The sequence below is a fragment of the Neovison vison genome, chromosome 10 (assembly GCF_020171115.1).
Source record: "Neovison vison isolate M4711 chromosome 10, ASM_NN_V1, whole genome shotgun sequence".
NCBI classification, from domain to species: domain Eukaryota; kingdom Metazoa; phylum Chordata; class Mammalia; order Carnivora; family Mustelidae; genus Neogale; species Neogale vison.
In genome coordinates this window covers 60,031,965-60,101,770 of record NC_058100.1, presented here as the reverse complement: position 1 = coordinate 60,101,770, position 69,806 = coordinate 60,031,965, and the positions used below count along the sequence as shown (strand labels likewise).

The 69,806-nt window shown below is 50.1% G+C and overlaps 3 protein-coding genes across 3 annotated transcripts; all 3 read right to left on the bottom strand.

The window, feature by feature from the left end:
* Positions 1-248: 248 nt before the first annotated feature.
* PYCR2 (pyrroline-5-carboxylate reductase 2) lies at positions 249-3,483 on the bottom strand. The gene is made up of 7 exons (XM_044267402.1): positions 3,287-3,483; positions 3,012-3,082; positions 2,377-2,556; positions 2,044-2,265; positions 1,754-1,846; positions 1,439-1,602; positions 249-947 (listed from the first exon to the last, which is right to left on the bottom strand). Exons 1-7 carry the CDS (start codon positions 3,351-3,353, stop codon positions 782-784), a joined length of 963 nt encoding a protein of 320 aa, XP_044123337.1. The 5' UTR covers positions 3,354-3,483; the 3' UTR covers positions 249-781.
* A 6,510-nt stretch (positions 3,484-9,993) lies between these two features.
* On the bottom strand, positions 9,994-13,672 carry LOC122918153 (left-right determination factor 1-like). The gene is made up of 4 exons (XM_044266301.1): positions 13,356-13,672; positions 12,000-12,246; positions 11,518-11,760; positions 9,994-11,211 (listed from the first exon to the last, which is right to left on the bottom strand). Exons 1-4 carry the CDS (start codon positions 13,603-13,605, stop codon positions 10,848-10,850), a joined length of 1,104 nt encoding a protein of 367 aa, XP_044122236.1. The 5' UTR covers positions 13,606-13,672; the 3' UTR covers positions 9,994-10,847.
* A 20,873-nt stretch (positions 13,673-34,545) lies between these two features.
* On the bottom strand, positions 34,546-46,803 carry SDE2 (SDE2 telomere maintenance homolog). The gene is made up of 7 exons (XM_044267401.1): positions 46,626-46,803; positions 40,869-40,986; positions 39,243-39,354; positions 38,756-38,925; positions 37,914-38,028; positions 35,352-35,865; positions 34,546-34,878 (listed from the first exon to the last, which is right to left on the bottom strand). Exons 1-7 carry the CDS (start codon positions 46,743-46,745, stop codon positions 34,657-34,659), a joined length of 1,371 nt encoding a protein of 456 aa, XP_044123336.1. The 5' UTR covers positions 46,746-46,803; the 3' UTR covers positions 34,546-34,656.
* Between the last annotated feature and the right edge of the window lie 23,003 nt (positions 46,804-69,806).

Here is a 69,806-nt window from a genome sequence, read left to right as displayed (position 1 = left end):
ACTCCAAACCTGGGAGCCTGTGGGCGAGGCTCATCCCTGTGGGGCCAGTGACAAGTTCAGCCCCAAGCAAAGCTATTGTAAAGCCCCCGCCACATGGCAGGTTCTGCTCGCCCTTTGAAATCTAAGGATTGAAGAACTGGGCAGAGTAAGGCGAAGCTCAAGGGACTCTTGATCTCGGGGTTGTGGGTTGAAGCCCCACACTGCGAACAGAGCTTACTTTAAAAAGAAAAAAAAAAAAAAAAGCAGGGTAATAAAAAATAAAACTTTTATTGAAGGAGCTAAACTTAACAGCGCTGAGTAACTTTTCCAACAGGACACCTAGGGAAGTAAGAGTTAAACAGAAGCATGATCTAATTTCGTGCTTTTCTGATTAAGTGTGACAATTCTAAGTTGCCCGCTTCTTTTGCATTTATAATCCAGAGAGAAAAGCCCTTGTCACGTTTCGTACCTCTCTCCGCCCTCACCCGGCGTCAAGCGGACCCTGGCTCGAGCTCCGGGTGGAGGACCCCAGCTGAAGGTCTCCAGACCTCGCAGCCAGCCAGGCTCTGACTGGAGTCGCAGCCTCTCTCTCCGGCAACAGGTGCGCAGGCCTGCCTCCGGCCGCCACCGTCACCCACCCCGGGAGCATCTTCTGACGTGGACAAGACGGGAAACTAGCGCAGCCGGGTCTGAACAGATTTAAGGAGGTTTTACCATAAGGACCTGAAAACTGCCGGACCTGCCCTCCCACTGCAGGGTCCTCCTCTGGGCTCTGGTTCCAGGAAGGAGGGCAGAGACCACCTCACTCCTTCTTGCCCCCGGGGGCCGGGCTTCTTGTCAGCAGCTTCCCCGGGCTGGAATGGGTCAGCGTGGATACTGTGGGGGATTCCAGCTTCACTCTGTCCAGGAGGGTCTTCTTGAGGGCAGCAGGGGAGACCTTCTCTTGGTCAGCCATGGACTGCAGCTCTCTGCCAACAAAGCCCCCCAGGGGTTGAAGGACAAGCCAGAGCTCTACATGGCTTCCCCATATATGCAACCCCCAAGTCTCGAGGACTGGACACCACCCAAAATCAGAACCCCAAATCAAACGCGCCCCCCGAGCTATGTGTGAGTGACCACACGTGTAGCTCCACATGCTATCGGTGATCACAAGGACACACAGTATGGACGGAACAGTTGGCGGGTCTGGAGTCACACGCTTGTGCAGCCGCACCTCCACTATGCACTAGCGGCCTGGAAATCCTCTCTAGGCCATAACCTCCTCTTCTGTAAATGCAAGCTCCCCGTCCCCACAGGAACTGTGGTAAGTGTTAAACGTAGAAAGGCCTGCAAAACCCTCAGTGAGACAGAATCCAATAATCCCTGCTTATGGACAGAGTCCAACACTGCTGAGGGACCAGAGACGGCAGGCTCCACGGGACGGGGCCCAGCCCGGAGGCACAGAGGGGGAGCGACTCACCGCGTGCGGATGCAGGAGGCTTCCACGGCGTTGATAAGCAGGGAGCGGAAGCCGCCACTCTCTAGGAAGTGCAGGGCATGGATGGTGGCCCCCCCAGGGGAGCAAACGTTGTCCTTGAGCTGACCTGGGTGCTGCTCTGAGTCCAGCAGCATCTTGGCGGCCCCCTGCGGGAAACAGGAAGGATGAGATAAAACAGCTTGGGCACCTTAGGACAGGCTTCTCCACAAGCCCCTGCCCTTCCCCAGCCACTATCCAGCTCAGGGACCTTCCCCATCCCACACCCCAGTCTGGAACACACAGGGTGATCATACTGACCAGCAAGGCCTGCGCCCCTAGGCGCACCGCCAGGCGCCGAGGCAGGCCCATCTTCACCCCACCATCAGCCAACGCATCCAGAGCCATGAATGCCTGTGGAGACACTCACTGAGTCCTGGGGCAGCAGACACTCAGGGCCGCTCCCTGCAGTCTGCTGTCCCCGACAACCAGAACTAGCTCCAGAGGCTGGCCTCCTCCATCAGCTAGCTTTGCCCCAGTGTGGACAACACCCACAGCCCCAATCTGCCTGCCAGCCCATCCCACTGCCCTAGGTCCCCGCAGGGTCTCACATAGGCAGGCCCACTGCCACTGAGCCCCGTGACGGCGTCAATGAGGTCCTCTTCCACCTCCGTGCAGAAGCCCACGCTGCTCATGAGCTGCTCCAGGAGCTGCCCATCCTCCACCAGGGCGTGGGTGCCTGTGGCGTACACTGTGGCGCCCTCCCGCACCACCACCGGTGTGTTGGTCATGCAGCGAATCACCTTGGGGGCCGGCTGGAAGGCCATCAGCTTCTGGGATGAGGAGAAGACCCAAGTGAGTCACCAGGGCTTGCCATCCACCCGCACCCCCCAGACCCCAAACAAACACCACCTCACAGGGGCAACCAGGGCTGAGATGGGCACCTTTTCCACAGAGCTGATGGTGACTCCAGCAGCACAGGACACCACGATGTGCCTGGCCTGGACGTCCGCCCCGATCTCGTCCAGGATGAAGGGGATAATGTGTGGCTTCACAGCAAGGAACAGGACGTCACTGTGCCTCACCGTCTCCTTGTTGCTTCGGGTAAGGTTCACGCCCATCTTCTGTGGGAGAAGACTGCCCAGCTCACAGAGCCCGGCAGCCTCACTTGGCCCAGGCCACCCTCCACCCCAGGAGCAGATGCGCTCTGCCGGGGCAGCCTGGAATTCCCTGCCCTGTCCCTACAGAGTCTGCACCTACGCCCTCTATGCGCCACCGTGGCACGAAGTCTTCCCCAGTTGCTACTGGACAAGTGTGCTAGGTGCTGGGCAGGCACAAGCTTCCCCAAGGCAAGCGGGACGTGGCTGTCTCCCACCCCCACCCCCAGTCCTGGGCCCCCGAGCACCCCTCTGCCGGGTAACTTTCCCTGGCTGTAAACAGATGAGATGGGAGCGCCCAGGAGGGTCGGCCCAGAGGGCAGGGACGCTCCTAGACGGAGGTCGGCCCGGGCCGGCGACCGGCACGGTTCGGCTCACCTCGGGGCCCCCACCTTGCTCCCCACGCCCCTGCGCCGCCCTACCCTGAGCGCGGACACCGTGGGCAGGTCCATTTCCGGAGAGCTGGCTATGATCTTGTGAGCCGACAGGATGCCTGCGGAAGACAAGGCTCGTCAGCCCGCGCTGTCCCCGGGAGGGAGGGCGGACCCACACCGAGGCCCCACGCGGGCTCGCGGCCCCCGCTGCTCCATGAGCCCAGTCCCGCCCACCAGACGCCCAGCAGTTCAGGCTCGCGGGGCGGAGGGCGTCCCCGGACCCTGCTGCGGCCCGCCCGCCCCGCACGCCCCCGAATGCCCACCTGCGGCCGTGAAGCCCCGCGCCAGGGCACAGGCCAGCTGGCCGGCGCCGATGAAGCCCACGCTCATGGCGGCAGGAACCTGCCCGGCAGCCGACGCAGGACACACAACGCCGGGCTGAGACAGGTCCCAGGGAGCCGCACGCCCCGGAAGCCAGACCCAGGGAGCTGCCGGCAGCTTCCGGCCCGGCTCCCGGGACCCCTCCCCACTGCCTGCCTGGCAAGGTGGTGCCGCGGGGCCTCAGGGGGGCCCCGCCCCGCCCCGCCCCACCCCGCCGGGAAGACCAATCCGCGGCAGGGAGCCCGGGCGGACCAATCTGTGGTCGCGAGCTCTGGAGAGGAGGCACCAATCCTAGGGGGGAAGAAGCCTCTGCCGGGAACTCGGGAGGACCAATCCGCGGCCGAGAACTCGGGAGCGGGGCACCAATCTTCCGGCAGACCGAGCCTCCGCCGGGCGGACCAATCATTGGCCGGGATCTCGAGCGGACCAATCCACGGCCGGGGAGTCCGGCTGTTGCGGGGTGCGAGGCAGCCCGGGTCTTCGCCCTGCGGGCCTGCCAGGGACCAGGTTCGGCCTCCAAAAGCCGGTGGGGCCCAGGGCGGGGATCCAGGCCGAAGACCGCTGCTGTTGTGTCTGGCCTGCCGGATGGGAGGTCTCCGCAGGTCGCGGACTACGGGGTTGGATAGGGCCGGAGACTCGGACAGTCCCGGAGCGGCGGGAGCCCCCGCTGCCCGCCCCCTCCCGGTCTGTGGGGTTGGGGGCTCGGAAGCAGCTCCGGCTGTCCACCCGAACCTGCACTGCCCCTAAGAATCGGTCCTAACTAGGTTGGGGATCGGCCCCTTTCCTGCGCTCGGGAGCATCCGCCCCCGCTCGCACCTGTCTGTGCCTTCCAATCACGTTCTCGCAGACGGCCCGGGGCCAAGAACCCGGCGAGGACACCCGAGACCCCCGCCGGCAGTACGGACCACCCTGAGCTTGCCCTGGGAAGGCCGCCCGTGACTGACCCCAGGACCATGGTGGACCTGCCCTTTGCTGCCCACGCTCACTCCCAGTGACCTCAGTCCCTTTGCACTGGCTTCATGCAAACCTGTATGTTTTCAGCACTTGGGAGACCGTGTTTGAGACACCAGTCGGCAGTCTTCCCTCTCTTGGCCTCACTGAAATAAACCCCTTTCCCGTTTCATCTCCACTCCTTTCTCTGCCTTTGATTTGGTGAGTGGTGAGTGGCTGACCCTGGTCCGGCTGGGACCGGCGGAATCCGGTGCTCGTGCCCCTCCGCGCCCTAGGTGCAAGTAGGACCCAGCCAAGACGGGGAGGCCTATGACTCCATCCCCCGACCCTTAATGTTCGCTATTAAGCAAAAAATATATATTGATAACTTTTTCTGATTAGAAAAGGAGTTCATGCATATTGAGGAAAATGTGGGAAATACCAAAAAAGTCAAAGTCAAAACAGTCTCATAATCAAACTTGCTAGGGATAGTTTCTTGGAAACATTTTCAGTGGATATCCTTACATTATTATTGTCTGTGCATATGTACTTTTCCAACCTTGGAAATAAATGATATACATTCAGTTTTGAAACTAATACATAAGATATATAATAAGCATTTCCCAATGTCACTGAAAAGTTGTTTAAAACAAGATTTCTGTGACTACTTAGTAATCCATTCTAAGGCTACCCCACATTAACCATTCTCCTGAAGACCAAAATTAGGTTTATTGAGGGGCGCCTGGGTGGCTCAGTGGGTTAAAGCCTCTGCTTTCAGCTCGGGTCATGATCCCAGGACCCTGGGATCGAGCCCTGCATCTGGCTCTGCTCTGTGGGGAGTCTGCTTCCTCCTCTCTCTGCCTGCCTCTCTGCCTACTTAAGATTTCTATCTGTCAAATAAATAAAATCTTTAAAAAAATTAGGTTTATTGATTCATTCCATAGATGTTTACTGACCCAGGTTCTGGGGGTCCAGCCATGAACAAAACAAAAATTCCTGTCCTCACAAACACATCAGTTTTTCAAGTTATTCAGGGACGCCTGGGTGGCTCAGTTGATTAAGTATCTGCCTTCCGCTCAGGTCTTGACCCTAGGATCCTGAAATCGAGCCTTGTGCCTGGCTCCCTGCTCAGTCGGAAGCCTGCTTCTCCCTCTGCCGATGCCTCTCTCTCTCTGTCTAATGAATAAATAAATAAAATCTTCAAAAAAGTAAACTAATAAAAAAGTCATTCTTCTACTGTGAGAAAATCTTTGTCTAACACTCTGATTATGTTCTTGATGTCACATGTTTAAAGGCTCCCTGTGGTGGCCGTGATGGCACCAGCATCTCAACAGTTCAAGCTAGCTGAAGGAAAGGGGACTTTCCATACAGCCTTTGGGAAGGTACTGGGGAGCATGTCATCTGGAAGGGGCGCCCGCATCAGGTAGAGACTGGGACTGGGGCCCCAGCATTGCCCGCATCCTTCCTCTCTTCCCTGGTCTTTACTCGCTTCCATTTGGCCCTCCTTTCTGGTAGAAGAATCTTCGGCAGGCAGCGGGGAGTGTGGGAACTTCTGAATGCTGTCAGCCCCTCTGAGGGATGCTGGGCTCCCCATAGTCCGTTTGGAAGGCTGCAGGTCCCCCTTGTTTCCTGCCCCTCCCTAGGAGGACCCCAACCTGGCATGACACGTGCTGTCCATGTCCAGCACCAGTATCCTTGGGCGCCCACTCTATCCATTTTACTCCATATGAACAGACAAAGAGAAGACCAGAAGGAAAGAGGGGAAGCTCACCAAGCTTCCTGGACTGCCCACCTTCCCCTCTCTCCTTCTCCCTCCTCCTCCTCCTCCAGCTCTGTCAGCTGCTGTTGCCCTACCCCCAACTCCCTCCCTACTGTCCTGTTCCTCCCCCTCCTTCCTTCCTAAAGTGGATAATGCTGTCCTTGCTGCCTCCCCTTTTCAGCGTAACCTCCACCCCTCCCTCACCACCCAAGGCCAGGCCTCCTTCCTGGTCTAATTAGCGGCTCAAGGGTTGTAACAATGCTGGTGATCCAGGGAATGAGGGAGGATCCTGAACCGCTTCCAGCTTCCAGGGAATCCTACACCAAGTCCTCTGCACTCCAGTCCACCCTGACTTAGGGACCTCTCCAGGGAGGCACATTTTGCATACATTTTTCTTTTTCTTTTTTTTTTTTAATTACACCAGTAACCCATGTTAATTGTAGAAACATTTTTTAATTTGATTAAATGAAAAAATGAATATTGCTTTTAATACCAGCACCTAAAGAGATCCAATGTGACTCTCTGGAATGTAACTACATTCCCTTGTCCTATAAGCCAGGCACATCTTACACCTGATTTTTTTTTTTTAAAGATTTTATTTATTTATTTGAGAGAGAAACAGTGAGAGAGAGCATGAGCGAGGAGAAGGTCAGAGAACGAAGCAGACTCCCCATGGAGCTGGGAGCCCGATGTGGGACTCGATCGCGGGACTCGATCGCGGGACTCGATCGCGGGACTCCAGGATCACGCCCTGAGCCGAAGGCAGTCGTCCAACCAACTGAGCCACCCAGGCGTCCTAGAGAGAGAGATCACAAGTAGGCAGAGAGGCAGTCAGAGAGAAAGGGGGAAGCAGGCTCCCCACTGAGCAGAGAGCAGAGAGCCTCATGCGGGGGGCTTGATGCCAGGACTCTGAGCTGAAGGCAGAGGCTTAATCCACTGAGCCACCCAGGTGCCCTGATTTCTTTTTTTTTTCTTTTTAAGATGTTATTTATTGGAGAGACAGAAAGAGAGCGTGAGCAGAGGTGAGGGGCAGAGGGAGAAGGAGAAGCAGACTCCCCACTGAACAGGGAGCTCGATGTAGGACTTGATCCCTGAGATCATGAACTGAGCCGAAAGCCAAAGGCAGACACTTACTTAACCGACTGAGCTCCCCAAGATGCCCTTAAAACTGATTTAAAAAAAAAATTTTTAATAATTTTTATTTTTTATTTGTTTAATTTTTTAAATTTATTTGACAGAGAGAGAGACAGTGCGAGAGGGAACACAAGCAAGGAGAGTGGGAAAGGGAGAAGCAGGCTTCCTGCCCAGCAGGGAGCTGGATGTGGGCCTTGATCCCAGGAATCTGGGGTCATGACCTGAGCTCAAGGCAGACAACAATTGAGACACCCAAGCACCCCTAAACCTGATTTTTTTTAAAGATTTTATTTATTTATTTGACAGACAGATCACAAGTAGGCAAAGAGGCAGACAGAGAGAGAGAAGGGAGGAAGCAGGCTCCCTGCTGAGCAGAGAGCCCGATGTAGCTTTCGATTCCAAGACCCTGGAATCATGACCTGAGCCGAAGGCAGAGGCTTTAACTCACTGAGCCACCCAGGCGCCCCCCTAAACCTGATTTTTAAAAGAAGTACAGTGTTCATGTTGTATGTGAAAACATTGTAATTACACCTCGCTTCTAGCCGACTTGGACAGACCAGCTTCATTTCTGTGGTTGCCATAGAAATGCACTGCGAATTTTGCATCACGGAAGGAACCTATTGCCTCACAAGCCGCAGGTCAGAAGTCTGGGTGGTCTGGCTGGTTTCTCTGCTCTGGGTCCCACAGGGCACATCAAGAGGGCAGCTGATCCGGGTCCCTCCCTAGAGGCTCTGGGGGAGAATAGGCACCATGACACAGGCACCGTGTGGCTGTAGCCTGAGGTCCCCTTTCCTGGCGTTCTCAGCTTCTGGAAGGCCCTCACATTCCTGTGCTCACGGTCCCCTCCATCTGCAGAGCAGCAACGGCAGGTCCCTCCCTTTTCGTGGTTCAACTCTTTCTGGCCTCCTTTGCTGCCTCTTGTTGGTTCCCTCCTCCTGGGAGCTCCCAAGAGTGATCCGAAGCCGGTGCCAAGACACGGTGGACAGGGAGGGACAGAGGAAAGAGGTAGCTCCAGATGGGTTGAACAAGCACAGGGAACTATATAAGAGGCTTGTCTTGGGGGCCCGCTGGATGGTGGATCTCTGCCCACCTGCTCCTCACGGTTCTCAGATCGGCCTTAGCAGGGTTCTGTCCCTGATGGTCCCAGCCCCACATCCCTGTCTCAAGGCTGTCCTGGGGGCAGCTTCTGGGCAAGGGCAACCAGAAACCACATTCCAAGGACAGGGGAGGGACTGAAGAGCTTCCCTCACCTGGGTCCAGCTCACGGGTCAACCAGGACTCACATCTTCACATTGACCTTCCCTAAAACCTCATCTCTGTGCCTCCAGCAGAGAACGTTTTCTGCTTTGAAAGAATCCTGTGATGAGACTAGATGTACCTGGTCACTCCAGGATCATCTCCTTGTCTTGAGGTCGGTAACCTTAATCACAACTGCAAAACCCCCTTTGAAATATAAAATGAGGGACGCCTGGGTGGCTCAGTTGGTTGGACGACTGCCTTCGGCTCAGGGCGTGATCCTGGAGTCCCGGGATCGAGTCCCGCATCGGGCTCCCAGCTCCATGGGGAGTCTGCTTCGCTCTCTGACCTTCTCCTCGCTCATGCTCTCTCTCACTGTCTCTCTCTCTCAAATAAATAAATAAAATCTTTAAAAAATATATATATATAAAATGACTGTCACAGGCTCCAAGGATAGGGAGGCATGGGTGTGTTGGGGGAGAAAACCCTGCCTACCACACCGTCTCCCTGTGCGGAGGAACTCATCCTTCCATTCTGAAATGAGACCGATCTCCTGGATTTTTTAGATCACAGGAGATGCTGGGAGCAGGCCCACTCTTGCCCCTGATTGAATGGACTGGCTGGGAGCCCCCAGACCTTTTAGAGCTGAGCCACAGATAGGTCACTGAGTAGCTGGTGGAACCCTTTAGAAGGTATGGATACCCTTCTTATAAAAAAAAAAAAAACAGTGGTCTGCCCTGGTATTCACAGCATCCGACCTGGAAGGGCTTCATTCAGACGTCTTATGGGGGTGATCTAGGTCTTTCTGTCCGCACCAAGTCCTCTCCACTGCCCCCAACCGTACACTTGCCACATTCTCAGATCCCACCTGTCCAGAGATGGGCTCCATTTTCCCCTCCACTAGTCCATTGTTATTAATTAGCTTTTTAGGTAAAAACAGAGCCCAAGAACTTCAACAGCCAAACATAGGGAAACCCAGGTGCCTGGAAAGGTTACGTAAGGATGCTGCCAGCTGTGGCAGCTTCCAGGTGACCTGGTCACTAACGCCCATGTCCTCAGCAGAGCACGCTTATGGGGAGGGGGGCAGCCGTGCAGTGGGAAGGAATGTTATAACCCATGCCTTGGCGTAGGAATTCAACAGCTTTGCATTGTCCCTGCCTCAATTTCTTCATCTGGAAAATGGGAATCATAATACCTAGCTCAAGGAATTCGTTGCAAGAATTAAGTGACATAAGCTCTTTAAAATTGCCTGGCACAGCACCCTGGCTTACAGTGAGGGCTCAATAAGGCTTAGCTTGCTTGCCACACCATTGTCACCCCGGGTCCTGTCCCCATAACCACTGCCTGGGTGGGGGGGAATTTCTTCCAAAGAGATGCCATGTGTGAGTAATTGTTTACAATACTGGTTTTGGAGTGACAGTGGGGGGGTGGAGAATCTAAGTGCTATAAATGAAAGCTTAATCTAAACCTAGTTATTGCCGTGTTTGGGGGTCTCGGTCACCCCCTCTCTTCACGTCATTATGAGATCTTGTCCCCATAATTGCCTCCCTTCTCTCTAGAGTAAAGGGTACCAGAAACTTAATACAGAAACACAGAGCAAAACCATCACTTTATTTTGGAGGATTATCTACACTCAACTCTTTTGGCTACATTTTTAAAAAGTAAATACACATGGGTTCTGGTGGGGAAAATTCTAAAACCATGGGGGAAATAATGCAACTATGCACAGGAAATGCTGGGGGATGGGGTCAGGGGAGAGGTTAGGGCTCTCTGACCCCCAGAGCAATGACTCAGAGCTGATTCCCACCTTCTCCCTTTTAAGAGGAAAGAGCGACCCCATTGGCTTAAGGTCACAATTGTGACCCTGTTCCATCCAGAAACCAGGTGTCCTGACTCCCTGCCCACCGCCCCAGGTGGAAGCCCTTGGTCCTCCCTCCTAGCAATATCTCAGGGGAGTTTGTTCACAAGAATCCTGAATGGGTCAGCGTTTTGGGGAAAGGGTGTTCCTTTTTAGACCTCCTCCCTACCTAGGGAAACTGGGGGATTTTTTAAAGTTTTGTTGTAATTCCCATCATGTAGTAGAGTAAATCAGTTTGTTTCCCCAGCTCACATCATAGGGCACATTGTACCATAGTCAGCTGAGAATTTGCCAGAGAACAGAAACTCCCAGCAAGCAGTCTGTCTGAGCCAGCTGCATCCTATAACAAGGAGGCTGGGATTTCCTTCTAGAACTCAGCAGTCAGAGCTGCCTTAATGACTCATGTAAGTGCTTAGGGTGGGTGATGGTGCAGAAGAGGACAAAAAATGGAAGAACGTGCAGGAAAGGTAAAACAGGGTGCTGAGTGGGCCCAGGGGTCACCTGCTAAGGAGGAAATTAACACCTATGTCAAGACCTGTTTCTGTGCACCTGTCCAGCCGGACACCTGGGTGGCTTTGCCCGCCACCTAAGGCTCCAGCTTGCGGGGCACGGGTGCCCCGTCCCAGGAGCAGCTGCACTTCTGCACCCTCATGTTGGGCAGGCTGACCACCTGTAGCCTGGTCCTGCCTCCTTCCTTGACGCTCACGATCATGGGCAGCGAGGTCGTCTCCGAGGCGATGCACTGCCGCGGGCCCAAAAATGGCCACTCCAAGGGCAGGGGCCGCGGGGGCTGCTGGCAGGCGCCCACGCACTCGTAGGCCAGGAAGCCCGGGGGCTCCAGGACCCAGTTCTCAGCCCACTTCATCCCCTGCAGGTCAATGTACATCTCCTGGCGGCAGCAGCGGGTGGCCTCCGTCACGGGCGCCTCGGGGTCACAGTCACCCTGAGCTCTGCGAAGGGGGCGGAGTAAGGAGAGGCAGAGGTCAGCGGGGGGGGGGGGGGGGGCGGGGCGGGGCATCTGGGAGGGAGCTTTACCATCGAGCACTTCTTATGTTCAAAAGGCTGATTATTTGTGGCAAGGACGGGTCACTACCAACAGCCAAACAGTACATCACAAGTGACACTTGTCCTGAGACTGAAGGACAACTCCTGCGGGCACTCACTCCCATGGGCACCCTGAAATGCCCCACTTGGACTGAGCTGGCTTTCCCCCTGTGCCTTGTGATCGGGGTCCCCCGTGGGTCCCGGGCTCCTACCCGTAGGCCCCCAGGTCCAGCGTGTGCAGCTCCAGCTGGGGCTCGCCCTGCCGCGCTCCCTCGGGCCCCTGGGAAGCGAAGCGCACCAGCTTGTGGGCGCCCGAGGCCAGCGGGCCCAGGTGCTCCCTGTGCACCGTCACCTTCAGGAGCAGAGGCTGGCGAGGCCGGCTCAGCTGCTGCCAGAAGGTCACCGCCTCTGTCACGTCGAAGGCCTTCCAGCCGCTCTCGTGGAGGGACACCAGCCTGCGACAGGGCAGCACGGAGACGGGAGCCTGAGCTGGGCGCCGGGGTTTGCCCCAGGGAGCCTCCCCTCGCATCCACTGCGCTGGAGCCCCTCCACCCCCTCTCCCCCGAGCTAGGACTTCCCTTCCCTTCCCTCCCTCCCCTCCTCTCTCCTCCCCTCCCATACACGCCCCGCCCACGCTGCGACCTCCACACCCCCTCCCCTCCCATTCCCTCCTCTCCCTGTTTGCAACACCCACCTGGAGTCCACCAGCGAGGTGCGGTTGGAGCTGTCTTCGCGGACCTGCAGCCATTCGACGGTGACGCGGGCGCGGGCGCTGTGCGGGGACAGTCGCTCGTGCCTGCGCAGCGCGGCCCTGGGCACCGGCTCCTGGAAAAGGCGCAGCACCGCCCGCACCAGCTCGCTGTTGGGGGGCAGCCGCCGCTCCATGCTGAACACCAGCAGGTGCGTGGAGGCCTCGGACGCCAACCACCTGCCCGCCACCTCTGGAGACAGGAACAGGGTCAGGAGGCCTCTCCAGCACCAGGGCAGCTGCGAGGGGATCAGGATCTGGGGCCAGCCAATAGCAGTTCCCTGGGAGTCCCCAGGGAGATCGGCAGGGAAGTCCCCAGGAATCTGCAGGATGGATTTGGGGGCTGGGGTTTGGCCTCAGGTGCACAGGCACGCAGTTTTCTGTTTTGTTTGTTTTGAAAAATAATTTATTTTATTGACAGAGAGAGTGCACGTGGGCCCCTCAAGGGGAGGGGCAGGGGGAGGGGCACGGGGAGAAAGAGGATCTGAAGTAGGCTCCCCCGTCAGTGTTGAGCCCAGGAGGGCTCTATCTCAGGACCTAGAGATGATGACAACAGCCAAATTTAGGAGTCCATATTCAACCGACTGAGCCACCTGAGTGCCCCTAAGATTTTATTTTTAAGAAATCTCTATGCCCAGTGTGTGGCTCAAACTCACAACCCTTACTTCAAGAGTCACATGCAACCTTCGCTGGGCAAAGGGTGCACAGCAAAACTGGGCGGGCAGTCACCTCTGCCGAGTCTCCAGGCCTCCAGGCACCCACCCTCCCAGCTGGAAAGCAGCAGGTGTGGGTCCGTCCCTGGGCACTGAGGAGGGGAGCCCCAGCCCCACGTTGCTGAGAGGGTGCAGTGCCATTCACCTCTCCACAGGCTGACCTTGAAAAAGATGGAATCAGCCCTTCCCTCTCAAGTCACAAGCTGCCCCCCACTCTGGGAGGGAATCAGAGCCGGTACATACATACATACATACATACATACATACACACATACATACATACACACACACACCCCGTTTCCAGAGAAGCCAACAAGCTTAGAGACGTCGGGAGACTCGTCTAGGGCAGGACGACAAATAGCAGAGGGGAGCCCCGAACCTTCCTTTCTTGCCTCGACCTTGGCAGTGGGGCAGCTCCCCCTGGGCCTGAGCGGCAGGGCGCTCGGGGCAGACAGAGACCCCCTTCCCCAGAGACGCAGCCGTCCTCACACCCAGGGGCCCCTGCCCTGGCGTCCCCAGAACAGGCTCCTCCCATCTTCCCCCCGCCCGCCCCCAGCCGGACCCGGGCCCGGCGGCAGGGGTTCCTCACCTCGGAACCTCTGGCTGAACCTCTTCCCTCGAGAGCGGACCCCGTGGCTGCGCTGCAATAGGGCCACGTACTGGGCCACCACGTGCGCGGGGGTGACCAGCTCCTCCACGTCGCCTGCGTCCAGGACGGGCGCCTCTCGGAGCTGCAGCTGCCGCAGCAGGGTGCTGAGGATGTGCTCCCCGCTCAGGGCGGCCCCGGGGCCCGGCAGGGGCAGGGCCCACAGCGCCCAGCACAGCCACAGCGACCTCATGGGGTGGCGCTCGGAGAGAGGAGCAGCGGCGGCGGAGCAGACAGACCTGTCCCGGGAGGAGGCTTGAGGAGGGACGGGGCTGGCTGGGCTCAGGGTCGGACTGGCTTTATAGGCAGCCTGGGGCTGAGCCCGGAGGGAGGGAGGCCACACCTCTCAGACCCCCTGGTTGCTGAGCAGCCAGACAGGTCCAGGAGCCTGGAGGAGGGGGCCGTGGAGAACGCGCAGGGAGGCCTGTCTGGATGCCACACCAGCCTGGGGCCTCTGGCCATGGCTGTCTGGGCAGCTCAGGAGTGACTTTAGTGCCTCTTAAATTTCTCTGGCGCTACCCTGGTCCCAGCCTATGAAAAAGTGGGCCTATTCTGTATCAATCAGAATCCTATCAGGCGTCTGTTGAAATCCCTTTCCTGGAGGCCAGTCTGGGTCTCGGTGTGTTGGTCAGGAAGGAAGGAGAGCATTCTCCATTCCTGCCTGCTCTGGGCCAGGCCCCATCCAGCAGTACCCACAGAAGCCCCCAACCCATCTTCCCCTACTCTCCATCCCTTTGGAACCCCTCCTGCTCCTCTCCACAGACACTCCGAAGACCAAGTCCTGTCTGTGAGTGAGGAAGCCACTGCCGTCAGGCCTGGCTCTCTGGAGGTCCCAGGAAGGGCAACTATGCAAGTGTCTTCGCAGTCCCACAGCCGAGGCCCGTCAGCTATGCCAGTTGCTCTGGGAGCACTCCATGGCCTAAGTCTGGCCGTAGGCTCACACTGGCACTCAGGGGGACTGGGTCAAGGGACCAGGACCTGGAAAGTGAGACCATAATTGCCCAGAGTCCTGTCTTGTCCAAAGCCTTAGGTACTGAGAACCTGGGCTTGGGAGCCTTCCAGGGCCTCTGAAACACAGGGTTTAGACTGGCTGGGGGCACATATGGGGCCTGTGCACCTTGCTGGCTGTTGGACCTTCTAGCAAGTTCCTCAAGGCCTTCGTGATTCAGTTTCCCCAGCTGAAGGAGGTGCGGTCATAGTTGGGTCTCCTTCACAGGGCTAGTCTGGAGAGCAAACACACTAGCACACAGAGAACATGCATCCCAGAGCCCAGTATAAGGGTTGCCCCCCCTTATTACCAGTGGCTGTTCTAAAAATGGCCACGACTAGAACAATCATTCCTTGAGTGCTCCCCATGTCCCAGGCCCTGAGCAGGTGTTCGCAACTGGAGAGGAGTCAGGTGTCCTCAAGCACCTTTCAGAGGCAAAGTCAGAACACCGCTCAGGGAAGGCGCAGCGCAGAGAATCCATCGGAGAGCTCACTGCAGCTCTCCTGCAGCCTGAACCCCCTGGCACCCCGAGGCCCCATTGGCCACCTGCTCTCTCTGGGCGGCGCAGCCTCTGCCGCCTGCTCTGTCTGGGCTGCACAGCCTCTGCTGGGAGCCAAGGTGTGGCTTTTCTCTGCAAGTGATTAGCAGGGACTTCCTTGCTGCAAACATTTGGGCCTTAAGTCAAGCCAAAAGGTGCAGAAGCGTCGCATTCGCAGGCAACCCAGGACCTGTGGCCCTTAGTCCCTGGCAGCCATCCTGAGCTGCTATTCCATAAATATGCAGCGGTCCGCCACCCTCGCCACTTGCAGAGAGGAAGCCCGGTGGCTTATCATGGGCCAACGATGCCAAGGAAGTAACACCCGGGCTGCCCCTCGCAGGCCAGGGACCCCTCCCTGGGTCCCCAACATCTAGGCCCCAGGAGCCCCTGGGCCTAGAAGTTCACAATGAGACCGTGTGGCCCCCTGTGTTGGTTTCAACAGGGACCGGCTGTCCCAGGGCTGGGGAGGTCAGGCCCCAGTGCCGCTGCTCCCAGGCCAAGTGGGCATGGGTACACAAGGCTCTTCCCCTGCCTAGGAGACACCTCTGGGCTGAGAACCCCTGGGAATCCTCAGTGGCCTGAGCCCCTTTTGCACCTGGGATTGCCAACCAGTTATACTGAAACTTCATTTTTCCAAGAAGAAAGTAAATGGGAAAGACAGTCCTCTGTTGGGTTCTCTTCCTCCCCCAGGCCTGTCCCTGGGCCCCGGGGTGTGTCTCCAAGCACAGAGATGCGTCTATAGCTTTCGTCTCAGTGGGGACTAGAACTACCAGTCAACACCCAGCATTTCTGACTGAGGAATGGGATTCTGGAACCCGGTGCTCAGGGGGCCCCCCAGAATGCTTCTAGATCCTGGGGGCCTCCCCCAGGAGAGCTTGGCAACATTTGGCACCCCAGAGGTTTTGCCCAGCCAAGAGGCCCCCTGCTCCTGCTCCCAGCTACCCTGTTGACTCAGAAAGCTGAGGGCCGCAGCGCCTGCCCAGGCCGATCTGCCCCACTCCCACCCCACCCATTTCTAAAGCCAAGAAAACTGAGGCTCAGAGAGGCGACTCCTTGCCCCAGCTCCCATTTTCCAATGGCTGCCAGCAGAAAGCCAGGCCTTCGATTCCTAGGCCAGGATTCCTTCCAAACCCCGAAGCTCTTTCCAGGACGCGGTCCTGGCTGACCTCTGAAGTGGGCAGGGTGAACCCCCACCCCCCCAACCCCAGACGAGCTGGGGACCATGGAGGAAAAGCAGACAGACAGAGGACAAATCCCCTGACTCCCTGGACACAGGCTTTTAGTCCTGAATGTGGATTCCAGGCCGACTGAAGTTTTGCTGGGGAAATAAAATAATTGGGCAATTAGCTAGTGGCCAGAAGAAAAACACGAATGTGGATTGAGATGCTTTGTACCAGGGGCTCATTAGCTAGTGGAAGGAAGGGCAGGCCCGCAGGGACTGTGGTTGGGGGGGCGGGGTCTGTGGGCTCAGGGTGGGCTACAAAAGCGGGATAACAGCAAAATCGCCTCTTCTGATCTGTAGGAGGGAAGCCTACTTCTAAAGCTGCCTAAATCTGCCCTCTTCCCCCAGGCTTTGTAAGGCAGAAGATACCCATACCCTTTACCAACCTGTATTGCTGGGAATTTTAGAGTTTCGCAAAGAATTTTTTTTCTTTAAACTAGGGCATGGTAAAATGAGGTTTGGTTTGGTTCGAATTCCAGGGTAATTAACACACAGTGTTCTAGTAGCTTCAGGTAAAGACTTTTCTTTCTCAGAGATATGTTGGGATGCTGGAAGCATATCTCCCACGGTCTGAATGCCGTACAAGAAGGCAGGTACCTTTGAACCCCCTGATCTGAACTGCACGGGTCCAATTACACACAGATTTTTTTTTTTTCCAATACATATAGTCCTGGGCTGTAATTTCCCTTCCTTACAATCTTTTTTTTTTTTTAAGATTTATTTATTTATTAATATTCTGGCTGTGTATTTTCTCTTCCTTATGATCTTTTTTTTTTTTAAGATTTATTTGTTTAGAGAGAGAGAGCACAAGTTGGGGGGGCAGGCAGAGAGGGAGAAGCTGACTCACCACTGAACTCAGAGCCCTACACAGGGCTCAATCCCATGAACTAGAGACTATGACCTGTGCAAAAATCAAGAGTCAGATGCTCCACGGACAGAGCCACTCAGATGCCCCTTCCTTATGATGTTCTTAATGCCATTTTCTTTTTTCTAGCTTACTTCGTTGTAGGAATACAACATATAATACGTAGAACATGCAAACTACGTGTTAATCAACTGGTTAGGTGATCGGTGGGGCTTCTTCTGGTCAAGTAGAGAGGTTTTGGGGGAGTTGAAAGTCCTACGCAGATTTTCAATGGCATCCCAACCCCCGCATTGTTCAAGGGTCGGCTATACACTGAGCTCACGTGCGTATGCGTTAAGACCCAGGACAGTTGAACCAAAGTTTCCTCCGACCTAGGGGGCCCGGAGAAAGCCCAGCCTTCCAGCTCACTGGGTCCTCTCGGTGCAGGATTCCTGGATTCCTTGGATAGTGCAATGGCCCGGTTCCGTCGCTCTGCACAACATGGATGTGTTGGACATGCAAACTGGCTGGGCTTTGAGAGTCGGCTCCCCCTCTGCATGGGCGTGGGGCTCCATGCAGCTCTCCCACGATTCCGGCTTTCTCCCAGGCCAGGTTTGTTCTGTGGGACTATCCCTGGATGCAATGGCTTCTGCCTGAAACCACTCAGGAACCCATCTAATGCCGGGCCTCCCACATGGGCCTCGCTGGGCACACAGTCCAGAATCTGACCCAAGCAGGGGAAGGCTGGCTGGGGCGGCAAGAGCAGGCCTGTGAGGAATAAACGCCTGTCCTGCTCTGGCATGTTCCAGATGATTCCTCAGCTTCCTGATTGCCTCAGGGAGGAAAGAAAGGGCCCAGAAAAAAAAAAGAAAGAAAGAAAGAAAAAAAGAAAGAAAGAAAGAGAAAAAAGAAAGGAAAATTCAGAAAAAAAAAAGAAAGAAAGAAAAAGAAAAGGAATTTTTTCCTGAGGTCTTTTCTGGGCTCTTCCCGAGCATCTGAGAGTAAGAACAGATGAATGGCAAGGTTTTTTTCTCTCTCTAAAAGCTCCAAGCATAATCATGATATGCAGGTGAGGTTTCATATTTAACGTCTGAAGTTAGCATCATGTAGGTCAATATTTCCCTCTAAACTCCTGTTACTTACGCGCCTGCGTGGCTTGGTCTTTTGAGCAGCTGGCTCTCCGTTTCAGCTCAGGTCATGATCTCAGGCTTAAGGCATGAGCCCCATGTCAGGGTCCACACTCAGTGTGAGGCCTGCTGGACATCCTCTCTCTTTCTCTCTCTGCACCTCCCCTCCTCAAAGAATAAATCTAAAAAGTAAATAAAAATAAACTTCTGGTTCTCCCCCACCCCCAGCCTTTCCTGCAGAACACTGTTTGGTGTCTTTTTTGGTGAATATTTTTCACTTTCAGGAACCCCAAAAGAGGAGCAGAGTCTGGTGTGAACAAATCCTGACCCTCTGTCTGGGTGACCCCTAACATGTCACTTCTGTGTCACAGACACAGAAGTGGGCTCCCCCTCCTCAGCCCCCAACCCCGGAGGCTCTCCCTGCCTAGCTTCCCAGCCCACGTTCCTCCCCCCACCAGCTGCCCTGCGAGCCACACACTGGCCTCACACACAACATGGGCTCGCTCTTTCCTCTTTACCTTTGCGACATTCTCATCTGGCAAGTCTGGCATAAATTTCCTTCCTCCGTGAAAATCCTCCCCTGATGAACTCATCACCCCCAACTCTCCCCGTCCAGTGCATCCCTCTGTTCTCTGGATGCCCTTGATCCCTCGTGGGAATGGCAGGATGTCCCTCCAGTCTTGGCGTGGAGGAGACAGGTGCCCATCAGAGTAGCAAGCCCAGCAAGGGACAGACACTCTCTTGTTGGGACTCACAAACAGCCAGTGCTCCAACAGTATACGCTGGGTGTTGGGGAGGGGAGGAAGGGAAGCAAGAATGCATGGTTGGATGAGTTCTTTTTTGCTAAGAAAAAAAAAAAAAAAAAAAACCCAAAGGAGGGAAATTAAGAACTCAAGATCTTAGTCCAGAATAGGTTACTTGTAACTAGGAACATACACACCTTCAAGGTTGAAAAACATACCCTTGGTGGACGGACAGACAGGGACAGGTGTGTCCTATGCTGCCCCTGCCCCCAGCTGTCTTGTGGGTACATTTCCAGGACCTCAACCTGCACAAGCCCTGGTGTGCAATCACACCGGGATGGGGGGCATGTTCTCCTGTTCTCACCCGCCCGCCCATGCCTGACCCCCCTCTCTACCCTAGTTCTCCTGCCCCCAGGTCATCGCCTTGGCCTTTCTGTGGGGTCACTTTGTTTTAAATGGGAAGTCTTCTCCACACGGACCCATCACCATTTCCAGTTTCCAGGCCTTAGGTCCTGAGTCCCTCAGCGTGGATCCAGCCCCACAACCCCCCAGTCCAGGGAGGAGCCCTGGGAGATGGTGGTGTTGGGGCTCTAATCTCCAGAGCGGGGCTGATAAGGGGGCAGGAAGGATTTGCACCTTCTGAAGGGCGACTAGAAAGGTGGGCTGAGTAAACACAATACATAATAATGAGCAGGCGGTCACTGGGGGATCCGAGGATTAGCCCTGTCCCGCTGGGGCAGCCCCTTTCCCCAGCGGTTTATCACGTTTATCAAGAGCGCAGCAGCTATCTGGGAAAGGAAACAAGCTTTTGCTGTCCCCTGGGGTGCGAAGCTCCCGGCCAGCCCGCTGGGGCTTCCTGCACGTTCATTAGGGGGTGTGACCCTCTGGCCACCACGCAGCCGCCACACCTCCTGCAGACACTTCTGGCTTCCTCTGCCATGCGGCGCTGGCGCTCGGCTGTCCTCGGAGCATCTGGCCGCCGCCTCTTGGTCTGGGTCCTCTGAGAGGCTCCTGGTGGGAGCTGGCGTGTTTCCTAAAGGGGTGTGTGTGTGTGCGCATGTGGGCACACGTGACATCTGCTCCGTGTGTTTTCAAGGATGTGTCTGGGGTACAGAACCCCACAGGGAAGAGGAGTCTGTAGCCGCAAGCGCCCATCTCCCTGCTGGGTCCTTTCCCAGACAAACCCCACTGTGGACGCACACTGCGCAGGGGGGTCTCCTTCCTTTGACTTAGACAAGATCATTGATGCCCTGCCACAACCCAAGAGGACTTGACTCCATTCCCTCACTCTGCCTTCCATCCTCCTCTCCAGTTTTTAGTAAGCACAGGGTAATTTAGTTCTGCCATTTTTGCAAATGAACAAGGAACACTCAGACCTCTGGGTCTTGCCCCGGGAGCTGCCCACGGGGTCTTGCTATGTCACCAGGTATGACCAGGGGCAGGGACACTGGAGATGTCTGGGCTAGGGAGTCAGGGCCCGAAGCCACCCCAGGGGAGACAGCATGGGGCGGGTGGGGTCTGCCAAAATTTCTCCAGGGACAGGGTTGGCTCTGAGACTTCTCCAGGCAGACCCCCAGCGGCCTTTGCACGCCGGCTTCTGGCCTTGAGGTGGCAGCCGAAGCAGTGTCAAAGGGCAGAGCCCCTTCGTGGGGAGGGGAGATCAGTCAATCCAGGAACCCCAAATGGTGTCCCCTGTCTTCAGAAGGAGCAAGATGGGGTGCAGACAGGGGCCCTGTGGCTCCCTGCCCACACCCCCAGGCTTAGCACCTGTGGTGTCTCTCTATTCAGGCCTCCTTGCTGACACATCTCTCTTTCCGCCCTCAACACAGTGTAGGCATTCAGAAGGGAAACAGAGGCCACAGTGCAGAGACTAAATCCAGTCCGAGGTCTTGCAGCCTGACCGTGAGGGACCCCAGTGGGATTTGAACCCAGGGCCCCTGCCTGACCAGGCTGCACCCTCATCTCATGGGTAAGCAAGCTCCTAATCCCAGCAGCGGGCCCCTCCTGGGTGGCCAGTGAACCCCATCCAGAGTCCCTGAGCACCCATCAATCAGCAGATGCAAAGGGGATGGGGCTGGGGACACAAAGACAGGCACCGCCCTGAGGGAGCTCACCCCGGACCCAGGCGATGCCTCGGGTAATGCGGATTCTTATGAACTTCCTGAGAGCAGCCCGTGTCAGATTTTCCTTCTCTTGGGGTGGGGGACCCTCTGTGCTGACTGCCATCCTCTTGAGCCTCTGGGCTGGGGGTAGGCCCTGCCACACTAACTCCAGGCTCTAAGCCCCTTGAGACACAGGGGCCGTTGGTGCCACACCCTTGACTACAAAGCCAGGGGCCTCCCTGCCATCCCAAAGGACACCCGCCAGGCTGCCTGTGGGCCCCAGTTCATGTGACCAGGCTCGGCAGCAGCTCAAAGCTCAGGACACCCAAAGAAATAAGAAAGAAGGTGCCTGGGTGGCTCAGTGGGTTGGGCCTCTGCCTTCGGCTCGGGTCATGATCTCAGGGTCCTGGGATAGAGTCCCGCATCGGGCTCTCTGCTCAGCGGGGAGCCTGCTTCCTCCTCTCTCTCTCTGCCTGCATATCTACCTACTTGTGATCTCTCTCTGTCAAGTAAATAAGTAAATAAAATCTGTTAAAAAAAAAAAAAAAATAGGGACGCCTGGGTGGCGCAGTTGGTTGGACGACTGCCTTCGGCTCAGGGCGTGATCCTGGAGTCCCGGGATCGAGTCCCACATCGGGCTCCCAGCTCCATGGGGAGTCTGCTTCGCTCTCTGACCTTCTCCTCGCTCATGCTCTCTCTCACTGTCTCTCTCTCTCAAATAAATAAATAAAATCTTTAAAAAAAAAAAAAAAAGAAACAAGAAAGAAAGTGATGAGTCAGGAACTGTACGCCTGAGACCCAGGCCAGAGGGTCTGGCTTCTTCCCAGAGCAGAGATACCCCCCGCCCCACCCTGAGGTCCTGCCAGGCAGTGACACACGCTAGTCACGCCTACGCATCCTGTGGCCTTGGGCTTGTCCCTGAGCCTTCTTCCTCATCTATGGAGCAAGGAGAAGGACCGGGCCTTCTTTGTAGGGTTGTTACATCAGTTAGTACTTCTAAAGCGCATAGGAGGGGCGCCTGCGGGGCTCAGTCTGTTAAGCATCAGCCTGTGGCTCAGGTCACGATCTCATGATCTCTGGGTCCTGGGATCGAGCCCCGTATCGGACTCCCTGCTCAGTGGGGAGTCTGCTTCTCCTTCTTTTCCTCCCTCTGCTTGTTCTCACTGGTCTCTCTCTTAAATTAATTAATTAATTTTAAAAATTTTTTAAAAAGGCACTTAGAAAGAACAGGAAAGCCCTGTGTAAGTGCTTTAAAAAAAGGAAAAGAAAGGATCCTGGAGACTGTTGGACACTGGGACCCTCAGCCAGGACCCATGCGTGGAGCATAGCCCTGGTCAGCGGGAAGGAAGCGTCCCACAGGCACCTTGTTAGTGAAGACCCCTTGTGACACGTCAGTAATATAGATCAAAGACCTTAAAAATATTAATATTAATATTAATATTCATAGCCTTGACAGCCACCTGTGGTGGGCGGGAAGTAAGGTGGTGCTGTCGAATCACCTAGAATGAATGTGACAACATGTGCCAACTAGACTCCAATAAAAAAAAAAAGAAGAAGAACTAAAGAACTTAAAAAGACTTAAAAAATATTCCCAGCCTTGCTCCACTTTTGTGATTCCGTCCCAGGAAGACACTTTGAGATTCAGATAAAAGTTGTCTACCAAGATTCTATGCAGCATTTCTATAATTACAAAAAAATTGAGAAAGTACAAATGCCCAACAAGGGAAAGACCAAAGGATGGTGTACACACAAAACAAATTATTAGTCACTAAAAATCATGTTTGAAAGAATTTTAAATGGGATGTCCAGCCAGTTTAGTTGGTAGAGTGTGTGACTCTCGATCTTGGGGTCATGAGCTTGATCCCCATGTTGGGTGCAGAGATTATTTTAAAATAGACTCTTTTCTTAAAAAAAAAAAGAATTTTAAATGGCATGAGGAGTGCTCACACTATGCTTCAGTTTAAAAAGAAATGCACAGAATTGTTTGTAATGTATGATTCCAGTCAATATACACAGAAGAAGAAAAAAGGAAATTTACTGCTGGGTTAACGGTGATTATTCCTGGGTTAAAGAAACCTGGGTGAATTCTAATGTCATCTTTATACCTTTCTGTATTTCCCAAAATTCCTGAAAGCTTTTTTTTTTTAAGATTTTATTTATTTATTTGACAGAGACACAACGAGACAGGGAACACAAGCAGGAGGAGTGGGAGAGGGAGAAGCAGGCTTCCTTCTGAGCAGGGAGCCTGAGGCAGGACTCGATCCCAGGACCCGGGACCATGAACTGCACCAAAGGCAGACACTTAACAACTGAGGTACCCAGGTGTCCCCAGCAATTGCACTATGAGGAACTTATTCATTCTTCTTTTTATGCCCTGACAATTTGTATCCAGGTACACACCAAATCTTAGTAGACAATCTACCTCCGAGTTTGACAGATTATGCTTTCAGTGCAGTGGAATTACTCGTTCCTGTCGTGAACATTTACTACACTAAGCGCTCTGATAGCTATGTGATTTACTGTTGGGGCCACACCAAATGCGTTTCCAGTTTTTACTACCGGAAGCCCTATTATAAACATCTCTGTGCATGTGCTTCTTTTCTCTTGTGACCTACTTTCTTAGTGGGGTGGGGATTGAAGATGGTACTAGCATTTTCATTACTCTGTTGGCTTAATTGCATTCCAGTAGCATGTTCACATCTTCTGAGTCTCCAGCGATGAAATGAGTGCACGCGTTTCCCAGAATCCTCAACACAGAATCTTCAAAGCCAGATTTCTTGGGAGCCAAGAGCCATAAAATGACTTCTCAGTGTTGTTTTAAGCTGTCCTTCCTTATGATTTTGATTATCTTTCATATGTATTGTTTAATTTCCTCCACACTGTCGTGTGAGAAAGGGATAATTGTAGACATCAATTGGAGAAAATATCAAGAAGAAATACCCCCACTAATAGCTACAGTGGCAACTTGTCTTCAAAGTCTTTAGTGCACGTAAGACAGTGTGATATTGGTAGCGATAGATAAATACACCAATAGAATAAGAGAGTCAGAAACAGACCCCATGGGGGTACAAACACTCGATTTACAACAAAGGTAGAAGAGCATTGCAATAGAGAAAGAACAGCCTTTTCAACAAATAATGCTGATTCTATTAAGTATCCATATGCAAAAAAATGAAATTGGACCCCTACCTTACATCATACACACAAAGCAGTTCTGATGGAGTATGGACCTAAATGTATAAAGCAAACCTATCAAAGTTTTCAGGAGAGTACAAGTATCCATGTCTCACCGAACATAGGATAGGGCAAGATTTCTTAGACATGTAAGACACTATCTTAAAACTAGCTCAAAGTTTTTAGTTTCTCTGTCTCCTACAGCTGCACAAAATCATAGTGAAGTAGGGAGATGAGAACTATAAAAGTCACTAAAAAAACTAGATTGATGGGGCGCCTGGGTGGCTTGGTCGTTGGGCAGCTGCCTTCGGCTCAGGTCATGATCCCAGCATCCCAGGATCGAGGCCCACATTGGGCTCCCTGCTTAAAATTAAACAGCAACAACAACAACAAACCAGATTGCTCAATTCAACTACATTAAACTCAGGGATGTTTACCTATCAGAGATATTTTAATTAAACAGAAAACTAAAAGAGTTAACCGTGAAAGAAGAAATTTGATAAATTAGCCTATATTAAATTTGAGACTTTTGCCCAAAAGCCACCATTAGGAGTAAAAATTCAAGCCAGATAGCAGAAGTTACAATTCACGTATTTGGCAAAGGACTCATAGTCAGAATATGAAAGACTTAGCAAGAGTCACACAGAACAGAAACCCAACAGCGGAACGGGTGGCAGAGCGGCCGCAGATCAGCTGCAGAGAGCGTGTCCAAGGGCCAACAAACAGGAAACGAGGCTCACCCTCACCAAGCGCCCGGGAATGCAAGTTGACACAGAGCGCAGTCCCGCTAGGTCTGTAGGAGGGACAGGAAGTACCCCCGGTCGGCATTTCTCCCTCCATCTCCTCAAGCTGCACACACACACAACCTCGGACCCGTGCGGTTGTGCGGCTGACAGGCAAGTGTTGTGTGTCTGTCAAAACTACGTGCTAGAATGTTCACAGCGGCGATCCTGGGAACCCTCCAAACACCCATCCGTCGTCCGTCGCCTGACGGACAGAATGCTGCTGAGCGACAAATGTGAACAAGTGACAACTGCCCAGAAAGGTAGGCTGAATCCACGTCCAAACTCGCGTGGTCCATTGTGGAAGCCCGGGTCGTGCTTCCCCGTGGGAGGCGCTGCCCAGAGACGCGCAGAAGGGGGCTTTAGATAGACGCTGGCCCTGTTCAGAGGCTTGGTCCGGGGACTAGTCCTCCCACTTGCGTGTAGAAACTTCTTCTTTTTTTTTTTTTTTTTAAAGATTTTATTTATTTCTTTGACAGGCAGAGATCACAAGTAGGCAGAGAGGCAGGCAGAGAGAGAGGAAGAAGCAGGCTCCCCGCTGAGCAGAGAGCCCGATGTGGGGCTCGATCCCAGGACTCTGGGATCATGACCTGAGCCGAAGGCAGCGGCTTTAACCCACTGAGCCACCCAGGCACCCCGCGTGTAGAAACTTCTAACGACGTGGTCACTGCTCTCGGTTTCTGTCGCACTCGGTAACATGTTTATTGTAAGTCACCGAGGAGAGCCGGGAGGTGTTTCACTGTTCCCCTGCTCTGTGAACCAGCCCCCCCCCCCTTTCGGGTCCCTTCATCTTTCCCTAACTACGTATTTTTACGTTTTTCTACAGAAATGTGTAATTTGAAAATAAATTCCTTTTTTTGTGTTTATTGGATTGATTCTCCCCCCCAGAACAAACTTCTGGATGCAGGTGGATGGAACTTTGGCCCTTCCTTCCGGGGGGGGGGGGGAGATTCTTCAAATAATGTTATTATGTTGCCCTTGGTTTCTTGTTTCCTGCCTTGAGGAGAGCGGTGAAAAGATTCGAAGCTCTATCTTCGCACAGCAGCTTTTTAGTTTCTCTGTCTCCCACAGCTGCACAAAATCGGAACAAAGAGGGGAGAGGAGGCCACTGCAGGGTCACCTCCTTCGGGCTGAGCGAGGCGAGCAAGCCGGGATTCTGACCAGCTAGGGCAGCCCCTCCCCAGGCCACCCGCTGCCTGCAAGTACCGGCTTCGCTATAAATGAGCTTGTAGGGCAGGTGACAAGTCACAGCAGGCCGGTTCCCCCAGATCGCCTGCAGCTCCCACTGCAGCCAGGCGCCTATCAGTGCATCCCCCCGTGAGCCCGGCAGCCGTGACCCAGACACAGCCCGGGCCCTTGCCTGGGCCATTCCAGGGGAGGAGACAGACGATAAACAAGGCGGCAGAGAAGCCAGATAACGGGAAGGAAGTAAACAGGGTCATGAAAGAGAGAGTGACTGGGAAGGCCTCCCCCAAGGGGCATGTCTGAGGTCTGGGGAGAGGAGGAATAGCATGAGGGGGTGGGGAGGGCAGGTCCAGGCCAGGGAGCCACCCCTGTGGGGCCCAGGAAGGACGGGGGGGGGGGGGGGGGTGCGGGGGGGGTGCGGGGGGGGGGAGAGAGAGAGAGAGAGTGTGTGTGTGTGTGTGTGCTCGAAGTCAGGAAGTGGCCTGCAGGGCTGCAGACCGGGGTGAGGATGAGGGCCAGGGGCTGGAGAGGGTCCAGGGCCATGGGAAGGCTCGTGACTCAGAGGCCTGGGAAGCCACTGGGGGGCTAAGCAAGAAAAGGGACACTATCGGATTCACATTTTAAAAGATAATTCTAATGCATTAACAGAATGTCCTATACACACACAATGGAATATTCTTCAGCCTTAAAAAAGAAAGGCTGTCCCCCTGCGACCCCATGGAGGAACCTTGAGGACTTCATACTCTAGGAAATGAGCCAGTCACTGAAGGACAAACACCGTGCGACTCCACTGATAGGAGGTCCCTCAAGGCCTTAGATCCAGAGGTAGAAAGTCGAACCGTGGTATCAGGGGTGGTGTCAGTGGCCAGCACAGAGGGGATCCTCATTTCATGGGGACAAAGCTTCAGTTTGGGAGGGTGAGAGAGTTCTGGAGGGGGACGGGGGTGATCGTTGAACCACGGCATGGACATACTTGACACCCAAGAACTGTACAGTTTCAAATGGTCAAAAGAGTCAATGTTACGTTGTACATATTATACCACAATAAGAGAAAACAAATTTTTTAAATTTATTTTTTTAGAGAAGGTGGGGAGGAGAAGGAAGGAGAGAATTTTAAGTAGGCTCACGCCCAGCATGGAGCCCAACTGGAGTCTTGAACTCACAACCCTGAGATCGAGACCTGAGCTGAGATCAAGAGTCGGACACTTACCCCACTGAGCCACCCAGGTGCCCCAAGAAAACTAATTTTAAAAAGATAATTCCATCTGCTGAGTGGAGGATGGACAGCAGTAACTGGTCCAAGAGAGGAGGCAGAGGGCCCTTCCCAGTCCGAGGTGCTCAGCGGCCTGTCCACGCAGGCAGCGTCGGTGGGGTGGGTGGCAGGTGGGTTTGCCCACCAGGTCACTGAGGGCCCAGCCAAGGGTGCATTAGGAGGATGCAGAGGGCAAGGTCGATATGTTTCTGACCTACTGACCAGTAACAATGACAGAATACAGGAGAGGAACCAGAAAGCATTCCAAAACAGACGGTGCCAGCGTGCCCTTTGATGTTTGAATGGTCGGAATTGCCTTTAGTACTGTTGTCTTCAAAACGGTATGTCATTCTTTTCAACAAGAAGACTTCCGAGCCCACGTGTGAGGCCGCTACTCGCCTCGCAGCCCAGCGTCACGCCCGCATCTGCGGCGGCTCTCATTCCAGCGGGGTCTGGTCAGCCAGCCCCCCCGCTCCCCGCTCCCAGGCTTTGGTCAGACAGCACAGGGTCATAAATCTAGTCCCTGGGAGTGGACAACGTGTCTCATTGAATCCCTGAGACCACCTTAGGAGGCAGGAACTGGGGTCCCTATTTTATAAGGGACATGGGGTTCACGGAGGTTGAATAAGCCGTGAATGTCTGCTCCCCATGGGTGCAGAGAGGGAGACACTAAGCCGTCTGACAGCAAAGGGGAGAATTCTCCAGCCTCAGAGAGGGGTCCAACAGAAGCAGAGGGTGATGGAGAGATCCTAAGAGGCCTTTCTGGCACCTTCTCCTCTGGGGTGGGGACTGGCCCCGGCCTCCTACCAGTGGTGCTCTGAGGGTAATCTGCAGAGGGAGAAGCCAGCTTCCCAGGGTGGGCTTGGGGAGGGTTGGCAAGCAAGGAGGGCCGAAGGTGCTGGAAGAGCACAGGCTCCCAGCCCGAGGTCCTTGGTTTCAGCCGCAGCTCTGGCCTCTCTGAGTGGTGTGCCTGGGGCAGGGTCTTTTGTATCTGGAAGCCTCAGGGCTCTGTCGCTAACTTGGGGGTGGACTCCGTGTCTACTCTGAAGGGTTTTGTGAGCAGCAAATTCAAGAAGGAGTTCGCACGGTGTTTGTTTATCTAGGAGGACTGGCGTGGGGTGGGAGGGGTGTCCACTGGGAGCAGAGGGCAGAAGCTAAGCCTCCCCCAGCAGTCCTGGGCACTACCAGAGGACAGGGGGTCACGGTTGGCATGCAGGCTACTTCTTAAGAACCCCTCACTTCAGAGCCATGTTTTGTCAGGGGCAGAAGAGTATCTTTAAAGACCCAGAACCCTGGGGTGCCTGGGGGGCTCAGTCGGTGAAGCATCTGCCTTCAGCTCAGGTCATCATCCTGGTGTCCTGGGATCAAGCCCCGAATAGGCTCCCTCCTCTGCCTCTGCTCCTTCCCCCGGTTTGTGCTCTCTCTGTCTCAAATAAATAAATAAATAAAATCTTTAAAATAAAAAAAGAGACCCAGGGCCCAGGTCACCTCCCCAGTGACACCACCTCACCCTGCCAGAGGGACGGAGTCGTTCCTCCTGCATCCCACGCACCGCCCCCCCATGACCTTCTGTGTCTGAAACCACTTTAGGCGCACTGGGGACACCTTCTTTTGCTACCAGCTTTGAGCCCCATCAGGGAGAAGGTCACCCCCACAGCTGTGTAGAGCAGAGCATGGGGCAGGCACTCACTGGCACCTGTTGAAAACGGAACCAAGGGGCACCAGAGTTGCTCAGTGGATTAAAGCCTCTGCTTTCAGCTCAGGTCATGATCCCAGGGTCCTGGGATCCAGCCCCATGCTCTGCTCAGCAGGGAGCCTGCTTCCTCCTCTCTCTCTGCCTGACTCTCTGCCTAGTTGTGATTTCTCTCTGTCAAATAAATAAAATATTTAAAAAAAAAAAAAAAAAAGGGAACCAAACCTCAATAACACATTCCCATCCAGGAGCCTTAACATGGGTCATTATTACCCGAGGAGGCCAATCATAGATTATTTAGGAAGTATCGGCAATTGGGAAGAGGAGGAAATAGTCCGTTTCACATCCCCAGGGATAATCTGGGGAAACAGATACCTGTACAGCTTCACAGTCATTCTGCCCGAGGTATCATCTTTGTTTTCACATCATGATTTTGCTTTCTCTACAATGCTTACACCCGGCCTCTCTTTTATTTATTTATTTATTTATTATTTTTTTTAAGATTTTTTTTTATTTATTTGACAGACAGAACACAAGTAGGCAAAGAGGCAGGCAGAAAGAGAGAGGAGGAGGAGGCAGGCTCCCTGCTGAGCAGAGAGCCCAATGCGGGGCTGGATCCCAGGACCCTGAGATCATGACCTGAGCCGAAGGCAGAGGCTTGAACCACTGAGCCACCCAGGCGCCCCACACCCGGCCTCTCTTAACAAGTTACACTATTTCATTCTTCTATCTCGGCATCATCTTCTACCTCGCCTTCCCACTTGACTCAGTTTAGGGCTATCTATTTTCCCAAAAATCATGTTTCCAAAATAGGGATATAAAAAATCATGCCTAGACGCATTCAACATTGTTTTTATTGATAAGCCCTATTTGTATAAATAGCATCTTATTCAAATACATTTGCTTTTCAAATCAAGGTCCTGGCATTTGCTTGGGCTAACGGCAAGCACTAAGCACACGAAGGGGACGGGGTGACCTGGGGGCCACCCAGGCAGCAGTAACAAGCTGGAACATCGCATCAGGGTGGACCTTCCCCCTGAAGTGACATGTGGGGGTCAGGCAGAAATACCTATTTCAGAACTGCACAAAACACAGCTATACCCCCCAAAAGATATGTTTTAAAACACAAAAATTAAGGAGTTGTTACATATACACGGATGCTGGAATTCCTCCAGCGGCACAAAAGAGCAAGTGACTAGCAAAGAGCTGTGTTGAGAGGTAGTGATTTACGGGACACTCTGCAAGCCTGGGAGCAATGTGTTCCCATCGGCAGAGGGCAAGCAGGAACGAAACACAAGCAGCTAAGAGTCCAGTCAGATCTAGGCCAGCAGCGGCCACTTATTCTGTGCATGTGCGCGGGGCTGTGGGTCTTAGGGACCCTCCGCAGCCCACTCCCCACTCCCCGCCCTCCCCTGCCCCATCTTCCACCGGTGTTTGTTAGTGCCCAGCTCCCTCTGCTGGCAGTAGGAGGAGCCTGCCTTCTTCACTGAGATCTGTGGTGTTGCTGACGGCCGGCAGTGTCGTGGAAAACAGAACATTTTTTTTCCTTTCTTTTTTTTTTTCTTTCCCCAAAGCAGTATCATTTCTAAGATCCAAAACTGGAAACAATTCAAATATCTATCACAGGTGAATGGATAGACACAGCGTAGTGTAAAAATACAACAAAATGCTATGTAGCAGAATAAAAAAAATTACATGCGACAATATATATGAATCTAATAATGGTAAGTAAAAAAAGCCAGACACCTTCCCCAAATATTACATTCTCAATAATTGCTTTTATATAATCTTGTCTTCCCAGCCCACCCAGTTTCCACACCACCTTTAGGCAACCATTGATCTCTGTTCTTTTCTGTCACTGTAGATAGCTTTGAATTCTCTAGAATTTTATATAAAAACAGCTCTGTCTATAGGGCTGCCATTCCAGCCGGCACTTCAGCTGCCCTCAGATTTGTTGCTAGTAAACTATTCGCTTCCAGTCATTTTCCTCCACAATCTTAAAAGGTGCCCCATGTCTACAAGCAAAGGTGTCAAACACCCCACAGGATATGCCCTATGATCCACTGATGTGTGGAATATGTTCAGAATTCTATTTATTGTCTTACCAAATACATCATATTAGTAGAGTAGTACATGCACTCACTCACTCAATACATAATTGCTGAGCACCTTCTACGTTCGAGGCATAAACAAACCAGACAGAAATCTCTGCCATGGGCGCCTGGGTGGCTCAGTAGTTAAGCATCTGCCTTTGGCTCGGGTCCTGATCCCAGGGTCCTGGGATCAAGCCCTGCATCGGGCTCCCTGCTCAGCGGGGAGCCTGCTTCTCCCTCTCCCATTCCCCCTGCTTGTGTTCCTTCTCTCTATCAAATAAATAAAATCTTTAAAAATACATCTGTCATGATGGAAATGATTCCCTACGGGAGGTGGGGAGAGTTATATTTAAGAAGTAAAGTAACTAGCAATGAAAACTGGCACTATGAAAAAGAACAGGCAGGAAAGAAAGATATGTATGGAGAAAGGGTAGTTCCTGTTTTATTTTTTTAAAGATTTTATTTGACAGAGAGAGAGCACAAGCAGGGGATGCTGCCGAGGCAGAAGAAGAAGCCGGCTCCTCTTGGAGAAACTCGATCCCAGAACCCTGGGATCATGACCTGAGCCGAAGGCAGACACTTCACCAACTGAGACACCCAGGCGCCTGGTAGTTGCTGTTTTAAATGGGGGTGAGAAGTGAGCCATCCCTGGAGGTAGGTGTATAGGGACAGATCAGTGCTGAGCTCTAGGGGTCGAGTGTCTTCATGATAGGTCCCTTCAAGGCTGTGTGTGTGCTGGTTTGGATTGAGAGCTCCCCATGATGACGTCCCAACCCATGCACTAGCATCCTGAAGTCCAGTTCAGCACAAGAGGTGGCTTGTCCAGACTGAGAAGTCTTGTGAGTCTAAAACACACATGGAATTTCAAAGACTTGGCACAAAAAACAAAAAAAAACAACCCAGAATGTGAACTATCTCATTGCCTTGTATTAATTACATGTTGAAATGAGACTTTTAATATATGGGCATAAATGTTAATTTTATTAATCAAAGTTAATTTCACCTATTCCTTTTCTTTAAGATTTATTTATTTGGGGGGGGCACTGAGGGAGAGAGAATCCCAAGCAGACTCCCTGCTGAATGCAGAGCCTGACTCAGGGCTCAATCTCACCACCCTGAGATCACGACCTGAGCAGAAACCAAGAGTCAGACGCCCAGCTAACGAAGCCATCCAGGCACCCCTCTTTCTCTTAATTTCTTGAAAATATATTTGGGATTCCCGGTCAGCATGGTCAGTGAAGTGTCTGCCTTCAGCTCAGGTCATGATCCCAGAGTCCTGCAATCGAGTCCTGCATCAGTCTCTTTGCTCAGTAGGGAGTCTGCTTCTCCCTCTGCTCTGCCTGCTGCTCCCTGTTTGTGCACCTGCTCCCTCTCTTTCTCGCAAATATTATTTTTAAAGAATTAAATACATATGATAAAGTAGACATTGCAAAATGTTATAGGGCTTGTAAGGACTATAGTTTTATATATATATAAACAAGACCATCAATGACAGCGATGGTGAATGGACATATACAGTTGCAAGATTTCTACATTTTATGTGAATTTTATGGATGTCATAACTCCTAGAGCATCCACTAAAAAACCAGATAAACTATAAACAACATAGCTAAAAAGCCAATCAATTAAAATGTAGTTCTAAAATAAACAACTAATTCAAACTGATAAACAATACAAGCCTAAAACCTGACTCTACAGTAATCACAGCTTATGTGAATGAACGGGAATTAAAAGGTGGAGTCCGTCAGAACAGAGAGAAGTGTTAAGACCCAAGTTATATGCTGTGTATAGGAATCCCACTCACTTTAAGTAGAAAGACCGAGAGAGGCAGAAAGTGGGGTATCGGGCACACAGAACGCATTAGAAGGCTAGAGAAGCTCACATCAGATATAACAGAATTGGACACAAAAGTTATTAGCAGAGATAAAGAGGGGAATTTCCTAACAATAAGATGGTCAGTTCATTAAGAGGATGTAACATAATCGAGTAACAGGCCCTCAGAATATGAAGAATTGGAAACAGACAATTGCACAATCATAACAGATTTTAACACCTCACAACACCTCGTAGACACAAAAAGTCTGAAGACACAGATGATGTGAACAGTAGCATTAATTACATAACCTAACTGGTATTAGAGAACAAATTCACCCATTTCAGAGTATGTATTCTTTTCAAGTAAATGTGGAACCTTCACCAAGACAGACCATACGCATATGACACATACTGGGTCATATGAAGTGTCTTTTTTTTTTTTTTTTGAAGATTTATTTATTTGATAACCAGAGATCACAAGTAGCCAGAGAGACAGGCGGCCCGGGGAGGGGGTGGGGGAGGCAGGCTCCCAGCTGAGCCCAGAACCCGATGCGGGGCTCCATCTCAGAACCCTGAGATCATGACCTAAGCCGAAGGCAGAGACTTTAACCCACTGAGCCACCCAGGCGCCCTTGTATGAGAAGTCTTGATAAACCTAAAAAAGACTGAAATCATATTCTCTAACTTTGATGGAATTAAAGTGCCAATCCATAACCATGAGATATTTAGGGAGCATAACAGACACCAGCTAATTAGGCAACATGCTTCTAGATAATCAACCCATGGGTCAAAGAATTCGCAAGGAAATTAGGAAATATTTACAACTGAATGATAATGAAAATACAACATATTAAAAATTCTGAAATGCAGCTCAAGTAGTACTTCAAGAAATACATATTAACTTCAAACACTTCTACTAGAAAGAAGTCTAAAATCATGACCTATGGCCTACCGTAAGCTACAGAAAAAAAAGAGCAAAATGAATCCACCCTAAGAAGGAAGCTAATGATAAAGAGCAGAAATGAACAAAACTGAAAAAGTTGAGAAAAATTAACAAAGCCAAAAGCTGGTTTTTGAAAATCAGATCAACAAAACTGACAAACCCTCAGGAGACTGACCGTGGAAAGGAAAAGCAAAACCACCAGCCCCAGGACGAAAAAGCAGTTACTACTACAGCTCCCACAGATGTTTAAAGAGTAAAGAGGGACTTCTAGGAATAGCACATGTTCTGTATGTTGCATGGATTATATGTTGTGTTCTTACAATGAAGCTATGGAAAATGTCATTAAAATCATGAGGAAAAAAATCATGAGAGATGTATTGAACATACTGTATGTACTGATTGAAAAAAAATTCACATATAAGTAGAGCCGTGCTTTCCTGACCTGATATTCAAGGGTCAACTGCGTAACTTACCTGAATGACACAAGATGAAATAAACAATCTGAACAGTTCTGTATTTATTAAACTAAATCTTTATAAAAAACATCCCACAAAGGACACTGCAGGCCCAGATGATGTCACACATTAATTCTATAAACACAATAATGAAAAAAGAGGATGATCACAACTGGGTTATTAAAAAGTCAGCTTTATTATCGATAGGAATAATGGGCAGGAGTATCAACATTCTGCAGGTTACAAATGCCAGACTACGAAGAAACAGGAAACCAACTCCGATGAAATTCATTTCTTCTTCCCCTTCGAAGGTTTGGCGAACAGAGCCGGGTCGATCTGGTCCCTCGACAGGCCCCTGACAGAGAAGAGCCGAGCCGCACGCTCCTGCAGGGTACCCCCGCATTTCAGTCCCAGGGCCATGAGCTCACACTTGAGCCTGTCCAAACCCAGCGCCTCCAGCTCTGCCGTGGAGCCAAAGGCCAGCAAATCGAGAGTTTGCTGACCAGTATGCTGAGGGGGAAAAAGGAAAATATTCAAAACAGACTCCTCCCAATCATGAGGGGCACCTGGGGGCTCAGTGGGTTAAGCATCTGTCTTCGGCTCAGGTGACAATCCCGGGGTCCTAGGATCAAGTGCCATGTCGGACTCCCTGCTCCACAGGTACATCACGCCTGTTTAGCGCTCATACGAGACATCTACCCCAATTCAGATATTAAAATGTGATCGAAGTGCTTAAAACTCATAAAATATGGAACCAAGGACGCCACCTAGTGGCAAAAAGATACACATTATAGAGTTTAAAAGAAAAACAGACTTTTTCGGGGGGCTGCAGTGAGGTTCACCCTCATCTGTACTTCTGGTTGGGAAACAAACCTTCCCACTCAGCAGCTGATGGGGAAAAGCTCATTTTCATGGTAAGGACTTCCTGAGGAACTGGCCACCAAGCTGCCCTGGCTCTGGACGTGGACCCCCAAACGACTTACTGTGCTTCCTGATGGGCCTCCCTCCAGTCCGGCAGTGGGCACGCTTCCCCCAGTCTCTCCAGGTGTGGCCTCAGTGGCTCTGGCCCCATCAGCTGCCTCCTTCGGCTCCAGCTCCGGCTTCTGGGTCAGTCCAGACTCCGTGGCCCCCTCTTCTGTGGGCTCTTTGCCCTCTGCGCCCCCCTCCTCCTCCCGGCTTTCCTCTGTTTCAGTGGCTACTGTCCTGTCCTCACACCCCTCAACAGACGTCTGTCCTGATTTGGCACACAGAGCTGGGGAGACAGCGTGCCCTGAGCCTGTCCCTGGGGCTGGCAGTGGCTCCAGGGACCGAAATGCCATGCTGGCAGTGCCCGTCCCTGGATGGCGGTGGGGAGACCTGGCTGCTGGCTTCGCACTATCGAGGCCGTTGTCTGCAGCGTGCAAGCTTGTGCCTGAAGTACTAGGACCTTCCTCCTGGTCATCATCCGAGGTCTCCGAGCTGGACTCCTCTGCCGTCTCCAGTCCTTCCATGCCCAACCTGCCAGGAGCAGCGGAAAGATTTAACACCGTTCTCGGCTTCTCTGCCAGACAGAGTTACCGTGTGTCCAGGGAACAAGTGTCTGTCAGGATCAAAGTATCTGCTCGCTTGAGATTGATAGTAGCTAAGTTTCAGAGAAAGATCTTCAGAGGTATAAACGAAGAAGAAAAAATTCAATGAGCCTGGAGCCAACCATCCCAAAGATCCAAGAGGGGATCCTCTTTTAAGCTGTGAATCTTTTTTTTTCCCTTTCCAGATTTTATTTATTTGAGGGAGTGCACAAGCAGGGGGAGAGGCAGAGGGAGAAGCAGACACCCAGCTGAGCAGGGAGCCCAATGAAGAACTCTATCACAGGACCCTGCGGTCATGACTTGAGCCAAAGGCAGACGCTTCACCAACTAAGCCACCCAGGTGCCCCTACAGATGTGAATTTTTTAAAACAAAATTGATTTTGCCTAAAGCTTTTTTCCCTATCTTGTATAAATCTCAAATGGTTAGAAATGTAGATAAAATAACAGAGTTAAAAGAAAAACCTATGTTTTATTCATAATCCCCCCAAACTGGAAACTACCCAAACTATCAACAGAATGGAGAGACGCAACAATACGTGGCAGTGGCAACAAAACGGAACGAACCACTGATACACGTGACACCAGCCGTGGATTTCAAAAGCACTATGCTAAGGGAGAGACTCCAGACACAGAGGGCTGCAGGACATTCTGGAAAAGACAGAACCATCAGAAAAAACCACCACACCAGCATCAGCACTAGGCCGGGATGGTGTAAGGAAACAGGAATTAACCACAAAAGGGCACATGGGCAATCTTTGGGGAAATGAAAACATTCTATATCTTGGTTAAGTGACTGTATTTCTCAAAACCCACAGGCCTACTCAATGAAAAGGATGAATTTTAGTGCATATAAAAATGCACCTCAGGGGCGCCTGGGTGGCTCAGTGGTTAAGCCTCTGCTTTCAGCTCAGGTTATGATCTCAGGGTCCTGAGATGGAGCCCCCCATCAGGCTCTCTGCTCAGTGAGAGCCCATCAGGCTCTCCGCTCTCTACCTGCTGCTCTGCCTAGTTCTGATCTCTGTCAAATAAATAAATAAAATCTTAAAAACAAAAAAACAAAACTGCACCTTAAAAAACCTGATTCTGGGGCGCCTGGATGGCTCAGTGGGTTAAAGCCTCTGCCTTTGGCTCAGGTCATGATCCCAGGGTCCTGGGATCAAGCCCCGCATTGGGCTCTCTGCTCAGCAGGGAGCCTGCTTCCCCCTCTCTGTCTCTGCCTGCCTCTCTGCCTACTTGTGATCTCTGTCCGTGAAATAAATAAATAAAAATCTTAAAAAACAAAAAAAAAACCCTGATTCAACCCTCCCACCACTTCCCCACACAATTCCACTACCTCCACTCACAAGAACACTTAACTCCTATTTCACAAAGAACACCCAAGATTCTATGCTGGACTCACACAGTTACGTGATCTTTAATTAATAATTCTCTTTCTGCCCCCAAAGAGGAAGCCAGCGAGAAACCAAGATGCGTCTGGACCTCACTTTCTAGAACCTGGTCCAGGGTAGGCGAGCTTGCGCCGAGAGTACCAAGTGGAAAGGGTGGGAGCACCACCAGCAGGATGGACAAGACAAGGCGCCCTTGTGTTCGTCAGCGACAAGTGCAGAACTGGCCACAGACCTCAGAAACAACTGTGAAAAATCACAGAGAAAACAGAACAATCTGGAAAGTACAGCTGGGGCTTTCACCTAGAATTTCTGAAAGTTAACTCTTTCAGCACCAAATAGTCATTCAAATATCAAGTGATTCCTATGTAATCTTTCACTAAGGAAAAACCTGTCCTTTAGCTCCCATTTCCAGCTTGTAAGGCAGAAACCACGAGGAGCATGTGCAGTGTGACTGTGTGGACCCCCGGGAACTGAGACACTCTGGAAAGCTCCAAGCGCCCAGCAAACCTTACTCTTTAGAGGGTTTACAGCAGACAGGCAAGAGGAAACGCTGTCCAGCCACACTGGGCTGAAAACAAAGCACACTTACCAGAAGCACTTCCTTTTCCCTGCACTGGCTCCTCGGTCTGTTTTCGCCCGCTTGGGTCTTTTCCGACTCTCGCCGATCTCAGCCGAGACCATCTTGCTGGAGGCAGCCTGCATACCTAACCGAAACGGCCCCAACTCAGTTATACTCTAAGAAGCGGGTTCAACTGAAGACATGCTAAACAGCACGGACAACAGAAGCAAACGTGTTGCAACCTAAAGCTCGAGTTTTTAAATTTGCTAACATTCCAAAATTTAACACGGCTTAAATGAGATACGACTCAAGTTCACACAGAGCATTCTGGCTCTGGAACCAGGTTTGGAAACAGCAACAGCCAATCTGCAGCTCTGAGACTGCCGGGGGCGTCCCGGGCCCCCTGGGCCAGGGTGCTCCATCCCCTGCCACTCGCTGCTTGTACAGCACGAGGTCATAACCTTCTGATTGAGAAGATTCCTTCTTACTCAGCTGAACGCACAAGAGCCCTAGCATCATACTTTGGGAGCTAAAAAAAAATAAAAGTTACTCATTCTCATTAAAAAGCATTTAAAAAAAGGGGGGGGCCTAAAACTAGAAGCAAGTACATCAAAGTCTAAACACTTGCTGAGGACATGGCGTACCCACCGAGCACAAGTGTTCTCACCTGGGGTCCGTGGCCCCCACAATTCAGGAGCCAAGTACCTCACATACTGTGTGTGTGCCCTTTTTTGTTTCTAGAGTATAAGGCGTACTGTTTATTGCTATTTGTACTTTGAAGGCTCTACTTACTCTAGAGAGCGCGCACGTGTGCACAGGGGGTGGAGCAGAGGGCGAGCGACAGGCAGACCCCCTCACTCTCTCACTCTCACCTTTGAGTACGGAGTCCTCCAGGCGCTCCGCCATCTCGTGGCACTGCTGCTGGTACGCCGGGCTGGCGAAGCAGTGCCTGGGCTCCGCCAGCTTCCGCTGCAGCCGCTCCAGGCGCTTCTGCTCCTTCTCGGCCTCCCGCTCAGCCTGCTGTCGCACCCACTCGGCCATGCTAGGATGGGCGAAAGAGATGGGGCCGACCGGCCGGATCACACCCATGCCTGCTGATCCATGAAGAGCCCCCACCGCCAGCCAAATGCGTATGGTCCCTGGCCTGCTGGGATCCTCCCTCAGAAAGACAGGCCGGGCTCACCACCAGCACACTGGGAGGGACCCTCTACAACCCAACGGGAGTTACTAAACAACAGAAAGAGCTAAGGATGAGAACGACCAGTGAGAGTGCTCATGCTTCAGTGCCGCAGCTGGACACACGTGGCATGTGGACAACCACCAGTGGCAGGAACGTGCATTGCGCAGCGGGCGGCTTACGCTTTCTCATGGTTGACATCCCGCAGCCTCCTCCCGCTGAGGTCCCGGCAAGCTTCTCGATTGGTTGTCTTCTCAATCTGAGCGCCAAGTGCTCGGAGCATAGATCCAAACCCTGGGCAAATATGTTTGGAAAAAGCAGGTTAAAAAGAGTTCCAGGACAGATAAATGCCAAATCTGCAGAAATGTTATTATAACCAAACATTAAAAATAATCTCTTTGGGGCACCTGGGTAGCTCAGTCGGTTAAGCATCCAATTCATCTCTTTCTCTCTCTGCCCTTCCCTGTGCTTGTACTCTCTCTAAAATAAATACATTCTTTAAAAACAAAACAGAAACTGCGCCCTTTTTTCTTTTTTTAAAGAAAAGGACATCAATATTCTGCCCAGGCATCAAAGATAAAAATATTGATAAACCTGATTCAACCTCATGCCTTTCGCCCTCCCTCTTGTATTTCTGAAATACTGTATCTGCACTGGGATTTTTTTTTTTTTTTCAAGATTTTATTTTTTTGAGAAACAGCACGAATGGGTGGGTGGGAGGGCAGAGGGAGAGGGAAGAACAGACTCCACACTGGGCAGGGAGCCCAACGCAGGGCTCGATCCCAGAACCCTGGGATCATGACCTGAGCCAAAGACAGACACTTATCCGACTGAGCCCCACAGGCATCCCCCACTGGGATATTTTGGAGGGGCTTTACCCAGAGCCACAGAGCCCAAGATTCCCAGATTAATAACTTAAAAATTTTTATGGTGAGATTTTGCAGTGAGTTTCAAAGGAAAATTTTAAGGTGTCCCAGGCTGATACGATAAACTTCATTCTTATTGACACGATTTCAAACAGCAGGATGATTATAATATGAGACGCCAGCCAGCTCTCTGAAAACCAAACTAAATCACTGCGGATTTTGAGAAAGCTTCGGGATGACATGTCAGAGCATTGGGAAAAATACCCAGAACTGCCCATATTCCGTTTTTCCTTTTAGTTTCTCTTCTCTATTCTTAGATGTGTTCATACAAAGACCCAAATCTACCCCATCTGTAAACGGCTATATTCCACAGGCTGACTTTAGTCCTCCTTCAGAACTATAATGACCAGACAAAATCTTGCTAAAAAGCAGGAGTGGGTGCTTGGGTGACTCAGTCGTTAAGCATCTGCCTTAGGCTCAGGACACAATCTCAGGGTGTTGGGATCAAGCTCGGCATTGGGCTCCCTGCTCAGCAGGGAGTCTGCTTCTCCCTCTGCCACTCCTCCTGCTTGTGTTCCCTCTCTCACTAACACACACACACACACACACACACTCTCTCTCTCTCTCTCTGTCAAATAAATAAAAAGCAGGAGATTTAACTGTTTTAACACTCCTTCTTCAGCAAATTGGACAGAGTAATGATTGTCTCTCTTTATCCAATCTCCCTCAAAGTTTTGGCCTAAGAGCTATCCTGCTGGTCAGGGTAGAAATTAATAATCAGACAATATATTCCTCAAAAATAATAAAAGAGAAAATACTCAAAACTAGGAAACTGAATAAAGGATTTCATAAGGCAAAACAAAACTGGCACACACCAGGGGCCTGCCCCGGGCTAGAGACTGCAGTTGTGACACACGGAAGCAGCCGATAGGTGTGTCCTACCTCCTTTTCCACCACGGAGCCTGGGTTCCAGACTATACACAGCGCCATGCCTCACTCCGTCACTGGCGTGCACGAGGGAGCCGTCGCACTTCACGAAGAAGCATTCCTCTGGGACACCCTAGAGACAAGTTTGGGGTTTTAAAATGAGACAACGCAAGTTTCCTCCAGGAAAGGAACTAGCCCATTTTGTTTTTATTACTCAGGTTATAAGCACAGAGCGTGTGTTCCATTAGCATTTGTTGAACTGAAAATCCAAAGGAAAAAAGTCACTTCCTAGGATTTATTCGGGGTATGACGTTTTCCTAACACCTCATCACAATATGTACAAGAACTTGTCTTTTGGGTGAAAGAAAGAAACGCTCTCTTCTCTGATAGGAAATCAGAGTCAAGGAGGAAAACTACACCAGGGCTCGGACCCAGTAACTCTGCAAGGCCCTTTTTCTCTTGACTTTTTTTTTAGACAGGTAATATCAAGTTGCACAGGTTCAAAAGTGACAATACACGTTCTGAAAAGTGTAGATATGGACAAGCTGGGAGAGGGAAGGAGATGCCAGTATGGTCTGCCTACACGTACGTAAGTGGGAACAGGGTGGAGGGCCAGCTGGTCCTTTCTGTGCATGTCCCCAAGTTACAGCAGAAGTCCAAGTGCCCCCAAACCCACTCTGTAGATTTTAAGACTTCTCAGAGCAAGCGATGAAGAGAAAATATAAAAGGAGATCCACAAACCAACAGAAAGGAAAAATGCATGACTGGTATCTTCCCGAAGTGGACACAATGCACGTTCGTTCCGGACCACATCCCACGGCATCCCACATCCCGCATCAGTAGGACCTGTCTGTTCCTTGGACAAGTATTAATCAAGTCCCTCTCATCTGCCAGGTACTTTCAAGTGTTGGGATACTGTAGTGAATCCTACCTCACAGAGCTTACATTCCAGCGGGGAAAGTCAGAGAATGAACAAATGGATGCTATACGATCGCCCTGGCAATAAGCAGGCTAAAGGGGACAGCGTGCATGGACGGCCACACTGGTCATCTATCTAACACACACAGTCAAGAAAAGCCTCTCTGGTCAAGTACCATTTTAGCAGAGAATGAAGGAAAGGAAGAGAACAAGCCAGTGGCAATCTGGGAGCAGAGCATTCCGGAGGCAAAGGCGGGCAGCAGGAATAAGCCCAGAGTGTGCGCCGAACAGCAGCACGGCCAGCGAGGCTGGAAGATGTCTGCCGAAGGAGAAGGGGAAGGCCGTAAAAGCCCTTGTAAGTATGTCGGGTTTCGCTCTGAATAAAGCCACTGCAGGGCTTCGAACAGATTGAAAGTGGAGTTATAGTCCAAAAGGATCACTCTAGCTGTGAAACTGGAAATCAGACTGGAGAAGCAGAGACATCAGCAACACAGCTAGGTGAGCAATGAAGGCCATTTGTCTCCTGAGTAGTGGCAGCAGGGGATGAGAAACGGGGGGGCGGGGAGTTCCCCCTAAGGCTCTGGAGGCGGGCAGTGAGAGCCACAGAGCAATGAGAGAGGAGTCCAAACATTTGGCTTGACTAGCAGGAAACAGAGCTGCCATCTGTTAATAGTGAAAAGCACGTCTGGGGGAGAGCACCAGTCTCATTTTGGACGTATTGGTTTGAAAGGACTAATAGCCACATAGAGATGCTGAGGAACCCAGTGGGGACACAAGTCAACAGTCTGGGGACGAGGTCTGGGCTGGAGATTTCCATTTGGAAGACATCAGCAGGCCGAAAGTACTCACCGGCCTGAGAACTGTCCTGCATGAGGGACAGGACAAAAATCAGAAGACCCAGTCGTGGCCACTGCACAGCGCAGAGATCAGGGCGACGAGGCAGCAGCAGCAAGAGGAACTGGAAGGGAAGCCAGTGAGGTGAACGAGCGGACAGCTGAGCAGAGTGTGCCAAGGACGGAATGCTGGAGTGTGCCCAAGGATGCCAACAGGCCCGGAGAGAGGAGGATGGAAACAGCTCATTGGGTATGGCACCCGTGACAGGAGCTGGTCTGATGGAGTGACAGGAACAAAAGCCTGACTAGAGTGTGTTCTAAAAGAGAAGTTTTCTGTTCAAGGATATTTTCCATAAAGAAAACCAGAGAGGGGCGCCTGGGTGGCTCAGTGGGTTGGGCCTCTGCCTTCGGCTCAGGTCATGATCTCCCAGTGCTGGGACTGAGCCCTGCATTGGGCTTTCTGCTCAGTGGGGAGCCTGCTCCCCCCTCATCTCTGCCTGCCTCTCTGCCTAATTGTGATCTCTCTCTCTGTCAGATAAGTGAAATCTTTAAAAAAACAAATAAACAGGGGCGCCTGGGTGGCTCAGTGGGTTGAGGCCTCTGCCTTCGGCTCAGGTCGTGATCCCAGGGTTCTGGGATCGAGCCCCATGTCAGGCTCTCTGCTCCGCAGGGAGCCTGCTTCCTCCTCTCTCTCTGCCTACCTCTCTGCCTACTTGTGATTTCTCTCTCTCTGTCAAATAAATAAAATCTTAAAAAATAAAAATAAAAAAATTAAAAAACAAGTAAACAAAAGAAAACAACAGAGAAAAGCAGGTGACAGCTGAGAGGCAGGTGGGCTCAAGTTTGCGCCCTGGTAGGAATGATCCAGGAAAAAGGGAAGACGCGGGGAAATGCAGCAGAGAGAACCAACGCCAAATAAGGTAAGAGGAGACAGGGTACTGGGCCAAGTGGAAACTAACTGCAACTCATCTGTAAAATAATGACTGTTCATCCATAGTAATGGAAAAAGAGAACGCAGAATGTACGGCAACAAGGTAGGGGCAATGGTGTGAGGATGAGGAGGGTCCCTCTTGACTGCTGTACTTTCTCACTGAATACAAAGTATGGGCCTCTGGATGGGAGAAGTACTGGAGACTTAAAGAGAGGAGGTCGGAGAGTCACGTAGGAGAGTGAGCGCGATGAACTCCGCACGGCTTCCCAAGCTTTTCACCTCATGGTGTACAGAAAACACATCCAGTGACACGGGGAAATAAGTAAAGCTGCTGAGGCACCCCCAGATTCTGCCCCATGCCGGAGGGCTGCAGGAATCAGTATTCTCAGCAGTCCTCCACCCCAGGGGAAGGCCACTCTGGGCTAGCAGGGAAGCACAACCCAGTGCTAGCAGGACAGAGGAGCGAAGGAGCGAAGGAGCTCGGGTTATATGCAGTGATGTGATCAACAGGAAAGACTACTCTTGTCTGTAAAATGCTGTCCACTTTTAATAGTTGTACAGATTAAATGAGGTACGCAATATACCTTGTATTTGCTTTACATTTATGAATGAAAAGCCACTTTAGTTCCTCTTAATATTTTCTGGATCTAGTGGGTATGTGTTTCTAAATAACTTTAATATAATTTAATAATACCTAAATAACTTTAAAAGACATTAATGTGAAGGCAGAAGGATTATATACATCGTACTCCATTTCCAAACACAACTGCTTGTTAAACAAGACAACTTATCAACAAAATTGCATCTTCTACTTAAGATTATTATCATTAATCCCTAGTAGGTCGGGACACCTGGGTAGCTCAGTTGGTTAAGCCAATGCCTTTGCCTTGGGTCATGATCCCAGGGTCCTGGGATCAAGTCCCGCATGGGGCTCCTTGCTCAGTGGGGAGCCTGCTTCTCCCTCTGCCTGCTCTGCCTGCCGCTCCCCGTTTGTGCGCTTGCTCTCTCTGACAAATAAATAAAATCTTAAAAAAAAAAAAATCACTGGTAGGGACAAGGGAAATTTAGAATCAATTTAAGGGTCTTTTGACCATCTGTGTTTTATAAAGTACTTCAAGCATAAAATATTGTGCGTCTTAGGCCAATCAGCTTAAAGCAACCAGAGACAAATGTGTAATTCACCAAAGTCAAATGGTCAAATGTATTGACTCACTCACTGCAAGAGGTTGGGGTGGAGGGGGCTGCACACAAGAAGAAAAAACAATTATTATAGGATGTAGTGCAAGGGTGAGTTTAGAGGAAATTTAAACGAAAGTGTTCTGAGAGGCTCAAAACAAACAGAGCTGTGCATAAAGGGGACAACATCGGGTCTAGACTGTGAAGTAGACTGGATCCAGACCCCCATTTCCTTGGAAACCACAGAGTTAAGATATAAACACAGAATGCTGTGTTCAGAAACTCCTAATCTGAAGGTCTGCACCTGGGCTGGAAATCATGAGTGCTTTCTCTATATCAAAGCAACTTCAGAGTCTCAAGGCAAGAGTGGGATGCTTCATTCTCACTGATAAAACTTCAAACAGCAAAGTGTCTTGTAGTCTATAATTTTGGAGATCAAGGTTTCTTAGTGAATCAGAAAGCAGCAGACTTCCAAGGGAGTCATTATGACATTTTACAACTGTACCATGTCCTCGGGAAAAACTGTTTCCTATTAACTCTTCAGCTGGTTTTATCTGTGTCTGTTATCCTTGCCTGAATAACAGGAGGACAGATTTTTACTTTTTCAGTGGACACAAACACTGACCTCATCCTGTGTCCAAATAATTTTGTTTCAGAAAACACAGATGTGAACTTGAGCTATTTTAATTTCTCCCAGTATCTCTTCCAATGACCTTTAAAGTTTCTTGCTTCTGTTCATATAGTTATGGTCCTACTTCTTGAGGACCTGACAGAATTATCCATTTATATTTCTTCCTTCCTATTTAAAATTATTTTTTCTAATACTCTCATAATTAAGATCCTACTTTTCCAGTCATTTTGGATCAACTGTCATGAGATAAGGATTATTTTCAGACATATTAAAATCCATCTATTTTGTAAGATATTTCCCCACCTAGAGGATCAAAAACAGTTCTGACAGTTTTTAGACCTGACTGGAATGTATGTAGAAAGACAAATGGAGAGGATGAAAAACCACAGTATTTGCAAAGACACGTTGCTTTTTCATGGAACCGGTCCAAATTAAGATTCGGTTTGGACAGCAGTGTTAACGTGTATGAAGCCTATAAATAACAACGAGAAAAAAACAGCCTAGGGAAACACAAATGAAGTGAGGTTATAAAGAAAAACAAACTACTAAATCAAGGGCCGAAATTAAAATTAGACTTAGAGAGACCACCAAATTATTTAGAAAACCGAACAGGTTTAATGTCTCACAGCTGGGAGAAGCTCGCTTTCTTGACAATTCTGTAAACCACACATGTATGTCCTTGACAGTTTTTCAAAAATATGCACGGACAAATGTGACCATCGGAGGATCAATGGAAAGATCTAAACGACAGACCCCAAGAACCCACACCCTCCACAAGACACGTGTGTGAGTGCTCAGCCCCGACCAGAGACCAGATTAGCCCTGCCCAACAATCCTCTGGCTTTGGTCTGGATATGAAAATACTCCTCTACGTTGGAGCTGACGGGGCTGTGCCGTGGACAATATGCCCATCACCGAACCTGGATGAATGCAAGGGAAACCTAAAGAAATGCGCCCTAAAGTCATCTGAACCAACTGCCTCATTTGAGCACGAAGAAACAACGCCAAAGGTTTTCTGTTCGTCTACACTGATGGCGCGACTGAGCGCCTGTGAGCCGAGGGATTGTTCCCCCTTCTGTAGGGACACAAAAACCACCGCCACAACAAAACAAAAACAAAGCAAGTCCTCAGTAGCAGTCTGAAGCACCTTAAAACTGGGGAGCCCCCAGTCTCAAAAACTGAAAACCCTAAGGAAGAGACGGGCCCCGACCGCCCTCTCCCCACCCAATCCTGCCCCTGTCCGCCTTCCTGTCTCCCTTCCTTCCAGGAAGCGCGAAGCTCACCCGATCGTGGCAGTGCCGGCGGATCAAATCTCGTACGGAGCACCGGGCCGACGCACACCGCACCGCCTCGCACCCGAATCCCGGGCCGCGAACCCACACCAGCGGCGATGCCTCCGCCATTTCAGCGAGCTCCCGGACCTCCAGGTCCTGGGAACAGGGCGCCGCCGCTCGCCCGGCGCGTCTAGATGGCGTCACGGGGCGGCCTGCGCCCCGCCCCCACATCCTCCGCTTGCCCGCCCCTCTCCTGGGCCAGTCACGTGAGCTGGGCCGGACGCAGCGCCGCGCCGGCGGGGGAAGGGAACAGGAAGGGCCTGGAGGAGGCCGATAAGGCGGCCCCGGGCTAGGGCGAGGCGTTGCTAGGAGACGTTGCTAGGGCGGGGCTCGGGGGACTACGTATAAAAGGCTGGCGCGGGGTCAGGCTGCCCGCGTTCTGGCCGCCAGCGATAAAGCGGAGGCGAGGCGCCGCCCAGCGGACTCGGACTGAGTACCCGGCGCACTGAGGCTATTTTTGGGTCGCTGGGGGCCAGGGCGGGAGGAGGCGTTCCAGTCCCGGAAGCGGTGGGGGCGGCGCCTTCGGCCACGGAGGCCCCCCTCCCCTCCCCTCCCCTCCCCTCCCTAGGGGCCCGGTAGAGGCGGCGGGGGCTCCCCGGTGGCCAGGCGCGCTCCTCCTCGGTTTCTGCCGGCCGCGCGCCGTGCCTTCTTCCTTCGTCCTGCTGGCGCCGTGGGTAGGATGCTTGGGGCGCAGGGCCATCGGGGGGCCGGCCCGCAGCCCCCACCCTCGGAGGAAGGTCCCTGGTCCGGGAAAGTCCACGGAGGCCCCGAGGTCACTTCGCTGTGGCGGCAGGAACACGATTGGAGAGCCACAGCCTGTGACGTTAGGGATTCCGACTGTTGTCTTCGCCTCGCTCGCCCTGCAGGGAGATGGGGAAGAAAGGGCCTTGGTGGGGCTTCCGGTGGCGCCAGAAAAGCTACCGCAGATGCTGAAGTCGGCGGGCCTGGAGCGCAGCGTTTTGCAGAGTGGCTCTCGCGGGGACCTAGGATGGAGTCCATGGGTGCCTCACCAAGTCTGGACGGGCATTCCGGACCCTGGGCAGCTCGGGCCGCTCTGCACACTCCTCCCCGCTCTCCGTCTTTACTGTGCCTGAACTAGCCACCTTCAAAGATCCAAGCCCCGAGACTCTTTGTTTATTCATGAGTTCTTCTTTCTTGGGATTAAAAGGGGGAGGGCTATTTCAAAGGTCTGGGGTCTTCTCCTATCAGTAACCAGACAAAAGAGCAGTTTAGCTTTGCACCACGTTTTTGCTTCGGTAATTTGTACCTGGAAGATTAATTAGTCGTTTTTAGGAAGGAAAATCCACGTCATTTATTGCTAGCATTGTATCTTATCCTTCTGAAACCCCACATCTGCATGAAATTGTTCACACTACTCTTTGTTGGATTTAAATTCCTAAAATTGAAAAAATTCTAATCATTGAATAGGCATTGCCATTTTTAAAATATGAAATAGCAATTGTTATTAACTATTACCTTTTCAGAGATACATATTTACTGAGCAATACCTAAGCTGCTCTTAAACCTTCACGCTGAGCATATAGCACCGTAATGTACACCGAGTAGAAGTCACATAAGTATTAACTGGGAATTTGCTGATTTACCAAGATAGTAAGTCAATGATTCCCAATGTATGCCTGAAGAATTTATTTTGCACCAGGATAGCTTTCTATCCTAAGAACGTGGAATTCAACTTGGATTGGTGGTTTTAAAATTCATGTAAGTAGTCAGGAAACAGGACTGTAATGTCAGGGCTGCGGCCAAGAATACATTGGTAGAGAAAAATCTAGAAATAAAGCTGGTTTAGCTAGGTGGCTGAGTGTCTACAGTGGTGTCCGATAGACACTGCTGTGTGGCCAGACTGGTCAGTGGTTATGGAAAAGCAGAGATGACTTCTGCCACCCTCTGCAACTCACAGTGGTAGGCAGGCGAAGGACAGGAAGACACATTAAGTTTGGGACCAGTAGGTGGTGACTGGGTGGAGGCCAGTTCCTCTCTTAGCAAAATAGTGTAGCCTTGCCCTAGGGACCATCTTTGCCGTTCTTTCCAATAAGCCACACTTAGTTCCTGCCCATCTTCTCTGAAAGATTGACTACCTTTGCTTTTTGAGGATCAGTTCCGATGCCAGGAGGACACTGGGAGAGCATCCTGAGGTGATGTGGAATAAATGTTCACTGCCAGGAAATGACAGCTCCTGACAATGTTTGTGTGGTAACCCATGACAGGGGCTCAGTTGAGCCAAAATGTCATGCTGGTCTGCAAGAACAGGAAGCAGTGCTGTCCACTCAGGCAGTTTTTATAAATGACAGCGAGGCCCCCAAACTAGTGAATTTGCAGACTGTATCCTTGTGCGACAGGCAAGTCACACATGTGTGCTTTCAGCCAAGCTCACACACAGAGGCAAGGACAGGAGGTCATTAATGCCATCTTTATGACAAAAGACAATGGTACAGCCTGGCTTCTCCCATGCCCCCAATGAGGAAAGGCTATAAACTAAATTGGCAAGTGCTGCCTTAGAGATGGTTCCAGCCCCCGGAACAATGAGGTCAGCTCCTAGATGGAAAAACAGCTTCTAGTCCACACTGGGTGGTGGATGGTGTGGGAGGTGGAGTGTGGCTGCCAGAGAAGGCAGGGCTCCGCCCTCCTGCTTGTATTGGACAAAAGGAAACAGGACACGTCAAGGGCGAGGTGGAGTTGAGAGGTGGAAGAAGAGTGTGTTTAGCCCTAGTGCTGGGAAGGAGCTTGAGGGCAGAAGGGAAGAGTAGGGTTGGAGGTGCGGGTCTGAGGGAAGCAGCTGGACCCACAGCCCACACCAAGTATAGAAGCCCACCTCTTTGTGTCAGCAAGAAGAAAGGACTTTCTTCGGGACAGGACTTCCATCAATAAACGCTGTCCTTCCTGATTGCCCCATACTACCTTGTGTGTTTCATTGTTTACCTTGTGTGGATGTCCTTCTTAGGTCTCCAGCAAATAATTGTTCACCCTTACAAAATGTTAATTTCAGTCATGCCATTCACTGAGCCAGAATTATAAAGCAAAGCCAGTAGAGCACTCGTCTTCCCTAAATGTGGTATTTTGGCACTGGAATGTTTTCAACATTGACATTCAATTTCCCTCTTGTCAATAAAAATCCATAATTCTTGATGAATTCTGCATGGCCAAGCCATCCAAAAGGGGATTTTCCTCCTGGAAAAGTCAGAGGTCTGTATGAACATTTTTTTTAGTCATTTGACATCAGAGTATGTTCCCTGCCTTAGGGTTTTCTAGAGAAACAGAGGCAATAGGGTAGACAGAATGGGATACAGGTATACCTTGGAGATATCGTGGGCTTAGTTCCAGAACACCACAATAAAGCCAATATTTCAGGAAAGCAATTCAAATGAATTCTTTTGTTTCCCAGTGAATACAAAGGTTATGTTTACACTATTAGGTGTGCAAGAGCAACATACCTAAAAAAATGCACACACCTTAATGAAAAAATATTTGATTGCTAAAACACCCCAACCGTCATCTGGGTCTTGCCTCCATGTAGATGGCTGCTGACTGGTGGGCGCTGAAAGTCAGGGTGGTGGTAGCAGTTTCTTAATACAATAGCAATGAAATTTGTAGCATTACTGGATCTTTCTGAAAGATTTCTCTCTAGCATGGGGTGCTGTTTGATAGAATTGGACCCATGTGAGAACCTCTTCTAGAATTGGGGTCAGTCATCTCAAACTCTGCGGCTGCCTTATCAACTCAGTTTCTGGAATGTTCTACATCCTTCCCTGTCATGTCAGCAATCTTCATGGCATCATCACCAGGAATCTGTCCCATCTCAAGAAACCACTCTTGTGCCTCCATTCAGGTTTCACCATGGATTGCAGACCATCGGTCCCATCTTCAGGTTCCACTCCTGATTCCAGCTCTCCTGCTCTTTCCTCCTCATCTGCAGTCCCAACACACACAATATTTGCCAATTAAGGTTGCTATCCTTTATGGGCATTGTTTTGGGGCACATCAAAGATCACAGATCAGGGGCGCCTGGGTGGCTCAGTGGGTTAAGCCGCTGCCTTTGGCTCAGGTCATGATCTCAGGGTCCTGGGATCGAGTCCCACATCGGGCTCTCTGCTCAGCACAGAGCCTGCTTCCCTCTCTCTCTCTCTCTCTCTGCCAGCCTCTCTACCTACCTGTGATCTCTGTCAAATAAATAAATAAAATCTTTTAAAAAAAAAGATCACAGATCAGAATAAAAATAATAACAAAGTGGGATGCCTGGCTGGTTCACTCAATTAAGCATCCAACTCTCAATCTCAGCTCAGGTCTTGATCTCAGGGTCATGAGTTCAAGCTCCTCATTGGGCTCCATGTAACTGTGGAACCTACTTAATAATAATAACAGTAATGATAGTAATGACAAAGTCTGAAATATTGTGAGGATTACTAAAATATGACACAGAGACATGAAGTGAGCAAATGATGTTGGAAGGATAATACCAAAAGTCTTGCTTAATGCAGGGTCACTACAAACCTTCCATTTGTAAAAGATGCATTATCTGCCAAGCACAATAGAGCAAAGCAAGAGAGAGAGGCAGGCAAGATTGTTTCTTTTTGAAAGATTTTATTTATTTATTTTGGATAGAAACATAGAGCGCTCGAAGGAGCAAGCAGGGGGATGGACAAACTGGGAGGGATAGGGACCAGCAGACTCTCCACTGAGTGCAGAGCCCAATGTAGGGCTGATCACAGGACCCCGAGATCTCCACCCCGGCAGCAGATTTGTTGTAATGTATTGGCTCACCCTCTGCTCCAACAATTATGGAGGCTGCCGAGTCCCAAGATCGACAGAGTGTGTCAGTAAGCTAGAGCCCCAGGAAAGCCAATAGTGCAGTCCCAGTCTGAATGCAGGAAAAAGTTGATGGCCCAATTCAAAGGCATTCAGGCAGAAGGAATCTTCCCTTCCTGGGAAGTCATGTTTTCTGCTCTAATCAGACATTCAGCTGATTGGATGAGGCCCACCACATGAGGAAGGGCAATCTGCTTTACTTAATCTACTGACTCAAATGTTAATCTCATTCAGAAATACTCTCACAGGAACACCCAAAATAATGTTTGACCAAATATCCAGGCACTTCATGACCCAGTCAAGCTGACATGTGAAATTAACCATCATATCCACTAATGGGTTGTATTTAATAAGGAACTAACCTTCACCAATTTATCTAATTTTACTTTGGCAACTAAAGAGAAAATATTTGACAAATAGGTACTGATTAAAAGTCATGTTTCTGGGGCACCTGGATGGCTCAGTGAGTTAAGCCTCTGCCTTTGGCTAGGGTCATGATCTCAGGGTCCTGGGATTAAGCCCCGCATCAGGCTTTCTGCTCATCAGGGAGCCTGCTTCCCCCTCTCTCTTTGCCTGCCTCTCTGTGTACTTGTGATCTATCTCTTTCTGTCAAACTAAAAAGAAAAAAAAAAAAACTCATGTTTCTTGCTCCCTGAAGGTTTCACTGTGTGAACTCAGGAAACTCGTTTGACTGCTTTAGGTGAGATCTTGTGAATGGTTAAAGAGCTACACTATGATTGTCTTTAGAATTTGCCTTTGTATAGGAAGGTGTGGTCTAAGTTTGTGCTTGAGAAACTCTTGAAGAAGTTTTGGAACAGAGGTGTTGGAGCCTTATCACTCGTGAAGACAGTGATCATTAGGCAACTGAATTAGGATTCCAGTTTAAATAAGTTAACTAAATTTATTTTTTTAAAAGATAGCATACTTGGTTTTCTTTTTTTCTTTTTTTAAATTTTATTTATTAATTTGACAGAGAGAGAGAAAGAGAGAGATCACAAGTAGGTAGAGGCAGGCAGAGAGAGTGGGGGAAGCAGGCTTCCCACTGAGTAGAGACCCCGAAGCAGGGCTCGATCCCAGGACCCTGAGATCATGACCTGGACCAAAGGCAGAGGCTTAACACACTGAGCCACCCAGGCATCCTAAAATATATATATATTATATATATATATATATATTTTATATATATTATATATATATATTTTTTTTTTTTAAGGATTGTTAGAAGTGTGATGATGGTCTGCTTAACAGCCTACTGAAAGTTAGCAAAAATTCAGTTTAAGCAAATGGAGTCCATTACATGAAGCGGGAGAAAAGAACAGATTGCAAAAAGGGAGGGGTGCACTACAGGATGCTGTACAGAGGCAATAATGAGAAGAAAGAGTGGCCAGAGTGATATGAAAAGACAAAAAAAAATTAAAAATAAAAGAACAAAAACAAAGCTGAACTGCTGCTGGGGCAGATTCTGCATATTGGGTCAAAAAACTTGGCATATCCCACTAGACCTTACAGACATTCCTAGATCATGGCAGAGTGAAAAACATGGGAGAAAATGCCAAGGGTCTCGAATCCTGAAGGAAAGCCTCAGCTTTGTTCAGCGTGTCCTAGTTAAAATGCCAAGGCCACATGACACACGTTCTAGAAGTCACCAACAAGGGTAGAATTTTGAACGTTCATGAATACACTGGTTAAACCCTAAGGATTGTGAAAACTCAGCTATCCAGAATAGGATGTTTCCCCAAAGCACCGGATCCTGAGAGTCTTAGCTGTTTAGGCACCCCCATCAAATACCTTTTGTAATTTACTGTATTCCAAATAGAGAGTAAGACAAACTTTCGTGTACGAATAAACAATTTCCTCTTATTCCTATCATACGACAGTGACTTCAACACAAAACTTCTCGTTCAATTACCCAGAACCTTGGAAGACAATCTGTACCACTCTAGATAAGGAGATAAAAGGAGTCTTTCAGTTTCTGTAAATTAGCAGAGGGCTCCCCTTTGAATATTTCCTAGAAATCTACAAGGCTTGTGTCTGGGCTACCATAAAGGGCATGACATGCACAATATCCTGTAATCACCATGGACGTTGGCAGGAGGGGAGCAATGCACATTAGCTGCTACGATTTGAAGAAGCAAGAAAATCACATAGGCTCTCCAGATGGTATTAATATTAAATTAGACCAGTGTTTCCCAAAGTGTGTTTCAGGAAACGCTAGGTCACCACAATCCTAGGTCACCACTATTTGAAAAGACTTTCTTTTTCAAATGAATTTGCTCCCATACCACATGCCTCTTCATGAGGATTCACAACGTTCAGGGGTGCCTGCATGGCTCAGGTGGTTAACTGTCTGACTCTTGGTTTCAGCTCAGGGTGTGATCTCAGGGACGTGAGATCGAGCGCCTGCCCTCAGCTCAGTCTGCTTTGAGCTTCTCTCTCTCTGCCCCTCCCTACTGCATGTGTGTGCGTGCTCTCTCTCTCTCTCTCTCAAATAAATAGATAAACTTTTAAAAAAAATTTCACAAAGTTCATTCACACCATCAAAGCCCAGAGAAATTTATCTTTGCTTAATCCAATCTTTGCTGTTATCTTTGCTTAATCCAATATTTCACAAACTTATTTGACTATGGAATTTTTTTCAAGTTACAGCCGTCCTTATGCCCTGGGATTGGTATTCAGAAAAGGCTCAGATGGACGCATGGTTAACTATGGGATTTCTCCTTTTTTCTCCAGTTTTGATATTATAATTGACATACAGAACTATAGAAGTTTAAGGTGTACAGCATGAAATGACTTACATCTACTGTGAGATGATTGCCCCAGTAAGTTTACATAACATCCATCATCCCATATCAATAAAAGAAAGAAAGAAAGGTCCTTTTCCCTTGTGAAGAGAACTCTTGGGACCTAGTTCCTAACTTCCCTGCATGCCTTACGGCAGCATTGGCTACAATCACTGTGTGTACCTCACATTTTGTGTGCTTAACCACCTTATAACTGGAAGTTTGAATGTTGGATCCCCTTCCTCCAACTCCCCTACCTACCCCACCCCCTTTCTCTGGCAACCACAAGTCTGATACCTTTTTCTATGACTCTTGGTTTTTGTGGGATTTTTTGTTTGCTTGTTTGTTTTGAAGATTTTATTTATTTGAGAGAGAGAGTGAGAAAGCACGAACTGGATGGAGGGGCAGAGGGAGAGGGAGAAGCAGGCTTCCTGCCGAGCAGGGAGCCCGATGCGGGGGCTCTATTCCAGGACCCTGGGATCATAACCCAAGCTGAAGGCAAGATGTTTAACAACTGAGCCACCCAGGTGCCCCTTGGTGTTTTTTTGTTTGTTTTTTTAGATTTTATTCATTTATTTGACAGACAGAGATCAGAGGCAGGCAGAGAGAGGAAGGGAAGCAGGCTCCCCGCTGAGCAGAGAGCCCTATGTGGGGCTCGATCCCAGAGTCCGGGGACCATGAACCGAGCCGAAGGCAGAGGCTTTAACCCACTGAGCCACCCAGGCGCCCCGCCCCTTGTTTTGTTTTGTTTTTTTTTGTATCCCACATATGGGTGAGATCGAGCAGAGCAACGTTGGATGAAGCCAATCCCCTTGAGGGAGTCTGACTCCTGTCTCTTAGCGGAGTGCCCTCAAGTTATCCTTGAGCACAATCCTTGTTAGCACAAATGACAGGATTTCCTTCTTTTTTAAGGCTGAGTAATATTTCATTATATATACACATATGCCTCAATGTCTTTATCTGTTCATCTCACAGTGAGCACAGGTTGCTTCATGCCTTGAATAGTGCAAATAATGCAGCTATCTATGAATGTAGGCGGTAGGGGGAGTCATCTTTTCAGCATAGTGTTCTTGTCTCCTTCAGATATTTTCCCAGAAGTGGGATTGCTGGATCATAAAGTAGTTCTAGGTTTAATTTCTTGAGGATCCTCCATACTGTTTTCCGGAATGCCTGCACCAGCTTGCATTCCCACCAGCCATGCGCAAGGGTTCCCCCTTTCTCCGAAGCCTCGCCAACCCCTGTTGTTTCTTGTCTTTTTGATCCTAGCCATTCTGACAGGTGCAAGGCGACATCTCCTTGTGGTTTGGATTTGCATTTCCCTGATTACTAATGATGTTGAGTACCTTTTCATGCATTTTTGGGAAATGTTCTTTGGGAAAATGCCTGTTCGGGTCCTTTGCCCATTTTTTTTTAAGATTTTTATTTATTTATTTGATAGAGAGAGATCACAAGTAGGCAGAAAGGCAGGCAGAGAGAGAGAGGGGGAAGCAGGCTCCCTGCTGAGCAGAGAGCCTGATGTGGGGCTGGATCCCAGGACCCTGAGATCATGACCTGAGCTGAAGGCAAAGGCTTAAACCACTAAGCCACCCAGGAGCCCCTCCTTTGCCCATTTTTAACTGGATTATTTGTGGTTTTGTATTGAGTTGTGTGAGTTCTTTATATGTAGGCTATTTACCAGTGGGATTAAAAAACAAAAACAGAGACACTGATCATGGAGGTGATTCCTCTGGGGATTTCTGGAGCTCAGTTCATTTTAATACATAAAAACACAGTTTGTTCTCCCCATACCAGCAAAATTTTTTGACCACGTATGTTTTTTCTAGTGTTTAGGATCAGAGCTGGTGAGCTCCATCTTTCTTCTTCCTGCCTTTTGGAGGATAAGCGCAGGAGAAGACAGAGGGGAAGACAGGGGAGAGGCAAGGGACGAGCCGGAGGGATAACTGAGATGAACAGGAAGGGCCGACTCTCCAGACGCTCTAAAACCCTGGCAAATCAGAGTCATTCGAAGGCATCCCAGCCCAACGCACGCTGCGATGGCAAGCGCGCACACACGCACGGCATCCTCTAGCTGGAGAGGAGCGGCGGCCACTGGGAAGCCCGCTTGGGGATGGGGGGCGGGGGCGGGAGCGGAGCGGGGGGGGGGTGGTCCTCGCGGGAGCATGCGCATGCGCACATGCCCTGCCGTCGAGCCCCGCCCCGCGGAGCTGAGCTCGGGTTCTGGAACTGGGAGGAAGTCCGCAGTTACAGAGTTACTGTCAGAGCATGCGCAGCGCGGGGACAGGTGCAAGCTGCGGAAGAAGTAGATGAGGCTTGTGATACCAAGCTGAGCATCCAGACCTCGAGCTCTAAGGAAGGAAAGACCACAGCAGGTTCTTTCTGCTTTTGTTTGTTTCTACTGAAATACCAGCGGACGCACAGCGTTGCATGTTTCCTGGGTCTGAATCGTGAGTGGACGCGTCTGCGTGTCTGTACCTGTGTGCGGGGACTCGCCACAAGTGTGGCCGCCACCTGTCACCATGCAGCGCTGAGACAGTACCACCGACTACACTCCATCCCTTGTGACCACAGCCGGTCTCAAACAGAGAAGAGACACTATCACGATCCGACCCATCCTTTAGAGAGATAACCCTGGGGACAGACCAGGGGCGTAACAACAGCCACCCTGTGTCTGAGTTCTTCCGCCTATTTTAATAGAATGGAAACAGGCTCAGAGAGGTCGAGCGGCTTGACCTAAGTCACACAGCAATGAGGTGTCAGCGCCAGGATTTCAACTCGGGTCTGATTCCACAGCAGGGAGGGCACCGGCAGGAAAGGGAAGAGAACAGAGGGAAGAAGCGGGGGAGGCAGGTTGGATAGGAGGCTGCTGACCGCTCCTTGCGGCCTCCCAGAGAAATCAGTCTGGAAGAGAGACATTTGTGAGGGCAGCGCCTTCTTCCCGCCAGAAACCCTCACGGTCACCGCCCAGCACTGAGCTGGGCAGGTCAGAAGCTCTTTACAATTGATGTCTCCATCATCAGTGTACCTCTTCCCAGATTCTTCACCTTTCCAGGGATATATCTGGGTTCCACGTGCAGCCTGTCAAGGTCTGTGTCAGGAGTCCATAGTAACATTCTCTTACTATCTGCACGAATCTGGAAAATGTGCGTTTGCGTCACCAATCTGTGTAAATAGAAAAGCTCCGTGGAAAGGTCTGGATGCTCCTGTGACATTCGTGGAATGCAGATGTAGATAAAAACATTATCGTCCCCAGCCACATTCCTCTGTGCGCCTGTCGAAATATAGGATACCTACCTCCTGTGTACATGGAGAGACTGTTGCTGCCCCTGACGCAGGAGGGTCTGTGTTAGAATTTTGACACCGTCTAGAAGCTTATTTTAGGGTAAGAGTGGCTTCCTGGAAATACCATTATGTTTTCTATGAAATTTCAACACTCACAAGATGTGAGACCAAACAACAACAACAACAACAACAACAAAGGGATTCCTCCATCAGCTATTCCAATATTCCAATCCTATAGGCTTCTTTCTTGCAGCCTGGCTACATAATCATGTTTCACATATCTTAAAACTCAAATCGTCCTCAACCCTGTGCCCCTCTGACACTGCCACCCTCAACCCCCTCCCTGCAGGCCTTGTTCTTCAGAGGTCTTCTCTGTGCACGTCTGCCCCTCCCTCACAAGGCACCTCTGTCTCAGCTCTGCCCCAGGGTGGGGCGGGGGTCCCCTGTGCATCTCAAGGTCCACCCTCTTCCCCCTAACCTAGCTTCACCTGCTGGGTTCCCCAGCCCAGTGAAGACCTCGATCTCCCCAGATCTCAATTTGTAAAACTGAGTGTCCTCACAGATGTGACACTTCCCCATGCTGTGTCATCCCCCAAACCTGATGGCTGTCCAAATCCTTCACACCTGTCTCCCAGCGGTTCCACGCCCAGGACTAACACCTTCTGTCAGCCATCCCTTTGCTGGCCTGGGTGAGCTTCCTACTCCCATCCTTGAACCCCCCCACCCCCACCCATACTTCACAGCAGCCAGAGTGACCTTCTTGAAACCAAGTTAGTGTTGTCACCTCCCTCCCCCAATCCTCCACTGGCACCTGGCTGCCTCTAGGAGAACCAAGCTGGCCTTGCCTGCCTCTTGGCCGGATCTCATTGGGCAGTGTCAGCTGAAACTTCCTTTAGACTAAAATCGAATCTCAAATCATAAAATGTTTAACGTTGGGGGGGAAGGTAGAGTGAAAAGCAGCAGATCATCTTTCATCCAGGAGATCGCTTGCAGAAAATCAAGAGCAAACAAATGTTCTCACTTTTAATAGAATCAAAGGTATCAGTTTTTCCTTTTTAGTTAAATGCTTCTCACAGTCTTAAGAAATTTTTCCAACTCCGAGGTCTGCAGGAGTTACCACTGTCTTCCAGTCAGAGTTTTTTATGTTTTGTTTCAATATCTAAGATCTTAATCCGTTTGGTGTTGAGTTTTATGATAGATGGAGGTAGGGATTCCATTTCGTCCTTTTTCATAGGGGATAATAACTCCATTTATTTCATCCCACTCCATTTATTAAATAGTCTCTCCCTTCCCACTGTCTTAAATGTCGCCTCAGATGTCTGGCCACTGCTTACACTCCATTCTAGTCCCTCAGTCAATGGGTCTGCCCCACGGCCAGTGTTGCCCAGCTGATCACTGTTACTGCGTATATCTGCACGGAAGCTGCTTTTACCAGCATCCTGTCTCCTGTTTGCAGTAGAAAACCCCCCAAACAGCCCAAATGCCCTTCAAAAGAAGAGAAGATGGATAAGCTGTGTTTTATCCCCACAATGGACTATGATTCAGCAGTTACAACAAGCGGAACTACAGCCACGTTCTTGGCAATATATTAAATGAAAAATTGAATTCCCCAAGATTACATACCAGACAATACCCTTCTCATCAAGTTAAAAAGGACCAGAGTAAAAATGTACTTTTTTAGAATACGTAGGGAATGAAATAAAATCCTATGAAAAAGAAAAGCAAGTGAGGGAGAACCCAGGATTCAGGATGAAAGGTCCCTTCCGGTGGGTGAAGGCAGGTATCTCCTGGGTCTGGGTTTGTGGGTAATGTGATTACAGATAACTAAGTAAAAGGCATGCGTGAATCATGAGGACATGTGTGATCCAATTCTGAGGTTAGAAAGATAAAATAAAATAAAAGCTATAGAAATGGGCTTTGAGGAGGTGTGTTGGGTTCTAAATGGCCAGCTGAGTTGGTAGAGCATGAGCGACTCTTGATCTCGGGGTTGAGAGTTCAAGCCTCCCGTGTGGGGCATACAGCTTACTTTAAAAAAAATAATAACAATAGGGGACGCCTGGGTGGCTCAGTGGGTTAAGCGGCTGCCTTCGGCTCAGGTCATGATCCCAGCGTCCTGGGATCGAGTCCCACATCGGGCTCCTTGCTTGGCAGGGAGCCTGCTTCTCCCTCTGCCTCTGCCTGCCACTCTGTCTGCCTGTGCTTGCTCTCGCTTCTCTCTCTATGACAAATAAATAAAATAAAAATCTTAAAAATAATAATAATAATAATAACAATAAATAAAAAGCTACTCAGAAACTGACAAAGATATTGTAAACACTAGCAGACCCGTGTGATAAAAAAAAAAAAAATCATACTTCTGTTTCTTGACTCATTCTTTCATTTAATCTGCATATACTGTTGTCAGCATCCCCAGCTGACTTTGTATCTGGCAAAAAGTTACATATGAAAATGATACCCGCGGGGCGCCTGGGTGGCTCAGTGGGTTAAAGCCTCTGCCTTCGGCTCAGGTCATGATCCCAGGGTCCTGGGATCAAGCCCCGCATCGGGCTCTCTGCTCAGTGGGGAGCCTGCTTCCTCCTCTCTCTCTGCCTGCCTCTCTGCCAACTTGTGATCTCTGTCTGTCAAATAAATAAATAAATCTTTAAAAAAAAAAAAAAGAAAAGAAAAAGAAAACAATACCCGCGTGTAGTAATGAGTTGCTATAAAGAATCTTCTTACCATGCCTTTCTCGGAAAGAGCTCGGAGCCCTGTGGGCACACCCTGCCTTACCATGTCTTCCAAAAACAGCCTATGGAAGGTGACTGAGGATGTTTGTCCTTGCTTTGCTTTTTTAAAATTTTTTTGAAGATTTTATTTATTTATTTGAGAGAGAGAGATCACAAGCAGGGGCAGAGGGAGAGGGAGAAGCAGACTCCCCGCTAAACAGGGAGCCCGAACCAGGGCTCAAGCCCAGGACCCAGAGATCATGACCCCAGCTGAAGGCAGACACTTCACCAACAAGGAGCCGCTGTCCTTGCTTTTCGAGGCCCCAGCCTTCAGCCCTCTGCCCGTGTGTGAGCTGCCCTACCACTGTCTCCTGAGTTTCCTGAGCCAGATCCCCAGCACTACCCAGAGGGCCTCCTGAGCCCACCGGGGAGCAGCCGAGCCTTCATTTCTATGACCTTAAAGCACCCGGACTGCTTCCAAACTGACCAGGGGGCCTGCGAGACAAAGAGGCCTGGTCGTGGGGGGAGCACCTTTCTCTGAGTAGAAGCTAGGCTCCGGCACGAGATGGGAGGCAGGTGGGGAGAAAAGGAGGGGAAAAGAACTTCTAATTTCCACGTGAATAAACTGGGTTGGGAAGGAGGGACAAAATGAGTGTATATAGGAACATGAAGCCCACTCCGGGCAGACATGGGAGCACCCTTCCCCACCTGCCTCCCTCTCTGAAGATGTGTTTTCCTACAGACCCGTGGTTCTGAGACTTTAGTGGGAGGGGTTGTTAAAACAAATTTCTGGGTCCCCGTCCCCAGGGTTTCTGTTTCTGTCCACCTGGTGAGAGGTCTGGGAATTTGCATTTCGGACACGTTCCCAGGAGACGCTGCGGCTGCCAGATGGTGGGGCCCACGCGGTCCAGACCATGGGGTCCAGGCCATGGCACTCTGGTTGTGATAAACCATCTGATCCCCTTCCCTAAGAGCCTTCTAAAGGACAGCATTAGAAAAATTTGGAGTCCGGGGACACCTGGTCGCTCAGTCAGTTAAGTGTCTGCCTTCCACTCAGGTCGTGATCTCTGGGTCCTGGGTTCAAGTCCCCTGTCAGGCTCCTGCTTCTCCCTTTCCCTGACCCTGCTCATGCTCTCTCTCTTTCTCGCAGATAGATGAATAAATAAATAAATAATCTTTTTAAAAAATTTTGGAGTTCGGGTCTCTCCTAGAATTGGGTCCTGCAACAAGGATGCGCAGTCTGCAATCCACGGAAGGCTTGTTTGTACCCCAGGGGCGAGAAGCCAGTTGTGAGTCCTCGGGAAGCATTGTCCTGCTAGTGTAATGTGGGTGGGAGGCATCACTAATTCATCTCTGGCTCACACTTGCCCAGAAGACACCCGCTTACCCAGAAACATATCCTGAATTGGGCTCAAAGGGCACTTAGAGACCGGGAGTCAGGGCCCTCCTCCAGCACGTCTGTTTGTTCTCCTGAAGTCTGAGTCAGGCATCAGGAGCCACCCATGCCGGTGTCCCATGCAGAGACAAACACCAACAATGAGCCTTTCAGGCCAGAGCAAGGAGCCAGTGTGCCCTACGATCCCAGTTAAGCGACGCCAGCCTTGGGCTCCGGACCCACACCTTCTCGCGGAGGGTCTGAAACGGAGTCTTTTTACTTCCAGCACTGTCGTTGCAGACTTTGGGGCTCACGGGCCCCTGCGGGCCGAGAACTTCTTTTTTTTTTTTAAGATTTTATTTATTTATTTGACAGAGAGAGATCACAAGTAGTCAGAGAGGCAGCAGAGAGGGGGGAGGAAGCAGGCTCCCCACAGAGCAGAAAGCCCGACACGGGGCTCGATCCCAGGACCCTAGGATCATGACCTGAGCCGAAGGCAGAGGCTTTAACCCACTGAGCCACCCAGGCGCCCCCCCAAGGACTTCTAATCTCATACATCAGGCTAACCAAAGTCGCTCCTTGCCAACCAGGAAACAGTTTGACCTGATCTCGCTGCGACAGAGGGAATTAGCATCTGGTGTAGAATAGAACCCTAGCCTTTTGTACATTGGATTTTTCATTCCTGGAAAAACAAGCCCAGAGAGGCTTTATGATCCTAGCACGTAGAAGCCCTGTCTGTTCAAGCTTTTTCCCTTCTCTTTCTTGCCGGCAGGTGAGGACGTTCAACATTTTTCCAACACATCTGAGGCATGCTCCAACAGCATCTTGTTGTGATTTACTGCTTAATTATAACCGTCCCCATATTTGCCTGGGCCCTGTAAAAACACCGGAGTTCTCTCCTTGTCATCCCACATAGGGAGTCATAACTGCAGATTTTTTTTTTAAAAGATTTTATTTATTTATTTGCGAGAGAGAGAATGTGCGTGCGTGAGCATGAGTGGGGGCAGGGCAGAGGGGGAGGGCAAAAGAGATGCCCCGCTGAGCAAGGAGCCCCAGGCGGGACTCCATCTAGAATCCCGGGATTTTGACCTGAGCCGAAGGCAGATGCTGAACTACCTGAGTCGCCCAGGTGTCCCATAGCTGCAGAGTTCGAGAAGACAATTCTTTATGGCTAATGAATTATTTCTAAAGTGGTACCAACCCAAACAAGGATGCAGGAACAAAACAGAGAGGAAAAAAAGAAGGAAACATCATGGCCATGGAGAACAGAGGCTGGGGAAGGCCTGAGCTGAGAGGGGATGGCACCTTCTCCAGCCTGGGCCATGTGTGGGTTTTCAATCCACTATCCAGAGACCGCTCGGGCCATCCTACGATGGGGGGCGGGGAGATGGAGAGAGAGACCGAGGGAGAGATGCTTCCTGAAGAGCAGAACACAGGCCAAAACCTGTACTTTCAGACCACAGTGACTTTGACCCTGGAGAAATTAAGGCAGGCATCGCCCTTACGCCTGAGAGCCTGGGGCCTGGGACTCCTGAGGAGTCACAAGGAGACAGCTGGTTCCAGGGTCCTCTCCCAGCTAGAGCATGAAAAGGAGCATCTCGGTTTCAGTTTTGCACAGGAAGCCCAATGTCCATGATCGTGATTTGCAATGACCTCCAGCCTTATTTTAAAGTTCGTTTTCCCCTGAAGGTCCCCAGGGCTGTTGAGAGCTGACCCCTTCAACGAACCTCAGGGCGGGTGGGGGAGCCCTTGACCCTCTCCCCCTCCAAAAAAACCTGAGGGGTGGCCAGAGAGTTGGTCTGAGGCTTTGAAAGAGTCACAGGAGCCATCTTCGTCATTCTGGACTCTTCTAAATCCTCTTTGATCTGAAGATCTCAAAGACCTGCATAAACATTAATTATTCGCACAGCGCTGCTCGGAGGTAAACAGATATTATGATTCTGTTAGCCTCCAACTGATGCTTCCCCTATGTCTGCAGACTGCAGTTTCCATCCCTACTTACTTCAGAAAAAAGGTGATTAATTCCCCCCAGTTGGGAGGGAAAATGGACTTGCCTATTAAGTACCTCGTTCTGGGCCAAAATCTGTGGGCCATACAAAATACAGCTCCTGTCCTCAGGGGGTTCACACTCTTGAAGAGATAAGATGCATACATATATAGTGAATAATAATATAAAAATTATTTCAAGACAGGATATGATTTGTGCAGAACGAGAGGTTTTCACTGTGGAGTCTTGTAGTCCAGGAGAACTTCCTGGAGGAGGAGGATTTGGACCAGACCTCAGATACTCAGTGTGTGAGTGTGTGTATATGTAAGCACACACATGTATTCCAGCAGGGGATGAGAGCGTGAACAAAAGTCCTGAGGTTGAAATATGCCTGATTTGTCGAGAGGTGAGATAGCTTGATATCACCACAGCTGGGAGAACGCTGAAGGATAAGACTGGAAAGCAAGGTAGACCACGACCAAACAGTGCAGCCTTAGTAACAAGCTCAAGATTTGACTTGGCTATTCCAGAATAAATTGTGTCACTTATTTTTATAAATGATTATAATTTATTTTTATTTAAAATTTTTTTTAAAGATTTTATTTATTTATTTGACAGAGAGAGAGAGAGAGATCACAAGTAGGCAGAGAGGCAGGCAGAGAAGGGGAAGCAAGCCAGGACCCTGAGATCATGACCTGAGCCAAAGGCAGACGCTTAACCCACTGAGCCACCAGGCATCCCTAAAATGTATTTTGTAAGTAATTTTATTTTATTTTATTTTAAAGATTTTATTTATTTATTTGACAGACAGAGATCACAAGTAGGCAGAGAGGCAGGCAGAGAGAGAGGAGGAAGCAGGTTCCCTGCTGAGCAGAGAGCCTGATGTGGGGCTTGATCCCAGGACCCTGGGATCATGACCTGAGCCGAAGGCAGAGGCTTTAACCCACTGAGCCACCCAGGTGCCCTATAAGTAATTTTAATACGATAAGTGATGTCATCCATTTTGGAATAAAATAAGCAGGATTAGCAACTGACCCATGTAAACAGTTAAAGCTCATGCTAGACACAAAATAATGAAGAAAATGCATGAAATGCATACTTAGTAGAGGAAGGAAATAATAAAGATCCAAGTGGAAATTAATGAAATAGAGGTTAAAAAGACAATAGAAAAGATCAATGACAATAAGAGCCTGTTCTGTGGCAAGATAAACCAAGCAAGGGAAGAAAGGAAATGAAATCGATTGCAAAAAACATGCCCCAAGTGGGTTAGAAGAAGGACCTTAGCAAGAAATTGTGGCCCCCAGACCAGAGCATCAGCATCCCCTGAGAACTTATTACAAATGCTGTTTCTTGGGCCCGTCCACAAACCTGTCCAACAGATGCTCCAAACTGGGACACACACACCCCCCCCCGCCCTCAGTGACCGATGTGTGCCCAAGTTCGAGAAGTCCTCAGAGAAAATTCGTCAGACAGGTTGGCTCAAACTGAGCAGAATCTCTCCATCTCATCCACACCCTGCCTAACTGAGAGAGAAACTGCTGAAAACAGGTATTTGAATTAGACTTTTTTTAAAATATTGTATTTATTTATTTGACAGAGATCACAAGCAGGCAGAGAGGCAGGCAGAGAGAGAGGGGGAAGCAGGCTACCCGCGGAGCAGAGAGCCCAAAGCAGGGCTGGATCCCAGGACCCCAGGACCATGACCTGAGCCGAAGGCAGAGACTTCAACCCACTGAGCCACCCAGGCGCCCCTGAATTAGACCTTGTTAGAAATTATTTTTATTAACATATAATGTATTATTTGCCCCAGGGTGCAGGTCTGTGAATCATCAGGCTTTCACATTTCACAGCACTCACCATAGCCCATACCCTCCCCAATGTCCGTAACCCAAACACCCTTTCTCTACGCCCCCATCCCCCAGCAACCCTCAGTTTATTTCATGAAATTAAGAGTGTCTTATAGTTTGTCTCCCTCCTGATCCCATCTTGTTTCATTTTTTCCTTGAATTAGACTTTTTAAAACCCTTTTAATTTTGTAAAAATTTAGACTTACATAAAAATAGAATAGAATGATAAACCCAACACCCAGATTTAATAACTAGCAAGATTTGCTGTACTCTCCCTTTCTCTCCTTTTCTCTGAAATATTTTTTTAATCCTAGAAATGATCTCAACTCACTTCTACAGATTTCAATATACATCTCTTAAAAACATACATGTGGGGGCGCCTGGGTGGCTCAGTGAGTTAAAGCCTCTACCTTCAGCTCAGGTCATGATCTCAGGGTCCTGGGATCGAGTCCCGCATCGGGCTCTCTGCTCAGCAGGGAGCCTGCTTCCCTCTCTCTCTCTCTGCCTGCCTCTCTGCCTGCTTGTGATCTCTGTCAAATAAATAAATAAATAAATAATCTTAAAAAAAAACAATACATGTGTTCTTGGGGCCTCTGGGTGACTCAATCAGTTAAACATCTGACTCTTGGTTTCAGCTCAGGTCATGGTCTCAGGGGTGTGGGATGGAGCCAGCCCCGTGTTGGATTCCATGCCAGGCATGGAGCCTGCTTGGGATTCTCTCTCTCTCCCTCTACTCGTCCCTATCTCTCTCTCTCTCTAAAATAAATAAATAAATCTTTTAAAAAGTACCTGTATACTTACATGACCATAATGTCAGTGCCGTGTTTACAGCAGTCCTTGGTTTCTCCTAATACCCAGATGATAACCACATTTCTCTGATCCTTGAAATAGAGTCTGTGTAATTCTCCTGTAGCTGGCTATTGTCTATATTATGATGCCCTCCTACCATAATAAAATTGAGAGGGCTGCTGACTCAGAGGGAAGAAACTTTAGACATTTTTCTTTGTAAAATCAGTGTGAAAAAGAAGATTCCTGGGATGGCTGAGTGGCTCAGGCAGTTAAGCATCTACCTTCGGCTCAGGTCATGATCCCAGGGTCCTGGGATAGAGTCCAGAGTCGGTCTTCCTACTCTGCAGGGAGCTTGCTTCTCCCTCTGCCTGCCGCTCCCCCTGCTCCTACTCTTTCTCTCTCTGTCTCTGACAAGTAAATAAATATTTTTTTACTCCTTTTAGATATAGGTAAGTTTGTAAGTATTTGAGGGATGCTCTTGATTACCTGCGGGTTAGAGAATATTACCTATGAAATGCGTTTCCATTCCGGACACTGTGACACTGATTATCAGAAAAAGGAACTCTGGGGAAGGTATGGGCTATGGTGAGTGCTGTGAAGTGTAAACCTGGTGATTCACAGACCTGTACCCCTGGGGCTAATAATATATTATATGCTAATAATAAATAAATAAATAAAAGAAAACACAACTCAGCGGGGGGCCTGGGGGGCATCTTCCGGGTGTGAGTGCGGCTTCCTACCCTCTCCATCAAACATCTGCTGACATGCGATGTGTCTTCCAACGACACTGCTTTGGAAATACCTTGCCGTGGGAGTATTAAAAATACAGCAAAATATTCAAGTACCTTTCAAATATTCTTAGTTCAGTTCATTTCTGGAGTCAGAAGCAATAATAATAATTGCAAACATTTGCACGGGTCCTTTTAAGCACTTTACCTGTATTGACTCATTTTGTTTTTTTTAAATGCCATTAGGAAAGGGCTCACTGATGCCAAAACAGCAGGAAGAGAGAGAAAGATGAAACCATGAGAAGCTAATTGACCAAATGTTCAGGTAATGCGAAGTGGGATTTTTACGCTGAATTTCCTTGACAAGTTATATTTTGTCCGGATTACCTATATCTTCTGCTGTATATGGCCTGTCATTTACAAAATGACAGAAACCTTCATATTTCTTTTTTTTTTAAAGATTTTCAATTTTTTAAAAAGATCTTATTTATTTATTTGACAGACAGAGATCACAAGTAGGCAGAGAGGCAGGCAGAGAGAGAGGGAAGCAGGCTCCCTGCTGAGCAGAAAGCCTGATGTGGGGCTCAATTCCAGGACCCTGAGATCATGACCTGAACTGAAGGCAGAGGCCCAAACCACTGAGTCACCCAGGCACCCAGAAACCCTGATATTTCTAAAACAAGAAATTTCATGAGTGTATGCCCGAGACACGGATGTCGCATGTGCATACGGACTTCATACTCTTTCATCTGTAGGGTGGGCTAGGGGACACAACAGAACACAGAGGTAAGTCTGCGTCACAATTAAAGTGAACCACCCCTTCCAATTCAACACACCCTCCAGATTTTAATTACCCTCACTTCTTTTTTTTTTTTTTTAAGTGGGTATCCTTGTCTTTTTTTTTTTTAAAGATTTTATTTATTTATTTGACAGACAGAGATCACAAGTTGGCAGAGAGGAGGCAGAGAGAGAGGAGGAAGCAGGCTCCCCGCTGAGCAGAGAGCCCGATGCGGGGCTCGATCCCAGGACCCTGAGATCATGACCTGAGCCGAAGGCAGAGGCTTTAACCCACTGAGCCACCCAGGTGCCCCAATTACCCTCACTTCTTTCTTCACCCTTTTTGGGGAAGGAGTGCTCCATCTGTCTGCCCTGCCCTCCTCCCCTCTTCTGTCCGTGTCCTCCCTACTTCTCAAACGCTTTGTCTCCTGCCTTTTTCATTTAGACTGGTTCATAAGTTTGGGTCGACTGCAGGCAAGTTGGGAAGATGTCAAGTGGTGTAGATTTTTTTTTTTTTTTAAAGATTTTATTTATTTATTTGACAGAGAGAGATTACAAGTAGACAGAGAGGCAGGCAGAGAGAGAGGAGGAAGCAGGCTCCCCGCTGAGCAGAGAGCCCGATGCGGGGCTCGATCCCAGGACCCTGAGATCATGACCTGAGCCGAAGGCAGCGGCTTAACCCACTGAGCCACCCAGGCGCCCAAGTGGTGTAGATCTTATCAAGCATAAGAATAATTCCAAAAATAGTTGTCGCCTCTCAGGCTTTTTTTTCTCCCAGTAATGAAGCTTGCTGTCTTTAATTATAGTTTGAGACACTGTGTTGAAATATTTAATCTTGGAGTAATGACTGGATTTTAGTTTCCTAATTGGCATCTGTGTGTTTGGCGTCTGTGCCAAAGCAGAATCGCAGGGTAAGACCATAGTACAAGATACGGACGGTGTAAACCATCTCGGATACCTGCCGCCTTAGTTCCAGGGCCATAATGTCATAACCAAGGAAGGAAGGAGAAATAGGGCATATCTCAGGATTCCACATGTTTTTGACTCACTAGCCAACCACCTGTCAGAGTGTAGAAGTCAAACCCAAACCCCACATGAGATGGGCGCACCGCAAGGCGTGATTGTAGCCCCGAAGAACCTTGGAAGCACACCTTGCTGGTTCTCGAATGGCATCTCCGGTCCCTGGGAGTCGTTCCCAGAAGATCCTGCCCCACCCACCCCTGGGTGACTTATTTAAAACCTTGTGAAACCAGCTTGAAAGGACTAGAAGGGTAGGTTGGGGGCGGGAGTTTTCGGCTGGAATGAACTCCAGCCACCCAAATCCTTTGCTGTTGTCCCTGGAGGGGAACCCACAGCTGTGTCACTTGGGCAACCCCCTCTGGCAGGGGGTGAGTGGGGAGGGGCGATTCATATTGTTGGAAGCAAGATACCGCACCCCCGTGTGCCACAAGCCTCGTTGGAGAGTGCCTGCAGCTGGCTGTGGGCGTGGGACCCACAGGCTCACATTCCCTGAATAATGTATGCTTGCTCTGTTGGTGTTTATCCAGCCGAAAGGTGGGGCGGGAGGTGGAATTACCAAGCCGGCTGCTCTACACACCGAAGGTGTCTGCAAAAGGAGAGGCCAGACCGGACCGATTTGGGCTCCGGAGACATGGGTGCAGCGCGGCTCTCTCAGCTGCGCAGCAGGGAGAAGAGATTCAGCCCATCCCCTGATGGTCCAACAGTCCCCTGCAGGTCCAACGGCGGTGCCATAGGCCTCCCCACTCCAGATAGGGTCTCACCGGCTCCACTGGAAGCTTTAGGGCTCCGTGTGCCCCTGAAAGTGCACAGTGCTCTCCTGCACCGCCCCCAGCAGTGTGTGTGTGTGTGTGTGTGTGTGTGTGTTTGCATGTGTGCACGCACGCACCCAGGAGGGACACGGAGCCTGCGCCAACGCCCTGACAAGGTGAGTAACTACAGGAGCCACTCCCACACACCCAACCACCTGGTGGTTACTTAATAGAGTCAAAACCATGCCGGCTGTCACCTTGGCAGCCACCAGA

What these genes read in the sequence shown, in the direction of transcription:
- PYCR2 (XM_044267402.1), bottom strand. Translation starts at nt 3,353, where the DNA reads ATGAGCGTGGGCTTCATCGGCGCCGGCCAGCTGGCCTGTGCCCTGGCG. An exon ending in CCATCAGCTCTGTGGAAAAG is followed by an intron (nt 2,266 to 2,376) that starts GTGCCCATCTCA and finishes TCCTCATCCCAG; the next exon opens with AAGCTGATGGCCTTCCAGCC. An exon ending in GCCTCCTGCATCCGCACGCG is followed by an intron (nt 948 to 1,438) that starts GTGAGTCGCTCC and finishes CTTTGTTGGCAG; the next exon opens with AGAGCTGCAGTCCATGGCTG.
- LOC122918153 (XM_044266301.1), bottom strand. Translation starts at nt 13,605, where the DNA reads ATGAGGTCGCTGTGGCTGTGCTGGGCGCTGTGGGCCCTGCCCCTGCCG. An exon ending in GTTCAGCCAGAGGTTCCGAG is followed by an intron (nt 12,247 to 13,355) that starts GTGAGGAACCCC and finishes TCCTGTCTCCAG; the next exon opens with AGGTGGCGGGCAGGTGGTTG. An exon ending in CTGGACCTGGGGGCCTACGG is followed by an intron (nt 11,212 to 11,517) that starts GTAGGAGCCCGG and finishes CCCCCTTCGCAG; the next exon opens with AGCTCAGGGTGACTGTGACC.
- SDE2 (XM_044267401.1), bottom strand. Translation starts at nt 46,745, where the DNA reads ATGGCGGAGGCATCGCCGCTGGTGTGGGTTCGCGGCCCGGGATTCGGG. An exon ending in GCCGGCACTGCCACGATCGG is followed by an intron (nt 40,987 to 46,625) that starts GTGAGCTTCGCG and finishes ACTTGTCTCTAG; the next exon opens with GGTGTCCCAGAGGAATGCTT. An exon ending in GAGGCCCATCAGGAAGCACA is followed by an intron (nt 34,879 to 35,351) that starts GTAAGTCGTTTG and finishes TTTCCCCCTCAG; the next exon opens with CATACTGGTCAGCAAACTCT.